Raw genomic sequence first — 60,948 nt, 5'->3', positions numbered from 1 at the left:
AAAGTGTGTAGCACGTGGGGGGGGGGGAGTATATAATTGATCAGTGTCATTGCCTTTGCTTTTAAAGGAAACAATTTCCTCTTCAGTGCTGCGCAAAAGCAATCATCGTCTGAGATGCAATCATTCAATGAGTGTGTTGCTGGCATGTGGACTACGTGTACCAGTCCTTAAACAAATCCCCACAGATCAAAATGTGCTGCACTATAATATATGTATTCTCTGCCTTCTGCAGATGGAACATTTGTCTTTGAGAAAAGTCACATTGTAAAGAAATAATGTGCTCCAGGCTAATGTGATTCTGTAGCATTTCACCTCAGTCCTGATGCTAAAATAATATTAGCCTCTCTCACCCTTCCACTGCTTCAATTATTCTTTACATTTATAGTGATGGTGCTGAGGATAAAAATTATAGGGAAAGCCTGCAAACACAAATGAGAAATACTTCACCAATCCAGTTTGCATACAATATGAATTTCTATTAACTCAGATCAATATACTTCTGAGTTTTCTACAAGGCTCTTAAAGCTTGACTACCAACAGGGAGAGAGTGATTTTTCTCATACTTCCATTGCGCCCCCTAATGGAAGCAACTACACCAGCCAAAAAGAAACACTTCAGCTCCAGTTTAAAGAAAGCAGCTACACAATATATATCACTTGAACCTTGACCCGCCTACATTTGTACTTTCTGTGCGTCGGGGTTTTTTAAAATGTATTTACCGGCAGTTTTTACCCACCTACAATCTGTTCTCATGTCCTCGAGGGTGGGATTGGGGGGAAATCCCTATCAATATTGTACAACACTGGTGCAAATGTAATTTCGATATCATGGGGCTAGTTTTCATTGCCCCCTATAGCACACTTAAACTTTCCTACATTCTATATGTATACTATATAATTTAGGACAAACGAAGTAGCCTAAAGTCTAGCTATTAGTGTATCCTAAATTAAAAAAAAATCTATGGAAAATATACTTAAAAAAACAACCACCACCGCCTTCGATGGCACAAAACATCGGTTCCATATAAATCAATATACATTTTATTCCCTCGCATTGTTTGTCGGGCAGTTAGTAGAATTCGGCAACACATCTACAGAGGGGAAGTATGTACAATGATGATGGGGTGACCTCAGTGGGATACTGGGGTAAGATGTTCGCCCTTTTAATATAGCTCCCTTTCCCAGAGCATCTTTCTTGCATCTTGTACAGTGCATCTCATTGCCAGGTGATCACTCCTTTTTAATGCACCCCCCCCCCCTTTATTCCCCATAGAGAACTAAGAACTGCCCTATCTCTCGGGTTGCTGTGTGTATGACAGAGAACAGGTGAGCCGAGCACCGGGTTGCTCTGTATGTAGGAACGTTTCTGAACCGATCTCTGTGTGCGTCAAGGAGTGTGGAGCCGCGCAGCGCAATTAGTGAATCGCGTCAAGTTTCACCCAGAACTGAGTAGCTGGGGGCGGGGGCTGAGGCGGAGGAGGAGAAGGGAGGGTAATTCATTAAGAGACAATCACTCTACTTTTGTGACATCACCCCACTGCTTATATACTTAGGGAATGGTCCAGGGCTCCCCTTATGGTTCAGACACTCACAAGTCCGCTCAAGGCAGTGAGGGAAAGAAGCAGCCGTACTTTCTCTCTCTTTCTGTCTGTGTCTGTCTCTCTCATCTCTTCTTCTTAGTATTTATGGACTTTACTTTCTAGAGGGCTGAGGATAGCAAGCATGAGAATTCAACTGGTGTGCATGATCCTGCTGGCTTTCACCTCCTGGAGTCTGTGTTCAGGTAAGCTCCGCTTTGCAATTTCTCTGGGATTCCTTCCTAAACTGTGAATTGGTGTGTGTGTGGGGAGGGGGGGGGGGCTCTCTGCTCCTGTCCCCAAACTTGTCTCTGTGGTTAGTAATCACATTGTTCCTCTTCTGATGGGCATTTAAGCCCAGGAGGAGTGGAATTTTTTTTTTTAAAAAAAAGGTTTTACATCTGTCTAGTCATTTTCAGATGATGAGAGCTAAGATGTATACTAGCCCCTCCGATGAGATCAAAAGAAACAAAGTGAGTTAACTCTAGACTAAGGTTTATATGTGTGTACTCACACACACACTCACACACCAGCCATCCCTGATAATAAGTGCTGAGTGACAGTTTTTCTGTCATTCCCATGAGTTCCTCCCTTCACATTCACCTGCTCTTTCAGGCAGCATCAAAATTATATTTTTTTAAAAAAACTTATAGACTAGCCCTTGAGAAACATAAGGGGATGTGATCATTCACTTTGTAACAAATAGAAAAGGAGTACTTGTGGCACCTTAGAGACTAACCAATTTATTTGAGCATAAGCTTTTGTGAGCTACAGTTCACTTCATCGGTGAACAAATGTTGCAAGTATTTGTGATGGATGGAATGCTGTGTTATCCTCTCAAATATCCTAGGCAAGGTCTTTCCTACAGCTCATATGAAGTCTTGACAAATCTTAACCAAAATGTCTCTATGTGTACTTAAAATACATATATCATATTCATCAGTGATGCAGATACAAAAACTGAAGCTGCAGTGTTAAAAGAATAATTACCAAATTATCTGAAGGGGAAAGAAAACTGCAGATTCACAGCAAAGCAAAACCAAATCACACCATAGGAGGATAAACTCAAGTGACTTTCTACTCCAAGTGTAATTGCTTTAAATAGCCAGAGGATAACATGATCTGTAACACTTGCTTAGTTTATAGTTTCCTTTGGAAAAACGACATAGCTAAGTTTATACACAAAAATGTAATGGCTTTTATAGACACACAGTCACACACACATGCACATACAGCACAGTAGATTTCAAAATACAGACTTGCTAAATTACAAAATAGCTTAATACTTTATTAACATGATTTATGATACTATATTCATGGTGTCAGGGTGGGTCTAGGTGTACTCACCTGCCTGCTTCAGCATGGAGGGGGGAAGAGATTAGATGACCTTGAGGCCCTACATTCCTATGATTCTATGAAATGCTAGTAAAGTAAAAAAAAAAATACACAGAGAAATTATAACCCTCACATTTCAACTTTCAGAATTCTATTGCACAGTGTATTCAGGAGCACCGGCCTATATCCGTTAGATTATAATTTTTCACCTGTAAACTTTTATATCGGTAGCACATTAGCATTGTTCTAGATGATAAACTGTTATTCCCAAACAAGCTCTGAAAGGAATACTAACAAAAATGTTTTGAAGAGAATAACTAGTAAACTAGGTATTAGCATTTGACAGTGTGAGAAGTGTAAGCAAAACCTGACACACAATAGGTCTTTGAATCTGATCCTGCTCGTGTTTAAAGAGAAAGGAATTTTGCTGTGAACTTGTTTGCAGCAGGATCAGTTCCTCTGTTTCACAGAATAGCAAAGCAGTGAGAATAATGACAATTCTTGGGTTTTATGTAGCACTTTTCAGCCATAGATCTTAAAAAGCATAACCAAAAAAAAAAAAAAAGTGACTGTTAGCATCAGTGATGCAGGATGAGATCCTAGAAGCTGCAGCAGCACCTGACCCAATGCCCAGTGAAGTCAATGGAAAGTCTCCCATTTATTTCAATAGACATTGGATTGGGTCGCTAATGAAGAAAGCAGGACATACCAAAATTCAAATGCTATATTTTGCTTAAAAATATGAAAATGTGGACCTGGGACAGATAGATTAGCTCAATGTGGAAAGCATTGCACTGGTTTCAGCTAAGACACAGAACATATATTTTATTTCTCTTTTGAAAATATGGTTTGTCCTGAGAGGAAAATGTAGCTTGTAAAATTTAAATATATGAACAAAGTGCAGAATTTCATCCAGTTAAGGTATGAACCAGCCAGAGGAGAATAAGGTGTGTACATTTCCCCTTAAACAATATTGTGTGATACAAACAAACTTTGTATTCAGAGCTCTCCATAACTCTGTTATTATTGCATCCTTGCCCTGAACTCCTCCTGCACCGCTTCCCACTCCCTGTGCTGTCTGCCCATCCCTCTTTTGCCTCCTCCCATTGTCTTTTTTCACTGGCTCTTGAATCCATGCTTCTCTCCTTGCCACCCTTTTCACCTGGAATAGGCTCCCAAATAATGTACACCAAGCTCCCTTGATCTCTTCATTCAAAACATTTCTTATCACCTGCGTATTCTATGCAGCATTCCACCTATCTTGGCCATTCTCTATGCTCCATTTTAAGTCTGTATTTTGTAGAGTAAACTAGGGCAGAGTCCTAGCAACAGGACTTTTGGTAGGTACTAAAATATTGTGTTGATGACTGGTGCAGAGAAGGGCTACTACTGTTATCAGGGAGAATGAAGAACCTATCTTTCAAGAGGAGGCTAAAAAAGTTTATCTTGTTTAGCGTAGCAAAACAAACGCTGGGATATGATTACTCTCTATAAATACATTGGGGTGAAAATACCAGGAAGGGAGAAGAGCTATTTAAGCTAAAGGACAATGGTGTCACAAGAATAATGGGTAAAAGAAGGTTTCTAACTAGAGGAGTAAGGGTCTGGAACAGTCTCCTAATGAGAGTAGTGCGGACAAACAGCCTAACTAGTTTTAAAATGAAGTTTGATTATTTTAGGTACGGGAATATATCCTGGGGTTGCCTGCGGTAGCCGGGGACAGGATTGGATTGGATTATCCATGAGGCCCCCTCCTAGTCTTATCTCCTATATTCCTGTGACTGCCAAGGTAGCAGTAGCAATTAAATAAATAAATAAATAAATAAATGAAATTTTTAAAAAAATTCTTCTATATCACTTTTCATCAGTAGATCTCAAGCCTGGATGGAAATGGCCAACAGACTCCACACTATAGAACACACAAATAACAACAAAAACACTGTTCATGTTAATGCAGCTGATATTTACAATATATTGTTATGTTTGTTAGGGCGCCTCGAGCCTCAGATAAGTATGTTTTTAATTATTTTTTTTATGTCTAAGTAAATAAATTTATGGATTGGCTTTGAATTACTGTTGCTTTTAGGAAGCTACAAAACAATTAAATTAAGATTTTTTTCAACAGAGGTATTTAATGATCTCCAAACATTTACCATAATCTTGGAGTTACAATTGCTATGTTTGCAAAGTAGTAGATCTCTGTCACACAATTCAGTGCACAGCAGAATAGAATTCTTTCTGATTGTGCTTCATCCTTCTAAAATAACATTTCCCCCTCAGATAAGTCATAAGACTTGCTCATATATTGCCCTATGTAGGGTCAACTAAATTAGTAGAAAGAAATGATTCCACTACACTAAATCTCACAGGCAGACAGACAGACACACACACACACACATACACAGAGTTAAAAGTCGATAGGCTAAATTCTGATCTGTCTGAAATCACTAGTGTCAGCAGAATTTATATTGGTATGACTAAAATGAGAGTCTTGCCTAGTAAATATAACTACTATTAATGCATATTCTTTAAAAACTTTACTTAAAACTTTGTCTTTATTGTGAAGAAGTGTCCCTTTTAAGATAAAGACCTACTAAATCAGCGTCTAAAAGTTTGCAAAGATGACCGACAAGGTTGTTCAGATGATAAAAAACATCATATTGACATTGGATGAGGAGATTGGGTAGCATTTTTGTTGTACTAAAATGGCTATAGATTATGAGCCTGATTCAGAGCCCACTGAAGTCAATGTGCATCTTTCCATTGAATTCAGTGACTTTGGATCAGGCCCTAGAATGATGGTGAGTGACTGTTTATAAGATGCATCATTAACCTAGCTCTACTTATACTAAAAGACCCTTGTAGTCAGTCTTTCTGGATCATATTTTAAGAGATGAAGATTCTCCATTAGCCCATTATCCATTATTTAAGTTTAAGAGCTCTTTATGGGATATACTTAAATCCTATATTCTGAAATAAAATGACTCTGATTTGTGATGAAATAGTACACATGTGGTTCTGATTTATTCCCAGATTCAGAAGAGGAAATGAAAGCGTTAGAAGCAGATTTATTGACCAATATGTATACATCAAAGGTAATTCTTTTTTTCTTTTTACCCTTTAGCTGACTTGTAGGGAGCACATGAATTCTCATTACAAGCATGGAAGTCTTTGCACAAAGTAATAACTGACAGTCTAGACATAAAAGTTCAGTGCAAGGCATTACTTTGGTGCAAAATTTTCTTCTAGTTCAAAGGAATTTTAAAGGTGTTGATGTGACACAGAAAAATTAAAGTGTCTCTCACGTGTAATGCTGGTACTTTCATTAAATTATTCAGGTTGTGTTTCATGTAAATTTACCAGAGGAAAATGTGTTTCCAATAGGATTATGTCTAAATTGATCTTGAATTAATGCCTAAATGAGGTGCTATTGTACTTTTTCTACATATGTGTAAAACTGATATTTTCAGAAGACAAAAACTGTTACCCACAGATGTTGATTTTCGTTTAGGAATAATATAGTAGTTTTAGTGATTGCATCGGAACATCAGAAAAATAGTCACAAAAATATCCAGTAAATAGTTTCCTTCCTGAGTGGCCAAAGAATTATCCGTAGATTTATTTTCCAAATACGCCGGGTTCAATGATATCAGCTTCACGTAGGTGAAGTATCAAAAACAGAACATACACATTTGACAGGCAGCAGCCAAAAACTTTAATGAAGTGGGAAATATATGCATGTTTCATTCTTCCCTGATAAATGATGTATTTATTTAAAATAGTATGGATTTAAAATGGGATGTTTTAGCCCTTCTCACAAGAGAAGTCAAAACATTTTGCATTTTAATGGAAAATTCCCCTGTGCGCTGGTTATTCCATATTTGCTCACCTCAGGGTTTCTCACCCCCTCCCTTTCTGATACCAGCTGACATCAGGTGCCAATGGAAACAGGACACTGAGCTAGATGGATATCCAGTTTGATCCAGTATGGTAATTCCTATGTTTCTGTATTCCCAATTAGCAAGGTAACAAGGCCCAGATATCATACAAACTGCTTCTTGACTCCAGCTGGTCAAGTGGGGAATAATATTAGTGGGGATTCTTTTCCTGAGACCAGTTTGGGAGTGGGATTCTGTCAGAAGGATTCTTCCTCTGAATCCCAAAGGACTAATACACCCTTGGTGAAGTCCTAGCTCCAATGAAGTCAGTGGGGGTTTTGGTATTGATGTCAACAGAGCCAAGATTTCACCACTTGTCGCTCTTCCCCAGCTCTGACACACAACAAACACTAAAACAGTTGTGTAATGGCTAATTAAGAATATGCCAAATTGAATCATATCTGATTTTTGTTATGTGTAGAGTTGGGTGAGGCTACTTGCTTTTTAGGCCTCCCTATGTCCAGAAGGCTGCATAACTCATAAACACAGTTCAAGTGACCTAATAATAACTATACCCATCTTAACAAGTGGACTTGTGAGAGGAACATCCCTGACTTAACTTGTGGTGGCGTAATTGTGAATCTCAGGCTCCTTGGCATACTGTGCATGTACTCTTGACATCCAAGTACAGTATAGTGAAGCCCCACAAATGTTACTTGTAGTTTGCATGAGATAACACCACTCCAGCAAGGGAGTCTTCACGACTCCACCAATTAGAGGGATAGTAAATTCCTTTATTATGCACTTTGTGTGAGTTTGCAGCCTTCATCAGATCAAAACCTCATTTCTAGTGACTATTTTAAGTGTGTAAAAGAATGTGAGGCACATTTTGGGATGGAAGATGTAGTAGTTGACCAGACTTTCCTGAACTGAAGCTGTTGTCTGCCATCTCATATCTAATTTCAACAGAGAATAAGTACTGTTATTTCTCACTAATCATCTGTGATGTGGAGTTGCCAGTCTAACCAAACAAACTCGAATCATCTTGTTAGCCGTCACATCTAGGAGAAAAAACCTAACCTGTTTTGGAAAGTCTGGATGTACGAGTGTAGCAAAGTAGTTTATCAACCACATTAACAGTGCCTGGCATTCCTGGTACATCCATAACATATTTTCAACAAGGGCATTCTGACAGTGTAGTATGTCCTAGTGCTCAAATTATTTAAACTGATTTACCTCTAAATAAACTGAATATACCTCTAATTATCTGTGATTCTAAGCCCTAGCCTTCCTGGATAGTAAGAGAATAAAGGACTTTTCTTTGATTAGGGGAATCTACAGCCCATCATAGAACATGCAATAGTCTGCACTATATACTACTGACTTCACAAACTACTGCCCAGGGTCTATTCCTCCCTTTTCTAAGCAAGCAAAAGCCAGTCTTCAATACCATCTGGGGGTTGGATCTCTCTTAGTCAAGCTTCAAGCCAGAGTATGGCAACTTGTAGATGGCCTCTTCCTGGTCATAAAAAAGGGAACCACATCCATACTCATAACTCCTCCTGCTGGACCTGTCTGCAACATTTGATTCTGTTGATCACCAAATACGTGTGTCACATTCATGAGGGGATACAGAAGTTCCTGGGGCAAATGGAAGTTCCCTGAAATGGTTTAGGTCTTTTCTCTACAACAGTTTCTCCATTTCCAGAGTTCTCACCTATGGAATCCCACAAGACCCATGTTTCTCTCCAGTTTTACTCAACATTTACTCAGCCTGCTGGAGATCTAGGAAGACAACACAGCCTGAAGTGTCATCAATATGCAGATGTAATCTTGGTCTTCATCTGCTTTACATAGAATAAACAGCACTGACTCACAGCTTTCTCAGTGCCTTGCTAAAACTGGCACCTGGATGAAGAATAATCTGGTAAAGTAGAACCCAAACAAGACTGAGGTGAAGTGGAGTCTCTTTGAAGAACATGCCTCCTCTATAATAATCCCCACTATTGAGGCACCTGCTCTCAGACTATTAAACTTGTCAGCAACCTTGGTCCTTTTCAACACCTCATTGCTATAGTATGATACATAAGCAATACCCAGCATTTGTAGTTGTAAAATCTGCTCACTACCATCTATCCCATCTGTGTCTGGCCAGAAGACATAGCTCCCTCCTACCAGACACAGCCCTGGCCACAGTTATCCATGGATTCATGACCTCCAACCCAGGTAACTGCAACTCATATTTGCAAGGACAGCAATGCACCTTGGAAAAGCTCCAGTTGATTCAAAATTCAGCCTGTCTGCTTAGCAAAAGAGAAAGGAAGATTGTTATTTCTATTTTTAAATATCTGGGAGGCACTCAAATACTACACTGAAGCTGGCAAATGAGAACCTGAATTGATAAATATTTCCTACAGACCTGACATGTCTTGCACTGCTGATATAACAGGCATGCCCTGATATTCCATTGAATTCACAAGAATATCCATTTGCAGAATATGCTTAACTATTTCATCCTCCACTATGGAAAAAGGAGGAAAATCTAAGTGGTAAAATCATACTACCTGGAGGAAGAAAGTACTCTGTCATGAAACAAAGCTCATTGCAGAGTAGCAATCACCAAATATTAGTTGACTTGCAAGCATTGTAGTATACCTCCAGAATTCTGTAACCAGTTTCCTCACTGTTTTAGCTATCTCTGGCACAAAATATTCTGAACTTAAATTTATTCATTATTTTGATGTTCTATTTTTAAAAAAATCTGTTTAGCTGTGGATGAGTTAGAAGATATAGGAATCGAGCTGAAATGAATTTTTATAAAATTTGTAACATTCAAGATTTATCCATGTTCCATCAGTTAATACTATGCACACAGTGCAATATAAGTTATTACTACATCCATAGGGCCTCCAGAGGTGGTATTTAACCAAAATCAGAGATAAACCAGTTGATGTGTAACAAATCCATTCAGTGGAACTCAGAGTCCTCTTTAGACCTCCACACTCAAAGTGGTTCCAGACACAAGAAAGGCTACCCTAGTTTCCTTTTAGGTAAACAATTCAAACGGGTTGGAAATTTTGTGATGTAACAGAGTTTTGTTGGAAAAATGCTGATTTGTTGAACCTGAAAGGTGCTGCAAAAGAAGTTTGGGTTTGACAAATTTGTAGCATCCCAGGCAGGGTTCCGATGAAACCCTCTCTGTCAGGCAAGTTTCTGTCAAAAGACAGCCACACCATGCCCAGGCTGTCAGGCTCCCTGATGTGGAGCTAGGAGTCTGAATGCCCTGGGAACACTGGTTCTAACCCAGGCTAGGCTCTAATCCAGGCTAGGCTCCCTACTCCACCGCAGGGAACCTGGCAGCCCTAAGATAGCCATCTCTAGGCTCCTGATTCCACTGGAGGGAACCTGGCAGCCCTAGGAGATCCATCTCTAGGCTCCTGGCTCTTCTGGAGGGAACCTGGAAAAGCTGGGGGCTCTCAAGACTTTCAGGTTCCCTGCTGCAGTGCCCAGAAGTCCTGGGACAGGCTTCCAGGGTCCACAGAAGCCCTACTATGCAGACTTTCCTGGGTCCAGGACCTCAGGGCTTCCACACTCCCAAACCAGCAGGATCCCTGTGCTATCCAACTTGTGAGTGGGCAGGCCCAGGAGTTTGGAAGCTCTGAGTTCCCTGTGGTGGGGCAGTCTGTATTGTGGGTCAGCCTCAGAACTGCAGACCCTGGGAGCCCTGGCAGTTGCTAACTAAAACAGACATTCTTGACAGTTTCATGGCTTCCACCTGAATAGCAGCTGTGAAACTAACAAGAATGTCCATTTCAATTAGCCGCTGCCAAGGCCTGGGGGAGCAAACTTCATCTCGGAAACACCATGCAAATTAAATATTAATATGATTTTTTTTTTAATTTTCTGGTTTGTGGGAAGTTTCTAAAAATCTGTTTTCATTTTGGATCCGATTTTTTTAAAAAAAAATTATCATGAACCAGAAACTGCCAGTGTTGGCCAGCTCTATTAACAACTGGAACATAAACTTTCAGAAATACATAAAAGGAAAGAGAAAAGGCCAATTATATTTCTGAGCCCAACAACTTTCAATATTCCATTTCATAAGAAGCTTCATCAATGCAAAAATATATATCAAATTCCCTGCATGAATTCTTCAGCATCAATAAATCTCAAAGTCAGATTCATACTACAAACAACCTCCATTGTTTTATCAAATTACTCCCAGACTCTTTTTTGAACTAACCTTCAGTATATTAGCTCTATCCTTTGAGACTTTGGTGCTTTGATCTCCTTCATGGCTGGTTTCCAAACCATAGCTTGAGCATTTGTAGTCACCTGTGTGACTAACAGTCTAGAACTGTGCAGAAAATATGCCACTCATTCAGGGCTGTCCCTAGCCATTTGGGTGCCCTACGCAATCCGCCCATGGGAGGGCTGGGTGGGGCCTCAGGCCTCCCCCTCCCTTTTCTCCTTCCCCCCCACCAGGGGAAGAGATTGACCACAGAGACTGAAGTGTTCTCCGACTGGTTTTTGAACGTTATAATTCTTGACGACTGATTTGTGTCCATTTATTATACTAAACTTGACTCAGTTGGGAGGTGCTATTTGAATATGCCACCCATGTCTTCAAAAAATGTTCTCTAAACTGTCTAAAGCTGGGATAGAGTAACAACTTTAGACCCAAGGGATGCTGCAGCTTTACACAGGAAGCCACAGAATTTTCATCCACATACTGAAAACATCATTCTTAGTGCAAAAGCATTGAACATGCAGGAAAGCATACATGGAAAGCTTCATCTTTTGTGTGAAAAAAATCAGTACTACTTTTATGCCACAAAAAATTTAAAGTAAACCAAAGAGAGTTTTGAAATTGAAATGGGCACTTTATTTACTTTTTAAATCCACCTCCTGCTAATTAAGTCAGACATTCCATGAAGAGGTTAATTTTGTTATGAACCTGTCGCATCCTTCCAAATAATTCAGAACTCTAATTATATCACCTGGGTGGAAGACCAGATAAGCCCTAAGTAAACAAAATAAAACACAAAATTTCAAGCTGCTGAGCAGGATTTAGGATGTGTTTCCATTTCACCTACAAAACAAAATACACATTTCTGAACAGTGAACCCAACACTGCTGAGAAAGCAAGGCTTGTCTAACCAATGTCTAAATTATGCCCACTTAATAACACACCTGTATCTGAGGGAAGACTATGGTCCAAAGGGAATTTCTTAAAAAAATGCTGACTTTGAGTCAAATTTCTATTGCTCCCTTGGCCTGTCTTTGTGCCATTTCTCTCCCTCTCGCCCCATAACAAACACACACAAACAGAAATATGGCTAACAATGAATATCACACAAATTCAACATAGCATAGTTATCTTTATTAGAAAGATGACTCAAAGAACCACAAGGTTATGGGATTCTCTAGTGGACTGAAAATTACATGGAGTACATACCCTTCCCCCACCCCAGCCATGCTATCACTAAATAAAATGAATGTCTGTATTGTTGAAACAGCTATATTATTTTGCTACATTGTATATGTTCCTGGAAACATACATTTTATCAGTGAATTAAAGTGTATTTGTTTGTAAGCCTGACATTAATTTGCAACAAGGAAGATTTAGGTTCGCGATTAGGGAAAAAAAACTAACTAAGGATAGTTAAGTACTGGAATAATTTATCAAGTAAGGTTGTGGAATCCCCATCATTGGAGGTTTTAAAGAACAGATTAGGCAGTTATCCACCTAGAATGGTTGAGGTGTACTTAAATCTTCCTCAGAACAGGAGGGTTGGACTAGATTACCTCCTGAGGTCCCTTCCAGCCCTATTTTTCTATGATTTGATGCACTACATGGATCATTTGGGAACGATGAGCTCAGTGAGCAAGAAAGTACTGCTCAGCCTATGCTTTCCCTGTGCCTGGAATTTTCATGTCCCTAGTTTCTGTTTAAAGAAAACAACTTTCTGTGCTGGAGGAAAATCAAAATTTTAAAGAAGGGGAAAATAGATGGGGAAGGCAAAGAGTGGAAAATATGATGGAGGAGGGAAGTTGTGAGTGAAGCCAAGGTGAGGTGGTACCCTCACTTGAGTTTTTCCAAACCAAAATTAAAAGCTGGTAGAAAAATTCCAAAATACACGGTGTTTTGTTGAAATTGAAACATTGCATAGGGACAGACAGCTGTTGGTAAAGTTCCAACAGAAGCCTCAGCTGGCAGGCTTGCAAGGAGCTGAGAGCCTGGAAGCCATGGAAACCCTGGCTCTAGGGCTTGAGGCTCCTCCTCAGACTGGCATTCCAAGCTCATGATCCTTGGCAGCCCACCTGGTAGGCAGATGGAGAGCTGTGAGCCTAGAAACCTCAGAGGTCCTGGCTCCCAAGCTCACCACTCCTCAGCAGCCAAGGGATCTGAGGGCTTCTGCTCTGCCCCTCAGAGAGACTGCCCCCAAAAGTCAAAGCTCCATTCCTTTTCACAGAGAATTTTGAAATGTTGGGGGTTTGTTCTGAATTAGAATTAAATCAAATATCAAAATCCTTCATGAAAACAGACTTACCTTTCTTCACCCAGCTCTAGCTAATAGGAAAATAAAGGGAAGGTGTTGAATGGAAAAAAATAGTTTAAGTGAATGGAGCATCCAGGACAGTTAAGTGCAACAGATTCTCTACTGACTGGAGATTCAGCTTGACCAGGAGGAAATCTTCCCATATCAGTACATTCTTTTAGGGCCTGATGGCTCTTACATCACTGAACTCTTGATGCAGTTCACCCACTCTTACAGCAAAATGCTCCAATATCTATTAGTGACTCTTATTCAACAAATTGCACTGAGAAACTAAAGATAAGCATATAACACCATAGATATCTTCAGATCCACATCTCTCCCTCTCCCATGACAAGCCTCCATTCTTTCCCCCCCCAGTGTGGATTCTTCTTTCTACCCACTACAACAGACTCTACTTCCTTCTAAATTTCCTGATCTCCAACACTTTCCATAAATCCAATCATCTTGAACTCTACTCCTTTCTGCTGGATCCCTCCATTCTGCGCCACGTACCTGCCTCCCTACTGCTACCCACCTTTGTTTGCCTGCCAATACCTTCCCCTACCACCAGCCCCTGTTGGATATCTGCTCCCACATGACTTGTCTCTCTGCTGACTTTGGATATTTATCTCTGAATATATGTACCACAGAATTTAGCATTTTCTCTTTTCATAAGGGGTCTACATCGTTTAATAATGGTAATAAGAGGCACGGATATGTATAGATGGCCCGATAGCATTAATCTTTTACGTCTCAGTTTTGTAATGTAATGGAGTTGTATGGGAATAGGTTCAGATTGCAGAATAAAGCGGGCAGTCATCTTTTCCAACTTTTCCTACAAATAAATTCCATACACTATAAAAATTTCAAAGTGGCCTCCCACCTGTAGTTTGTATTTATCAACAAGAAGATATAAAAGTCAGCTCAAATCTCCTCTTTAGGCCTGGCAGGTTTTAGGATTCTGTCTAGGATTGTTCAACCCACACTCTAGTTCCTCGCTCACATGATAGCCACTCTCACCTTCCTGTATATAAAGGTCAGTTAAGTCATCTGCCTCAGTGAGTCAGCAGAACTCACTCAACCCTTTCTGAATAGGATCAACACCTGTTAGCTGCATGAGTGTCAGGTGTTTAGGCAAATAACATGTAACCTATTGCAAGAATACTTTGGATCCTCCATTTCTTCATTCCTTTCATTTCTTCATTTTTTTCATAAACTCACCCCACTACCCATAAAGAACCAGATATTGAGTAGCTCATCTTTATTTGTTTAATAATATTTTTTGTATTTTTACATCAGCTTAATCTGTAATTTCATTTTGGTACTCTGTGATCCACTGTGCTTTGCAGATTGCTACTCCATGACAGCTCCCTACACAACATTGTTAAAGGGGCCACAGCAGGCAAGGCCTGAGGGTTCATGAACTGCAGGTGTCCGCTGCATCACACACCTGTGTCTGAGAGAGCACAGTCCCTGCAAGACTAGCCATGGAGCAGAGAGGTACCCCTTACTGGTCTACAGTTTGGGGAGGAGGATCCTCTTGTCGACAAGGATGGATTCTGATTCACATGCTTATTAGTGAGGCTGAGCTCCCTGCACCAGGACTTCAACCAACAAGCCTGATTCTCCACTTCCTGGAACAATGTAAAATCATTTATACCTGTGCAGAGTGGTGTGAAATACTACCATTCTGAGCTAATGGCAGTTTCCTTTCACATTCATAGGGAAGATCAGACCCTGTATGTTTAATAAATGAGTTGTCCTAATTACCACACATTACAATTGTTGCCTTAATTTTGGCTAGACAAAAACAAACAAAACCCCAAAACACACTAAACAAAATATATTGTCCCCATTGAAATGCTTTACAGTATCACACAACTCTTGCTAAAGAGAAGACAGTATTTCACGTAGCATATGTTTTGTATCTTTCAGCTTAACAGAGAAAAACTTCCATACTGGAAGATGACCCTGCTAAATGTGTGCAGTCTTATAAACAACATAAACAACCAACCAGAGGAAACAGCGGAGTCTGAGGAAGATGACCTCCTTCCGAGAGGACAGTTTCCTGCTGCTCTAGATGGCTCCATCTTGGAAGCGATGCTGACAATATACCAGCTCCAAAAAGTCTGCCACAGCAGAGCCTTTCAGCACTGGGAGGTAAGCAACACATCACTAATGCATGTCACTGGAAAGACTCTGATGCTGTATTTATATTTCAAGAGAGACTTAAAAACCTAGGTCTTGCCTGCTCTGTATGGACTCTTCAGAGCCTCAGTATATTTGGCCAAAATATCCCCTTCCTGCATTGTTGGGCACTGGTTATCCATCTCTCTGGTGCTCTCCATCTCCAAGTGGTTTCCTTTAAACAGTCTTGTACATATCTCATTTCTGAAGAGCTACAGGGTGCTTTGGGCTATAACAATGTAAAACATTAACTATATCATTTCTCCACACTTTGTAGCCATTCCCCAAAAAGCTAAGTAGAGATATGAAGATGAGCTTCTTGGTAGAACAGAAAATTAAGCTCTGTTCAACAGCAGTAGAGTTAGTTTGGATTTACATTGGTGTGACAAAGCAGGAGATGGCCTTACGTGTGTGCATAGGATCATTGGGCCCACTTTGTAGTTGCCCATTTGCACTACTTATGTCAGTACAGAGTGTATACAAAGCCACCATGGTTGCCCTGGGGAATATCATGAAGCAGAGTGTTTCCCCCAAGCATTGCTCTATGCTACTTTAGGGGATCTTTTGGTGCTTAGGGGCAGCGTGCAGAAAAGGTGGTTTCGAGCCATTTTGCTCTCTTGCTGTCTCTCCAGTATGCACACTCTCCTCAGCTGCACCAAGTTCATGCTCAGCACGGCTAAGAATTCAGCCCATTGGAACTGGTGGACCACAGCAGTGTGTTTTCAAGCCTGTGCACCAGAATCCTCTGCATGGCACTTACACAACTGTAACAGCAAGAATCTTTGGGGCTAAGAACTACCTCAGAGTCCTTTTCGTCAGTACGTTTAGCACTGCAGAGTAGATGCGGTGGAACTGGCACGCTTCACCGTGATACTGAGGTGTCTCTTACCCTGGAGATGCAGGTACATGTAGCAGAAATTGAGGCTCACCAGCCTCATAGAAACCATAGATAGAGAAATTATGGTCCTATGCAGCTTAGATGTCAGGTAAAGCAGTTCTAAGATATATCAGACAAGTTTAAGAGAGAAGGGGAGGAAAATGAGGGAAGAAGGGATTGAGGAAACTTGAGAAAGGTTCCACTGCTGACCATGGGTAATACAGTACACACCTTCTGGTGATCCTATTCATCCAAGCTCTGTTCCAAAGCCCATTGAAATCACTTGGAGTCTTTCCATTGATTCCAATGGATTTTAGATCAGGACCCATTGTACTAAGTGATCAGTAGATTTTAGTGCCCCAAACCAGGGCTTAAATTCAGCCGTAGCCATCCAGAGTGGAGCTCCAGTAGATATTTTCAATCCCAAGAGAGCCCCAGCGTGTGAAGTCCCAACCCCGACGCCTCCCACAGGAATGAAGTCCCAAGCCCCAGAGCTCTGGGAAATACTCTGTGAGAATTTAAGCCATGCCCCAAACAATTAAGTTTGGAGTGCTACAAAGGTTTTAATTTAATAACCGTCTGTCAGCCAGTTGGATTGTGTTTGATCATTAAAAGGTGCAGTAATAAGAATGGATTAAATCATTTCAGATAACTAAGAAGTGACCTGACCCTTCATGAAAAACGCAAAGCACAATTGTTTTTGAACATTCTAACATTTACAACGTCCATTTTGTTGATATTTGTACATTTCTGGTTTTTAAAAATTTCTCATTTTGCCTACTAATAGAATGAAGATACTGTAATATTGCTAGGAAGGCTAAAACTAGCAAGTAGTGGAAATCTCATGAGATTTCCAGCCTAAATTTTAGACCAAAGAAGTTAATATAAGAAACTTAACTTCTGAAAGCTTCATCGACATTAAATGAAAGCTCCCCGGGTGAAATCTTAGCCCTATTCAACTCAATGTCAACAGTCCCATTTACTTCAACGGAACCAGGATTTCACCCCCAAAATTTTGAAATTTACTCATTTTCTCTGATTAGAGCTTATATAGGTATTGCTTGTAGCTCAGTGGTTTGAGCATTGGCCTGCTAAACCCAGGGTTGTAAGTTCAATCCTTGAGGGGGCCAATTAGGGATCTAGGGCAAAAATTGGGGATTGGTCCTGCTTTGAGCAGGGGGTTGGACTAGATGACCTCCTGAGGTCCCTTCCAACCTTGATATTCTATGATTCTATGATAATTCCTTGAAATGACTAAAGTCTAGTATCTTTTTTTTTCTTTTTCTATTGTGTACATTAAGAAAATATAGAGTTACAAAAATAAGAGATTAATATTTTTCTTTATCTTTAAACCAAAGAAATACAGAGATTCCACAGTGTCTCTTCTCATGTCTTACAGATACTTCAGCAGGATGTTTTCAATCAAGAGGATTCAAAGCAAGATATAATGAAAAGAAAAACTCCTTATATCCTGAAACGGCAACTACATGTTAACAAAGCCAGAAGACCATACATACTCAAGAGAAGTTCATATTACTGATGCAGCAAAGACAGCAGTGTATATTTAGTTTGAGTAACTGTGCTTTATGGTTCTTATTTAAATCTAAAATCTTATTTGTGTGAAAAATATACTATGAAAAATCATCAAGATTATAACATAACTGTGTCTTTTTTGCAATTGTTGTTTCTTGAATGTGATTTTTCCTACTTGATATTAATTGGACCAATATATTTACAAATAAATCTAGTTTCTAAGCATGATGTATTGTACACAACTGAGATTTCAACATATTTGCTACAATAAGTTTTTTTCTGTGTTATAAAACACACCTTCCTACACCAAAAAGTAAATCAATAGTCTGTAAACATAGTAGGGATCATAAAATGTCTCAAACACCTCAAAACCAATCTATGCTGGCAAACTGTTGTGTAATATGGTGATCAGAATTGCCAGAATGTTTTCTAAATTGACCAGTGGCAATTATCAGGGTTTAAGTCTAAATAAGCAAGGAAATATGGTGCATTAGCTATTAAGTTGCAAATTCAAATATCTTTTAAGTGACATTCCTTATTTTGAGGACTTTAACTTGTTGATTCTTCATGAACCAGTGAAGGACCATGATTTAATAAATTTATTAATTATTATTATTATTAGAGAAAAATATTTTCATCTATGTCTGCTAGCTGAACAAAGTCAGAAGGTAGTATCTATTTCAGAGAAATTCATTGACTGAGGCAAGAAAGCAACATATATTTAGTTTATCTAATCAATTAAACAATTTATGTTCTCTCCATACTTTATGCATGCTCAACTAAGAGCTGATCTAAAGTCCAGTGAAGTCAATGAAAATGTCCTAAACCATGGTCATGATTCCGATTGTAGGTGAACCATGACGCAACATATCCATCAGAGCTGTGGATTATGCAGGATTAGCTTTGGTAGTAGTGAATCAGGACTAAGATTAAGATTTTGTCACAGGTATTTTTAATAAAAGTCAAGGACAGGTTGCGGGCAACAAACAAAATTCACAGAAGCCCATGACCTGTGAGTTTTACTAAAATGTACATGGGGGTGAGCCTAACAGTGGGAGCCCCACTGGGGGATAACTGCCAGCCATTGCTCCAGCCCCGCCGCTGCTCTGGCCCCGCAGCCTGCTCTTACAGTGGAGACTGACCCAGCTCCAGGCACTGCTGTGGCCCCGGCTACTGCTCCAGCCCCAGGGCTGAGTGCCGGCCACTGCTCCAGTCCTCCTACTGCTCCTGGACAGGGGCTGATAACTGCTCCAGCCCTGCCACTGCAGTGGGCTGAAGCCAAAAAGTCACAGAAGTCTGTTAGTCATGGAATCTGTGACATCCACAACAGAATCAATCATATCCTTCATCATGACCAGAATAACATTTTTTACAGTGAGGACATCATACTGTACATTTTACTTTGATTACATTGAGGATAATCACACTTCCCATTGTCACCCACAGACTGTATTTATCTTTGTTTTTAAATAGTTGTATAAACTTTGTAGCATGGCATGCCATTTGTGAACTCACAAAGATATACGCACTAACTTCAAAAACAATCATAATTCCAATACAGCAAAGCAATAAAGCACATGCTTAATATTAAGTCCCAGTGACTTAAAGTTAAGCATGTGCTTTGCTGAGCTAAGGCCTGACACTGAGTCACATCCATGAGAGGGCACTGGAGAGGCTAGGTGACTGCAGCAGTCCTGCCTCAATTTCCCTCTCTGAAGGACACCTTGAGTACTCCACACCACAGTCCAACAGTATTTAAAACAAGGCTTCTCTTCAAGAGTCCGATTTATTTAGTCCTGCCAACAAGATGGCATAAATCAAACAGAACTCAAAACAAAGAAAAGGAAAAAAACAAGTCTTCACCTCAGTCTCAGGCCGGGGCACCCGACTCCTCTCTGTGGGTCTGTCTTTCACAGTGTGACATTACCCAAGGTACAGTCTGGACTGTTGAACAGCTGTGTGTCCCCCCGTCCCCCCCTCCCAGTTCTCCAACCTCGGGTGCCTCTTACGCTGCTTTGCTATGAGAACACCCAATCCTAGCCAGTTAACACACAGTTTCCAGCAATGTAACTTGGTCCCAGTCACAAGGTATTAAGAGCTAGACACTCAGGAATTAAAGTGCAGAGCAGTATCAGCAATCTCTCTAGTCCCAGACTTTTCCCCAGAAATGTGTGTCTTGTACTGCCCAACATACGGCTGAACAATGCAAGCTCACATAAGTTACATCATTTCATCATTGGTAAATGTCATGCACCAGCCTTGTTATCCAAATGGAGTTTCCTCACCCACTTTAATAATAAACTTTGTTTTACTGTTTTATATTAACCACTGTTTAATCCTAACTAGAATTAATTACAGAAAGAAAAGAAAGATTTTAAGTGATTACAAGTAATGAAGCATAAAAGAGAATTCAAATCAAAGGCATTTCTCTGCACCACACCGTACATTTCACAGGCTGGGTCTCTTTCCAGCTTGGGTCCCCTCCACCTGAGTTCAGTGTCCTTCAGGTATTCATTGATATCATGAGCTGAGAGACGGGAGGAAGAGGAGTAAAGTCAAGTGTTTTCCTCCCCTCATTACAATTCTATTTCTTCTACTAGAAACATCCTTCCTGAGTCATGGTGACAAAAACAGTCTCTTGTGGACATGAGTTTTGAACTGTCCCTGGGATGGAATGCAAATTTCTTGTTTACCCCTTCCCACCTGTTGGAGAATGGTTGCTTAAACTGGTGATAGACCTTTAGCACCTGGCTGGAGTTCCAGTGTGTCTTTGCCTCTGAAAAACTGGTTTGGGCCTGCTTTTCTTAACCTTGGAGCATGGTTCTTAACCTTGGAGCAACAGTAGAGTCTTGCAACTATAAATACAATGTTGCCACACATTTTACCAGGACAATAATGTTGAACAGATGATGACTTTTCAAATGATTCCTCGCAAGGTACATTTTGTACAAAATATATTACAACTTTATAAAAGGGTGAACATGGGGTACAGGTTGTCATACACAGTTCATGCACTTTTCTGCACAACTCCCAAGGTGATCTGTCTACCTGCTCTCCCAGCAGTGACACCTAGGACTTCTTGCCTGGAGTCTTCCACAGGCTCAGTGTCCAAGTGGTTCTCCATGCACAAACCTTTCTCCTGGTTAATGGCCTCCTGCTCGCTGCAGCCTCTGCCACAGCTTCCTTTCCCTTCATTTATCCCCAGGCCTCTTCCTTATTTCTCAAGGTTTGGCCTGAGTTAGTCAAATGACCCAATGATTTTCCTATCTGGGGAGATGAGCTGATCCTATCACCAGTGAAATTGAGCCCAAATCCCCTTAAGAAGCCAGCCTCTTTGTGAAAGGTCCTGATAATAAACTACAGAATATCCATATAGAATTTGAAACAGTTTTAGTATCTGTTTTTTTTTCAGGCCAGTGCTGATAAATACTTGGGACAAAATCTATATAATTTTTAAAAAATTGTACATATTATTGTAAGTTTGTGAGTATATATGAAAGGAGAGTCAGGATGCTCTTTTTTTATTAAGATGTGGAAACAGGTGGGAGGGAAACAGACTTTCATCCAAATGTGCAAGTTCTGTAGATCTAAAATATAGCATTAGTAATTCCAAATGGTTTCCCCATTGACCTGAAATAAAGCAGAATAGATTCTCTTGAAAGTTCATGACCAGAGAATTCAACTCTCTATCACTAGAGAACAAGGAGAAAAACATCTGAGACCTAGACAGTCATTTGCCTCACGTAACTTCAATTGAAGAGAAGAAAACATGACAATTCTTACAGATCTGGCAGGGATTTGAAAAATCCTGTCCTAGCCACAGAAACAATATGCATAATTTTGGAAAATTAGACTTATTTTCTTGCTCTCAGTAAAGACATGAGGCAAATGTTGTTGGCATTTTAAAACTCAGTGCCAAACATGAATGGAAAGGAAACTAAATTCAGGAAATATATTACAATCATGTTATTCACCCATATGAAAGTTCAATTGATATTATATGCCAAGCTTTCTAGAGTTCAGAATTTCACTACGAAAATTCAGCCGGAAATGAAAATTGGTTTGTAAAACCAGCAACATATTTTCAGTCAATATGATTTAAATCAATGGATATATTTGTAAGTTGTAAGAATAATAATCAAGTCATTTTAAAGTTTTGTTAATTGAGAAGATTTTTTTCTCTTTCATAATCATAAAATAGGCTGAACTCTTAAGTATTATTTTGAAGGCCATTAGTATAGATTGTTGACTTGGCTCTTTAGAAATGTTTGTTAGTTGACAAGCTATTTGTGTTTAATAAAGCAATTACTGAGAGATTTGGCTGTCTATCACTGTAGACTTAGAGCTGTATAAATAATACATTTTTCAGTTTGATGGTTATTCCAAAAATTAAAAAATAAAAAAACAACCACGATGTTTCAGGTTGAGCTGAAAATGAATTTTTTTAAATTGTTTTGCCACTCAATTTTTTTTTTAAAGTTGTTTCAGGTTGTATGCTCATTGTGATTTTGAGCACTATTTATCTTGTAAAAAGTTTTAAAAATAAAATTGAAGGAATTTTCAAAACAAAAGTAGTTTTGAAGTGAAAAATCAAAATGTTTAATTTCAGAATGTCAGAATAAAAGGTTTGCAATGATGTTGTAGCCAGGGTGGAGAGGAGAAAGACAAGGTGGGTGAGGTAATATTTTTAAGTGGACCAATTTATATCAGTGAAAGAAACAAGCTTCCAACATGCACCAAGCTTTCATTTTTCAGGTCCTGAAGAACAGCTCCATGGAGCTTTAAATCATGTCTGTTTCACAAACAGAAGTTGGCCCACTAAAAGATTATCTCACCCACCTTGTCTCTCTCAAAAAGAAACATTTTTTGAATGTTTTTAGGTTTATCAGGTGATGTTTTAGTCATCGTATACTCCTCAAACTTTTGAGGTGGCCCTTTGGGCAGATGTCTGTGCTTCTCAGATCCTTTTGGTACAGAATTCAGTTAAACAGAATATTAGCTATTTTGCACAAGTTAAACTCCAGGGCCTCCCAAACCTCCTGGCTTCTATATATGAAAAGTGCTATACGCAAACCATGGTGAAATTAGCAATTTCCCCATCATTGACACAAAATATCAGCTATTATTTTTAAAAAATGTACAAAAGAAATATTTTTATATTGCGGGTTAACACATGGGAATGGAACAAGAGGCTGGCTTGCCACTGGGTAATCAATGGTACAGCAAGAATAAGGACAATGAAAGATGAAATTTTTGGCAGGATGACACAGGTTCATGAAACATCATAGGTATTTTGATAAAGGACTTTTGATGAAGGTGCTTAAGAGAAGGATTTCTGGATAAATCTGATGTATCTGAATAGTTTGCCTATGGGGTGGAGGAACTTTGGTGGATATCACTTTTTGTGTTTCTATGCCTCTCCCCTGTACATTATTCTTTTTAAAATCAAACACTTAAAAGAAACATTCTGAAGTATGGTAGTTACATGTATATCTTATATGTCACAGTGACAACACTTGTGTGTGATCACCAATATATTGCTGCTGTTGTGCCACCCTTTGAAGACAATCCTTGTTTGTTCTTTTTTGGGAAAGAGAACTCATTGGGACATGCCTTCTTTTCTGTTCAGAGACACAAGGGGAGATACATCCGATGAAGTGAGCTGTCGCTCATGAAAGCTTATGCTCAAATAAATTGGTTAGTCTCTAAGGCGCCACAAGTCCTCCTTTTCTTTTTGTGGATACAGAGTAGCATGGCTGCTACTCTAAAAGGGGAGAGAGCAACATAATAGATGGTAGAGGGGAGTTTAAATACATGCATGTGTACAACACACACAAAGCGGAGGACGTATTCAGATTCTTCAGAATTCCGCAGCCAACAATTATTTATAGAAGTGTTCAATCTAAAATATACAGATTAGTATGATGAACAAAACACCATTATTTTCTCTTCCCTTGTGGCAGAAATCATCACTGATGTCAGGGTTCTAGGGTTTCTGCCTTTAATATTCAAGAAAGCATTTACTTAACAATCTCAGAGAGGTTTTTCCACCAAATTCAACTCCCTGTGAATTGCCATTCTTCTCAAAAGTCTCCACATCACTGCAGGAAATACCTCAAAATGACGGAATACAATTTCCCAAATAGTTAAAGGCTGTGGAGAATGAGGGAGTTATATGTATTATTTTTATAAATATCACATGCCCTCAGTTTACCTGTTTCTTATTATCCTGCCTGACAGCATAGAATTTAATCAAAGGAGGCTGTAATGGGGTGAAGCAAACAGGAAATGAAACAATGACAGATATAAGTCTCCTTAAGGGAACAATGGGGAAGCTTTTAATTGGGAAATGCCCTTGCTTGGCTCCAACCAGGTTTACTTTTCCCAGGGCTGAGCCTAGGATCAAAGGAGATACTAAACCATTAAAGGACCCTGGGCCTAGAAAGGAAGGGTAATGAACGGGTTGTGAGGAGCAGCTCACAGAGTGTCAGTGAAATCTTGCAAGAAAAGATTAAGTGAGGCCCTATAGGCCTCTGTTTTAAGCCTTGTCTCTGATTGCTATGTACCTTTGGGGGAGTTAATAAATAATGCTTAATGTGGATGGAGCTGTTTATGAGTCTCTTTAATGTGCTATCACAGCTCCTGAAGGAAAAGGGCTTGCAGACGCTGAACACAGTTGGGGCGGTTGGGTTAACATGGTTGGTGCATAGAGGGGCTGTAGCCCAGATATCCAGTCTAAAAGTGGTTGGACCAGGCTGTTCCACCAAAAGAAAGGTCTGAAACAAAGCTTGTCCATCACCATGACATTCCAAATAATCACAGCCCTGGAAACTGTTAAAAACATTTCAAATCTACACAGCTCTTACTCACAAATTCATAAAATGATTCTATTTTGCTGTGATCTGTTAATTTATTTATTTCAGTGGTTCTTAATCTTTATCATCCTGTAGGCCACATCAAAAAATTTCACAGATCCACACTCGGCCACTCAGTTTTACAACTTCTGCCTTTGAAAATGGTGATTCTTCAGACCACTAAGAAAAGATCCACAGCTGTAGAATCTTCTGTATAATTGATTTGTGTATGGCCAGGCAGCTCACAAAATGTTACGTTTTATGATTCACACAGCAAGAATATTTAAATTGTCACTGACCAATATTAAACAAACTGACGGATTAGCGCTGATCTTTCTTCCCTCTAAAAAAAGAGAGAGAGAACCAAGTGACCCTACACTTTATTATAAGCACCTTATACCTCATCTAAAAGTAGAATCACCAAAAACCACTTTTGTCCTTCAAAAATCTCTGAAGAGAGATTAAGAACAGCTTCAAATGCTTTTTAAATAACTTATTTGAAAAAATAATAACATATGTCTTTCTCTCACCTTATCACCTACTGGGAACTGTAACATGTGCATTATCTGTTTTTTCCTATGTTACAGACTGTTGGGCAACAAACCACAGTGATAGGCAGAATGTGAAATCAGCATAATTTGTTCAGCACTGTTAATAGCTATAAAGGTTCAATGATAGAATTCATATTTTATTCTTTGTGTATATTATATGCAAAGAACATTATGAAGGTTGCAACGTCAAGAGCTCAAAAGTTAGGAAATGCCAAAATTAAGGTTTAATAGATTCAAAAATTCGCAGATTGGAAAGCCAGAAGAGATCAGTGTGACCTCCTGGCCTAGTCAGGCCATAGCTGTAGTCTCACCATAGACCTTCCACCCCCAATTATTTTTTTGAACTAGAACATATCTTTAAATAAACAAAACCAAAACAAACTCAAGAGTTGTATCCTGTAACTGAAGAATTGCTAACAGAGTACCTATTTAAGAAATGAGAAAAAAGTGACCCAGGAAACTTCAGGCCCATTAATTAAACCTCAGTTTGTATGCAAGGTTTTGAACAGATTTTGAAAGAGAAAGTAGTTAAGGACATAAAGGTAAACAGTAATTGGAATAAACTGCAACCTGGTTTTATAAAAGGTAGATCATGCCAGACTCACATGATCTCTTTCTTTGAGAAGATAACGGATTGTTTGGACAAGATAAATGCAGTAGATCTAATATACCTGGATTTTGATAAGGCATTTGATACAATTCCACATGGGAAATTAGTTAGACTGGAGAAATGGGGATTAATAGGAGAATTGAAAGTTGGATAAGGAACTGGTTAAAGAGTTAACATGTCATACTGAAAGGTGAACTGTCAGGCTGAAGGGAGGTTACTAGTGAAATTTCTCAGGAATAGGTCTTGGGAGCAATCTTATTTTTCATTCATGACCTTGGTACAAAAAGTCAGAGTGTGCTAATAAAATTTGCGGATGACACAAATTTGGGAGGTATTGCCAATATGGAAAAGGAATGGAATATTATACAAGAAGATCTGGATGACCTTGAAAATGAGTAATAGAAATGTTATGAAATTTAATAGTGCGAAGTCATGAACTTAGGAATTAACAACAAAAATTTTTGCTATAATCTGGTGACTTATTAGTTGGAAGCGACAGAAGAGGAGAAAAACCTGGGTGTATTTATTGATCTCAGGATGACTATTAGTGGCCAATGTGATGTGGCTGTGAATAAGGCTAATGCAGTCCTAGGATGCATCAGGCAAGGTATTTTGAGTAGAGAGAGGGGAATGGTGGTATCATTATAGAAGGCACTGGTGACACCTCATCTAGAATACCATGTGTAGTTCTGGTCTCCTGTGTTTAATAAAGATGAATTCAAACCGGAACAGGCGCAGGGAAGGGCTACTAGGATAGTTCAAGGAATGGAAAACCAACCTTATGAAAGGCGACTCGAAGAGCTCAGTTTGTTTACCCTAAACAAAAGAAGGCTGAGGTGAGACGATTGCTCTTTATAAATACATCAGAGGGATAAATACCAGGGAGGGAGAAAAGTTAAGTGCCAATATTGAAACAAGAATAAATAGATACAAAGTGGTCATCAATAAGTTTAGGCTTGAAATTAGATGAATGTTTCTAACCATCAGAGGAGTGAAATTCTGCAACGGCCTTCCAAAGGGAGCAGTGGGGGGCAAAAAACCTAACTGGCTTCAAGACTGAGCTTGATAAGTTTATGCAGGGGGTGGTATGATGATACTGCTTACAAAGGCATGTAGGAAATATCTCCAATAGCCAGTGATGGGACATTAGATGGGGATGGCTCTGAGTTACTAGAGAGCATTCTTTCCCAGGTGTCTGGCAGCTGGGTCTTGCCTATATGATCAGGGTCTAACTGACCTCCATATTTGGGGGCCACGAAAGAATTTTCCTCAGGGAAAGATTGGCAGAGGCTCTGGGGAGACTTGCAGGTTTAAACTAGTTTAAACGGTGGGTTTTCTGTAACTTGAACTCTTTAAATGATTATTTGAGGGCTTCATTAACTCAGTCAGAGGTTAGGAATCTATTACAGCAGTGGGTGGGAGAGGGTCTGTGGCCTGTAGTGTGCAGGAGGTCTGACTATATGATCATGACCATCCATTCTGGCCTTAAAGTCTATGAGTCTATACTGCAGTCACAGGGATTGAGCTATCTAGCTCATCTATGTCTACACGAGTTACAATCACATTCCATGATTGCCATGCAGACATATGCCTCCATTTCTCTCTCTTCAGGATTGTATTCTGAGCTCATAGTACCTAGCACAATGAGGCCTTTGCCTCTAGGCATTGCCAAAATACATAATAAATAATAAAAAAGTAGGCCCACATGGTTCATAGACCTTGTATTAGCTCTCTGCATTGGAGTAAACTTAATCTATGAACATTCATGATGTTACATTTTCATCTTGGGAAAACGCAGCACGCTTACTAGAAAATCCTAGTTTGAATCCCAGCTAATTCAATACTGTCCTGTCCAAGCAGGGGTGTCACTGGCTAACGGGCAAGGGGGCAGTTGCCATTCCCATCACAGCACATAAAACTTTGGTTTGAAGAATTTCCCTGAGTCTATATGTTCCAATTTTTCTTCCACTTTTTGTGCATTCCTCCAGACTTTACAGGATATACTACAGTGACCGCAGTAAGATGTTCTATAAGATGACAACGTTGCCCTCCCTCACCTGCCCCAAATGTTTCTGAAATGATACCATGTGCCGCTAATAGGCCTCCAGCTTGCTTCTCGGCTCCCAGCAGGAGCATACTTTCTCTGAGGGAACAGAGTGGCTTGCATTTTTGCCTGGTTGGAAAAAAGTACCTGCAGCCTGGCATAAAAACAAGCCAATGACAATACAAGCCTGGATAATTTCAACATCCCAGGCTTGCTGCACCATGTTGCCCTTGATAATGATAATTATTATTACGACAGAGAAATAACTGAACATGTATGTTGAAACACCATTAATTTTTACACCCAAATTAAAATAGCCTCAGAGTTGCTGGTATTAGCTTGAGTATAAAAAGCTGTATGTAGCTCTACTTCCCAAGCCCATACATCTGTTTTAAAAATTCCTTGAGTAGAAGGTCTGAATCTCTGGAAAATTCTAATTCAGCATAAGTATAAACTACTTTAAAACCTCACAGGTCACAGAACACCTGTTTGTGTGACCTCTAGGGAGGTAAATTATAAACAAGATTTCTTATGAGCACTCAAGATGGTAAAGGCAAACCCCCAAAACATTTCTGATGCCTCTTGTTATTAACAGCTTTCAATAGTGTGCAAAGAAACATAATGCACCACTTACAAAGTCATACCTTAATGTAAGAGAGGGATCTGACATTTACTTTGGAAGGAAAGAGCTTTATTTAGATATATCAAGTATTAAAATATCCACAGCGCAGTTCTTGTAAAACGGATTCCTGTTCACTTAAGCGGTTCAGTGCTTCTCTGGTAGATACACATCTGCCACTTACTGGATACAAAAAGCTGCTCTGATTCATCTACTTTAGTTAAACTTTTATCAAGGAAAAGCGGTTTCCAACTGCAGTGGTTGCAAACTCTGTTTGAGCAAAGCATTACAGGTTGCTCACTGGAATAGCTAATGTGCAGAACTAAAACCTGATGAAGCAGTACAGTTTTGTGCAATACACTGGAAAAGGTTCTGGGAAATAGAAAAAAAAAAGCATACAAATAGGGTGTGCGACTCTGGTTACTATTAAAAAAATAAAAAATGATACAAGTAAAGTACTCTGTTGTTTCTATTATCAGAGGGGTAGCCGTGTTAGTCTGTATCCACAAAAACAACGAGGACTCTGGTGGCACCTTAAAGACTAACAGATTTATTTGGGCATAAGCTTTTGTGGGTAAAAAACCCGTTTCTTCAGATGCATGTATCTGAAGATGTATCCATGCATCTGAAGAAGTGGGTTTTTTACCCACAAAAGCTTATACCCAAATAAATCTGTTAGTCTATATGGTGCCACCGGACTCCTCGTTGTTTTTGTTGTATCTGTGTTAATCCTACCACAAGATCACCTCAGAGGAAGATCTCAATTTACTGGTAAAAAGGTCAGTGCCTATGACTGATTACTATCCAAGTATACTGATCAATTCACTAGTGATGAGCCTCTGCCCTTTGTACACTGACGTATTGGCAGAAGTGACCAAACAGGCCTCGCCCTCATGTAATTTTGACTTGATGGAACCTTGGCTGCAAATTTGACCTGGTTTGGATAGTACTCAGGCTTAATTGTCATGTTCCGAAAATTCAGGGTAGAAGAGCTCCATTTTAAAATGTATTGACACTTGGATCTGAACTGAATTCAAAGCACTGGGTAGCAAAGTATTTGACAGCTTTCATTTTAGCCTTGCAAGTCATGTCCTGCCTGCAAAGTCTGAGTGATGGGCATAAGAGCAGAGCTAGCTTTTGCAAAGAGAGGCTGAGGAGGAGAGGACAGGCAACAAGGGAGGGATGGCATGGGGAGTTGGAAGTGAAGGACAGAGGGCAGCAATAGGGTGAGGGGGAGAATGGGTGGGAGACAGTGAGAGGAAGATATAATTAAGCTAACTAGCAAATGGATTGGGTTACAAATAGTTGATAAAAACAGAAAGGACCAGAAGGTAGAGTATGGGGTTGTATGCTGAATGTATGTGTCCCCCCAGCAGGTTCAGATTTGGCAGAAAGCAAGCTTTCTATCTTCCTTACAATGAGTTTGTTGGCCTAATGGTGGAAAAGCCACTCTGACAGTGAGGATGACAAGCGGTCATCTGCCCCCTCCCTTACATATACATACCCCAGCACAGTAAAAGCTAGGCTTTTACCTGTCCCTCCTGCCTTCCTGGTGGTACATATGTCAGGTTGACACCTGTACCTCCACCAATAATAATGAATGTTTTCCCATCCACTGCTCAGGGTTCATATCCTAGGCTTCCAACTGAAGAAGCCCCCAGTCACACAATAGAAAGGGCAAGTGAGCCTGTCAGGGCCTAATCTCAACCTTCTGAGAGTGGCCTGGAAGCATTCTATGGGCTGCTGAGAGCATGGGCAGGGGTGCTGAGAGTCATTGTACCAAACTGTAAACCCTGTATATGATGAATACCACTTCAATACAGGGGGTGCAGCAGGACCCCCAGCGCCCTTAGTTCCAGTGACTATGAGCATGGGTTTCCTGTGCATCCTCTTCTTCCTGCTGCCGCTGCACCCTAGAAACCTGGCACACCTTAGATTACAGGTCTTTACAAGCTGCTGAACAGAGGAGAATCTCTGTATTGAGCTAGAGCTGGTGAAAAAGCCAGGTTAACCAGAGGCACATACAGAGAATCTAACAGAGCCAGCATTGCTAGCTGTCAGCAACTTGGCAGAGTGCATCAGCAGGGAACATCTGCTCTGTTAAGCCAAACTACCAAAGAATGGAGGAAGTTTAAAGTTCCACTTGCCTTTCTTACATGTCCAGGGCTGGTCCTGTACAGGACATTTCCTAGTTGCCACAGGGGGAATTCTTTCCTAACACCTGGTTGGGGAAATTACTGAAGGCATAGAAAACATTTCTGAAAATCAAAAAGGAAGTTCTGATGCATGGAGTAAACTCAGCAGTAATATTCAGGGTCCATTCAAAGTTATTTGAGTTCAGAAGTAAAGAATCCTAAATCCCAGACACTATAGGCCTGTCGTGACCTTGTAACTAGAGAAAGCTGCAATGATTATTCACATAAAGAACAATGGAAAAATATTTTGGAGGGAGTGGAGAAAAGATTAGAGATGGTGCTTATGCTAAAGGAACTGTGTTCTGTGAAAATAGCATTGCCACAGAGAGATTAAAGACGAGCGTATTTACACGTGTCGCACTGGAACCTTGTGTTCCTGAGAAAATAAGAGAAAAGATTGAAAGTATACTCTAGCAGTGAAACTAAAAACTATGAATTAGAATATTCCTCAGAATTCAATATACAGTCCCCAATCCTACAAAGATTTATGCACATGAGTAACTTTACACACTTTAACTTGTCCCAAAGTGTTGTCCAGTGGATTTGGGGGAGAGGGATCCCACAATTTCGAAACGAAAAAAATATCTTTTCAAATTTTGAAATTTTGTTGAACAAAAAAAAAAAAAAGAGTATGAAAATGAATCTCCTGCCCCAAATTATGTTATCATCTTAATAATATTTTTCTACTGAAACACATTTTCTGCAAAAACAATTAAACAAGCCTATGCAGAGCATCATTTTTATTTGTAATACAAGGGCAATATATCACTGTATCATTTATTTCATCCAATAATCTGAAAATGTTTTACTGGCATTATTTAATCCACCCTCCAGGAGAGAGATCTATATCCCCTATTGGACAAGAGAGGAAACTGAGGCATGGAGAAGTTAAGTAAGTTGCCCAACATCATGCACCCAGTTTTGGCAGACTCAAGCCTCAAGCAAAACTAAGAATCCTGATTTAGTCTCATGCTCTAACCACTAGACTACATTCCCACAAATCTGAAATAGACAGTTTGCAGGTGACCTGATGTGGACACATTCCATTATTTATGCTCAATTAATTTCAGCTAAGTGGATTTTTTTCCAAAGTAATTACGCAGCACCTGTCTTTTTTATTGACCTGAAGAGGAAAATAGTCATAAGAGGAATTACACCTTTGAAGCATCTACAGGAAATTATCTTTGCACAGCATCTGACCTACATTTTAAATTTTTTTCTCTTGCGTTGTTTAGCGTTTCTGCCAGATGTGAATTTAATACTGCAGGCTCCTGTCTAGAAAGATACTAAGTGGCTTGGACAAATTCAAATCCAGCACATGTAAGTTTTACTAATATATTCTGAAAGGGGGGAAAACTGGCACATGTGATGCTCTGAAGCATCAATCTTTCCAGTTAGGTGCTCATTTGCAGCATAAACGCCTGGAGCATACTACTGTCTGGAAGGAAAGGGCAGGAGAGGATATATGTGTGGGTATGCTAGTAAGCTGATCCAAAGACTCACCTGGAGGAGCTTGCCTCGAGTTTTCCTGCTCAAACAAAAATAAGACACACATAGCATATAGATATAGTGACAATAGCTCTGCTACAACGTATTCTAAATCACTAATAACAGAATACATTTCAAGGTTTTCTAGCCTTGCCTTTCATGCTACTGACTAAATCTACTAACAAAGGTGTTCTTCTCGATTTCTTGGTTTTATTTAGATTGCACATACCATGGCAGACTGTGTACTTGTTGCAAGATGACATATTTAAGGAGAGGATGAGGTTCATGTGGTCTGGGTTGAGGTATCTGCCAGACAATAAGAATGCAGTCACATCAGCATTCTCCCACATTCTGTACTCCCTCAACCCACTCCTGTAACCTGATGAAACACTGCTTTATCTGCAGCTCGAGAGGGGCCAGATCAAAATTCCAGAGCTAATGAACAATGCTCCCCCACCCTGAGATTCTGAATCCAGAGCCAAACCCAAGTCTTGCAAATGGCTCTTGGCCTCAGTGTTAAAAAATGATTAGTTACTTTGGGTGTGCCTCAGTGTAATGGAGCACATAAGCATTTATGCACATGCTTACATTTCAGCCCAAGTAGTCCTACTGAAATCAGTTGGACTCTGCATTTGTTCAAAGTTAAGCACATGACTAAACATATGAATGTAAGTGCCTAACTTTAGGTGTCCAGGATTGAAAATGGTGGTCAATATACATTAATTATTTTGGAATGTTTCAATGTGTTAGTTCAAAAGGATGTGTATATTTTTTTATATGCAGTATGTTGTAACTAACAGCTGTATCACACTTAAAAGTGCAGTCACCATATTCAGCAATCTTCCCTTGCTTTCTAAGAAGATCAGGCAAGAAGGAAAGACTGTAATCAGTCTGCTTCTGTATGATTTTTTGAGTTATAGCATCGCCTTGTGGAAATAAAGAGAACAACAAATGAAGTTCCTGAAAAAACAGTTTGCTACCTCTCAAAATCAAGAGAAATGTCCTGCTGATGGAAGAAGGTACAACTCTACTTGCATTGACCATGTTGTATAGGCTTTAAGTCTCCATTTCAGCAAAGCACTTAAGCACATCAGTAAGTTTCACAGTGTATTTATGCCAGCACTATTCAGCCAGTCACTTCAAACAATCAAATTCAATGGAGCTTAAAGAGGTATTTAAAGTTAAGTAGGAGTTTAGGAAGTAGGAATAACTGGTGCTGATGATGTTAGAGAATTTGTCACCTGGTGATGAGTGGTTTTTTTTGAAGAGTTTGCTTGTAAACCAAACACACACATGCCTATACAGGATACTAGTCTTTTGTGTGTGATAGAAATCAAATCATGCATTCTTTCTCAAAGGATTAGGCCTCGTTTATACCTAAAACTTAGGTTGACCTTACTACATCACTCTGGGATGTGAAAAATGTCATACCCTGACCTAGTTAGGTTAACCTCACCCACCACTGTATATGCAGCAAGGTCAAGAGAAGAATTTTTATGTCAACCTAGCTTCTGCCTTTAGCCAAGGGGGTGGCTGTAATATAACAATAAAAAAACCTTGTGTTTCTGTTGTGTCTATACTATAGTTCTCCAGTGGCATGGCTTCAGGACTGCATCTGTGTCGCTCTAGTGTTGATGTACCCTTATTACGCATGCCAGATCGATATTCCCATAATCATGGTAAACTGGTAAAAAGCATTACAGATGATTCTGCCATAACTGTCCAAGAGATTGAGGAGACAAGTCCCCTCAGGTACCACACTGAAAACATACCCATTTATAGTACCCCAATATTCAGATATACACTATTAATCCATGAAAACACCATATAATCTGTATATATTTTCTATCTTTTGGTCAAAAATGTTTGTTCTAGATACTATAAGGAGAGCTGACTGAGAAACAGAGTTTCTACTAGCTAACAAAACTGAGATTTCATAAACCTTTTCCCCCCTCAGAAATCGGGGCAAAAAGTTAGAAACAAAAATTTTCATGGAATGGAAATTCCACAATGTTTCATTTTGGAAACACGAAAACATTCCCTTTCCAAAACAAAATATACTTCCCAGCAGCCCTGGATCCCCAGCTGCTTGCCTGCCCAGCTCCCAGGCTCCTGGGGTTGCCTTGGCTCCCTGGCTGGACAGGCCACCTAACAGCCCACTCACCAATTTGGCAACTGGGAGATGACTACCCAGGAAGCCTGATAGAACAGGGAGTGGGCTGCCTGGGGATACCAGGGAGCTGGGGAAAACTCCTGATGGGCTGCTGGGGAGCCAGACAGTCCACCAGGTGGGATGTAGAGACACCAGGCAGCATGTCTGCCTGCCTGCCTGCCTCGTTTCTGCTGTAAGTTACAATGGAGTGGTCCTGCTTCTGTAGAATGTTTCAATTCAATTGAACCAAAAAAACCCCAACAACAACTGTTGTGTTGGAAAATGTTTCACCAGCTCTAATTATAAATACAGAGTGGTACAGTTGTTCTATAAGAAGAATTCAACAGAGAATTAGATTCTCTATTGTACTCTGTTCCTTTTGTACTGCTGAGGCAATTCAAAGGGCATAGCTCTAGCCTTAGCTGGTCCCTGGAGAATTTCTCTGACAGAGGGAAACTCCCCACTGACATAAATCCAGCAGAGCAAATTTCGGTGTCAGGATCCCCCTTCACAGAATCATAGATTCATAGAATATCAGGGTTGGAAGGGACCCCAGGAGGTCATCTAGTCCAACCCCCTGCTCAAAGAAGGACCAACTCCAACTAAATCATCCCAGCCAGGGCTTTGTCAAGCCTGACCTTAAAAACCTCAAAGGAAGAAGATTCCACCACCTCCCTAGGTAATGCATTCCAGTGCTTCACCCCCACCTAGTGAAAAAGTTTTTCCTAATATCCAACCTAAACCTCCCCCACTGCAACTTGAGACCATTACTCCTTGTTCTGTCATCTGCTACCACTGAGAACAGTCTAGAGCCATCCTCTTTGGAACCCCCTTTCAGGGAGTTGAAAGCAGCTATCAAATCCCCCCTGTCTTCTCTTCCGCAGACTAAACAATCCCAGTTCCCTCAGCCTCTCCTCATAAGTCATGTCTTCTAGTTCCCTAACTATTTTTGTTGCCCTCCACTGGACGCTTTCCAATTTTTCCACATCTTTCTTGTAGTGTGGGGCCCAAAACCGGACACAGTACTCCAGATGAGGCCTCATCAATGTCGAATAGAGGGGAACGATCACGTCCCTCGATCTGCTGGCAATGACCCTACTTATACAGCCCCAAATGCCATTGGCCTTCTCCGCAACAAGGGCACACTGTTGACTCATATCCAGCTTCTCGTCCACTGTCACCCCTGAGTCCTTTTCTGCAGAACTGCTGCCTAGCCATTCGATCCCTAGTCTGTAGCGGTGCATGGGATTCTTCCATCCTAAGTGCAGGACTCTGCACTTGTCCTTTTTGAATCTCATTAGATTTCTTTTGGCCCAATCCTCTAATTTGTCTAGGTCCCTCTGTATCCTATCCCTACCCTCCAGCGTATCTACCTCTCCTCCCAGTTTAGTGTCATCTGCAAACTTGCTGAGGGTGCAATCCACACCATCCTCCAGATCATTAATAAAGATATTGAACAAAACCGGCCTGAGGACCGACCCTTGGGGCACTCCACTTGATACCGGCTGCCAACTAGACATGGAGCCATTAATCACTACCTGTTGAGCCCAACAATCTAGCCAGCTTTCTATCCACCTTATCGTCCATTCATCCAGCCCCTACTTCTTTAACTTACTGGCAAGAATACTGTGGGAGACCATGTCAAAAGCTTTGCTAAAGTCAAGGAACAACACGTCCACTGCTTTCCCCTCATCCACAGAGCCAGTTATCTCATCATAGAAGGCAATTAGATTAGTCAGGCACGACTTACCCTTGGTGAATCCATGCTGACTGTTCCTGATCACTTTCCTCTCCTCGAAGTGCTTCAGAATTGATTCCTTGAGGACCTGCTCCATGATTTTTCCAGGGACTGAGGTGTAGGTCCCAGGATCCTCCTTCTTCCCTTTTTTAAAGATGGGCACTACATTAGCCTTTTTCCAGTCGTCCGGGACCTCCCCCGATCACTATGAGTTTTCAAAGATAATGGCCAATAGCTCTACAATCACATCCACAAACTCCTTTAGCACTCTCGGATGCAGTGCATCCGGCCCCATGGACTTGTGCACGTCCAGCTTTTCTAAATAGTCCTGAACCACTTCTTTCTTCACAGAGGGCTGGTCACCTCCTCCCCATGCTGTGCTGCCCACTGCAGCAGTCTGGGAGCTGACCTTGTTCGTGAAGACAGAGGCCAAAAAAACATTGAGTACATTAGCTTTTTCCACATCCTCTGTCACTAGGTTGCCTACCTCATTCAGTAAGGGGCCCACACTTTCCTTGACTTTCTTCTTGTTGCTAAAATACGTGAAGAAACCCTTCTTGTTACTCTTAACCTCTGTTGCTAGCTGTAACTCCAGGTGTGATTTGGCCTTCCTGATTTCACTCCTGCATGGCCAAGCAATATTTTTATACTCTTCCCTGGTCATTTGTCCAGTCTTCCACTTGTAAGTTTCTTTTTTGTGTTTAAGGTCAGCAAGGATTTCACTGTTAAGCCAAGTTGGTCGCCTGCCATATTTACTATTCTTTCTACACATCGGGATGGTTTGTCCCTGTAACCTCAATAAAGATTCTTTAAAATACAGCCAGCTCTCCTGGACTCCTTTCCCCCTCATATTATTCGCCCAGGAGATCCTGCCCATCAGTTCCCTGAGGTTATCAAAGTCTGCTTTTCTGAAGTCCAGGGTCTCTGCTGCTCTCCTTTCTTCCCTGTGTCAGGATCCTGAACTCGACCATCTCATAGTCACTGCCTCTCAGGTTCCCATCCACTTTTGCTTCCCCTACTAATTCTTCCCGGTTTGTGAGCCGCAGGTCAAGAAGAGCTCTGCCCCTAGTTGGTTCCTCCAGCACTTGCACCAGGAAATTATCCCCTACACTTTCCAAAAACTTCCTGGATTGTCTATGCATCGCTGTATTGCTCTCCCAGCAGATATCAGGGTGATTGAAGTCTCCCATGAGAATCAGGGCCTATGATCTAGTAACTTCCATTAGTTGCCGGAAGAAAGCCTCGTCCAGCTCATCCCCCTGGTCCGGTGGTCTATAGCAGACTTCCACCATGACATTACCCTTGTTGCTCACGCTTCTAAACTTAATCCAGAGACACTCAGGTTTTTCTGCAGTTTCATACCGGAGCTCTGAGCAGTCATACTGCTCTCTTACATATAGTGCAACTCCCCCACATTTTCTGCCCTGCCTGTCCTTCCTGAACAGTTTATATCCATCCATGACAGTACTCCAGTTATGTGAGTTATCCCACCAAGTCTCTGTTATTCCAATCACATCATAGTTCCTTGACTGTGCCAGGACTTCCAGTTCTCCCTGCTTGTTTCCCAGGCTTCTTGCATTTATGTATAGGCAAATTCCCCACCTTGCTCTTCCCCACCTGTGTAGATAGCATACCAGGGGAAGGAAGGTGGCACACTGTCTGGAGTGGCTCACGAACGTGGGTGCCAACCTCAAGGCAGACTGTCAGGAAATACGGCGTAAATCCCAGATTGCTTGTATGTTCTATAATTAGATTTCACCAACCCAGTAGCAAGTATGAACACCACAAACACTATAACAGGCTTCCCATGGAATCAGGGACAGTCCCCTTGGGAACTCTGGTCTATCTTGCCATACAGGCAAGCCTCCTTCTGTGACAGACAGTTCCTTATACCAACAATATTCAGGTTACTCCCAGTCCCAAAGGAACAGCCACTTACCCCAGGTTGCTTATGCTCTAGATCTCTCAAACAATGCTTGTAGACAATACTGTAATAAACTAACTGAAGATTTATTAACTAGGAAAAGAAAATGAGGGTTATTTACAAGGTTAAAGCAGCTAAACAAACACACACAACTGAGTTACAGTTTTAGATTAAAAAAAATAATAGAAACTTCTATAATAAGCTAAGTCCATTATAATAAGCAAATAAGTCTATAATAAGCAAAATCCTTTAGGGCTAACTCAGGCAAAACAGGTAGGGGGGCCTTTTGCTTATGCTTGGTGATCCTTATCCTTTAGAGTCCAAGCAGTAAAAAAAAACAAAAAAATAAAATAAAAACCAAACACCCCTAGCTTCTCCTTGTCAAGGATTTTTATCCTCTTCTCCCCAAAGTCCAAGCTGATGGGATGAGTTCATGCACAGGTTGTCACTTCCTGGAGGGGATAAGGAGTACAATTAACAAAGTCTTTGTTCTTTTGATGTTTCACAATGGTTCATATAGTTTCAAAGGCCTTCTGTTGGGCAGGACCTAACATCTGTAGGAAACCGTCATTTGCATTAGAGAAGGCTTCTCTTCTGTTTGATGAATTACACAGTTAGAGGTTTACATCACAAACATATGCTATTGCTTTACAACATGGGTACAGATAAGACAGACTAATATATGCAGTATCCTACTGGCAATTCATAAGATCTAAACAACAAACACATTCTTACAACTGTAAAATACGAACATACAGGCAAGCCAGAATGGTTTCTAGTTATGCATTTATAAGTATTTAGTGAGCCCTGGGGCCTTGGCATCAGCTGGCACCTGGTCTGCTAGCATCACAGAAGGGCCTTGGTAGTGATGGGAGTAGTATGGTGAGAGCATGGCAGGGCTACATTATGCTATGTTGCTGCCTTAGAGACTTTACCAGAGTTGAGCAAGTTAGAGCAGCCCCTAGGCTGTCCTGATACAGAAACAGGGACCTATGGCCCATGCTTGAATTCAGGGAGAAATTGCCCACTCATATACATAGTGAATACTAGTCACACACTCTTTTTCTCCTCCTGTTTTTAACTAGGAATGTGTTCAAGATATACAATTCAGACGTGAAGCCAGAATGTATGCATGCTTGGATCTGGATTCTGCTCATTATAGAAATACAAAGTTGGGAAATTTGTATCTGGATCCTGGTTCAGATCCTGAACTACCCCTTCTAGGCCCCCAAAGTCGAGCAGTACCAAGCTAGGTTTTTAAGTCAGACCCATCTCTGTGTTAGATTCTCCGTCTCTAAATCTGGAAAGCCCAAAGAAATAATTTAATTTGTTACTTACATTTAATGTTTACTGTAGAGAGCTGGAATATTGCAAGTGTATATAAAACAGGCTATGTTCTCATACTGATCCAAATCCTTCATGCTCTGTTAACTCAAACTTTCATTTGTGTGCATACAAGGAACATAGGATTGGAATGGTGAGGCCCTGTCACAGGGTACACTCACTGCTGGGGCTTCTCCTTGTGGCCGGATCTGGTGATTAGCTCCACTCAGATCTAATATCCCCTTCCTCACACTGGGGCCCCTGTATCTCTCTCTGAAACTCAGGGTGCTCCTTCTGCATGGCTCAGCCCTCTGGCACCTACCTGTATAGTCCTCCCCTGCAGGTGTAGCACAGTCCCACTGAATCAGCTGTCTCAGGCAGTCTTTGTTCCATTGCTCAGTCTGTGCCACTTCCCAGTGGCTGGTAGGGGAACCAGGGCCCTCCCACTGTTCCAGGTTTCACTAAAGGGACCTTATGTCCAGCAACTATGATCTGTTTGCATTCAGACCCTGTTGCTGTTTTTCTTGGACTCCTTCCTTCTTCTCTGCTCTTATCCTCTGGCCTTCCCCCCTCACTGGGTTTACCAGCTCAAACTCCCTCTTCCCAAGGCATGATGGCAGACTACCTAATGCTGTATCCCCAAACCCACCTCCATTCTCTCAGGGAGCAACTTCAGATACTTCCCTTGCAGTACCTTTCAGCTGCTAATTTCCTGGCTTTATACAAGCCCAGACTATTTCTTCTCAGCTGGGTTCTGTCTTCAATCAACCTTTCGATCCCTGATTCATCCCCAGGTGCAGCTCACTTTACATCACATCATAGGCTACACCATGTGGAAAGTTCAGCAGAAATTACTAAGCACATTGTACCATTTGAACACGGACTACTGATAGGTGGATTCCTTGCCATTAACCATCATGCTTATAACTGTCAGGATAAATATGCACAATGGCTCAGTACTATTTTTAATCCCAGAGTTAGCTTTGTGGACAGCTCTTTGTCTCAGTTCTATCATGTGGCAATGAGTTCCACAGGTTAATTATGTGCTATGTAATAAATGTTAACTTTTCTCAGTTTGAAATTTGTTGTTTTTCAGTATCGTCACCCCTTTTTTCTCTTATAAGAGATAAATAGCAACACTTTTACCAGTTATATCAAAAATAATTTGTTCTCTAATAAGTCCCTCTGTTAACTCTTCAAATTAACATGACTTCGCAATATTACGGAGCTCTGTAAACTAATGCTCCACTGTCCCCAACTGGCAGCTGGCTTCTTGTAAAGAAAAAGCATATTTCCCAAGTGACATTGTTCCATGATTCACAATATTCTTGAAACTTTTGAATGGTCTTTGTCCATCCCCTACATGCTGCCACTGGAATATATTGTAGATCTCCAAAGCATCTGGGCCACATGGAGTACTGGGAACAATTTTACGCACTCTGATTCTATTGCAATACAAATTACTATAAGGAAAATTTGCAAGTGCTGCAATCAATTGCTCCTGTTCTCTGCCAGATTTCTCTACAGTTGGTGAAACTCAGAATTTCTGATTTGTGAGAAAGTGGGATATTTTGAATTATGGTTTCATTCCAATGAATGGGCATCCCAGAGGATCCTGCTGGCTCAGAAGTGTGGAAGCTCTGGGGTCCCCAGCACAGGCAGTCCATATGGAAAGACTGGCCTGCAACCACAGACCTCGGAGCCTGTCCTAGCCTGGCTGCAGCTGCGCTTCTCAGCACTTCCTACCTGCTAAAGAGCCAGGATCTGAGTCCCAGCTAGAGCCAGGGCTTCCAGAACTGCAAGCTCCCAGGTCTGTGGCAGGAAGCCTGGAAACCCTAGAAGCCTAGCCTGGCAGGGCTGCCCCAGAGTCATAGCGCCTGGAGCCTGGACTCCCCATCAACCTGCCAGATGAACTGGTTTTTGATGGAACCTTGCCTGTGATTCAATGCAAGGTCACTGAACACAACTCACTTTCACAAGAAATTTCAGGTTTGACAAACCAGCAGTTTCTAATGAAGCTGTTTGGTTGGAAAAATTGTAACCAGATTGTGAAGAAGGTGGTTTTGTTTCATCTGTTTTTAACCACAGATCCAATTTTCTTCTGGCACCATATAATAAAAGTGGGATACACCTTGCCACCCTCTATCCTACCAGGAAGGCTAGTAAGGGACTGCTCTTTATTTTCTGCTCCCATTCACATAACTTGGGTCAGAGTTCCAAAATGTCAGAGTTCCAAAATGTCCAAAATGTCAGTAGCTACTGTGACACCATGTTCATTTCCTCTCTGAACTAAACAGCCAGTTGCTTCAATCTCTTTTTGTATTAACATATTTATAAGCCCCATATTATTTTCATTGCCCATCTCTAAGTATGGGAACCAGAACAGCCCACAGTATTTCAACTGAGTGAGTCCTATGGATTTATTTAAGTGGTTACAGTTCAGAGATTCAGAGATTTTAAGGGCAGAAGGACTTTAGCTCATCTGTTCTGACTTCCTGAATATCACAGTCCATAGAATTTTAGCATGACTAAAGTATACCTCTGAGAAAGGCACCCAGTCTTGATCTGAAGACTTCAAGAGATGGAGAATCCACCACTCCCTTGGTAGTTTGTTCCAATGGTTAATCACCCTCACTGTTAAAAAATAACGTATTTCACTTGTAATCTGAATTTGACTGGCTTTAACTTCCAGCCACTGGTTCTCGCTAAGCCTTTCTCTTCTAGATTAAAGAACCCTTGAGTATCTGGTATTTTCTCCTCTAGAAAGTTCTTCTAAACCATGATCAAGATGCCTCTGGGTCTTTTTTGATAAGCTAAATAGATCGAGCTCCTGAAGTCTCTCCCTGTAAGCCATTTTTCCAGCTCTCAAGTCATTTTTGTGGCTCTTTTCTGCATCCTCTCCAATTTTTCAACAACTCTTTAAAAAGCTGGACTCCAGAAATTGATGCAGTCATTCACTCTCAATAATGCCAAATACAAAGGTAAAGTCATCTCCCAGTTACATGAGAACACAGCAGTGGGTATTCTTTCCAATGTGCATTACCTTACACTTGTCAACACTGAATTTCAGCTGTCATCATCCTGCTGCCTATTCATTTAGCTTTGTTACATCCTTCTGGAGTTCCCCCAATCTTCTCTTGTCTTGAATAACCGAAATATGTTTGTGTTATGTGCATATTTTGCCTCCTCCCTTTTCATCTCAGTCCCCATCCTATACTTAAATTCAGTCACACTTAAATGCATCCTGTATTGTTAGCCTTATAATAATTCATTACCCTGCAGAAGGGTGATTATCAGTGTTTGTATCTGGTTTGCAATTATTTGATACATTGTTTAAAAAAAATGCAATATGTGTAAATTTTTTGTTATATAGATCCGTTCCAAAGCCCATTTGTATTCTATTGATTTTAATAGGCTTTAGATCAGGCTGTATACCTCTTTCCCCTTCCCTCTATAGATGAACACATATACCTCCAATCATGCATTGCATCTCATTCAGGCAGAGTGCTGGGCCTATGCAGAGCTTCATTGACTTCAAGAGGGCTTTGTGGGCTTTCCACAGCCCATCTGTGCAGGATTAGTCCCTATATTTGTGTCCCCGAGGGTAAATCCAGCAATCATTCGCAAACATATTTCCATTGCTTTAAATAAGACTATTTGCTTCAATAAGTATACTAAGATTTGTTCCCATGTGTGTAGAAATTTGAAACTCTTTGGCCTTTACAGATATGTATATGTAAAATTTCATAAACATTCCAATACACAAACATCAAAACTGTTGGCTGAAGAAAGGTATGAATGTAGATAGTTTCCATAAATAGAGGAGGGAGAAAAGGGGTTAAAAAAGAAAGATGACACTAAACTGGGAGGAGTGGTAGATACGCTGGAGGGTAGGGATAGGATACAGAGGGACCTAGACAAACTAGAAGACTGGGCGAAAAGAAATCTGATGAGGTTCGAAAAGGACAAGTGCAGAGTCCTGCACTTAGAATGGAAGAATCCCATGCACCGCTACAGACTAGGGACCGAATGGCTAGGCAGCAGTTCTGCAGAAAAGGACTCAGGGGTGACAGTGGACGAGAAGCTGGATATGAGTCAACAGTGTGCCCTTGTTGCGGAGAAGGCCAATGGCATTTTGGGATGTATAAGTAGGGGCATTGCCAGCAGATCGAGGGAAGTGATCGTTCCCCTCTATTCGACATTGGTGAGGCCTCATCTGTAGTACTGCGTCCGGTTTTGGGCCCCACACTACAAGAAAGATGTGGAAAAATTGGAAAGTGTCCAGTAGAAGGCAATAAAAATGATTAGGGGACTGGAACACATGAGTTATGAGGAGAGGCTGAGGGAACTGGGATTGTTTAGTCTGCAGAAGAGAAGACTGAGGGGGGATTTGATAGCTGCTTTCAACTACCTGAAAGGGGGTTCCAAAGAGGATGGCTCTAGACTGTTCCCAGTGGTAGCAGATGACAGAACAAGGAGTAATGGTCTCAAGTTGCAGTGGGGGAGGTTTAGGTTGGATATTAGGAAAAACTTTTTCACTAGGAGGGTGGTGAAGCACTGGAATGCGTTACCTAGGGAGGTGGTGGAATCTTCTTCCTTTGAGGTTTTTAAGGTCAGGCTTGACAAAGCCCTGGCTGGGATGATTCAGTTGGGGTTGGTCCTGCTTTGAGCAGGTGGTTGGACTAGATGACCTTCTGGGGTCCCTTCTAACCCTGATATTCTATGATTCTATGAAAAGAAGAATTGTCTAGGTCGGTGCTCCTCAAGCTATCTGATGTGCGGGACAGGCAATTTTTTTTCCAATGTGTGCGCAGACCGACAGCCGATGGCTCGCGGACCGGCGCCGGTCCGCGGACCATCACTTTGAGTAGCACTGGTCTAGGTTACTCAAGTTACAAACAAATCCATTAGTAGCCACTAGGTGGTGCTCTGATTCCAAATATCAAGTGTGGGAATAAAAATACAAGATAGCAAATAAAATTAAAACCCTATTAATTTTCCTATTAATTTTTATTTTTTTCTGTCTAGTATTATTTACTCCATAAATTTGTAGGCACTAAGCTAACTACAAGAGCGTGAGGGTGGCAAGGGTTATGCACACATTGAATTTTACTTGAATTCTGAAATGTTGGATGGTCAGTTGTCAATACTCTAATCAATATTGAAAGCACTTGTCTCAGTGTTTTCAGTGGGACTTCATCTCCATGGCTGTATTCTCATTGACTTCAGTGGCATCAGGATTTCACCTAGGGGGAGTATTATAAGATACAAGATAAGTAAGGATGTAGAATATGAACCAGAAGTTACATTGCTGTTAGATGTGTTGAACTTAATAGAGGATTTTTCATTATTATTTAAAATGGCAAAGACAATAGATTTGAGAGATACTGTCACACCTTTCTCCTCTAGGGCACCCCCTAAGGGCCAGGACAGGGACTTTGCATTCACCCATCTGTTAGTTTGTGCCTCCAGGTGTTCTGCCACACCAATCCTATGGTAAGAGGCTGAATCCCAGAAAGCCCAACTTTTCCAGAGCTGGCGACAAACAGACAAAGAAATGAACACAAATGAACTTTCCCATAAGCATGGCAGGTCTCTCCTTTTTCAGGAAGGCTTCTGATAAGCTGTGGCCCAAACTTTGAGTCTTAACAACATTGCACAGTACCAAATCAATGTACTGGTTCTTGCAGATAAACAATTTATGAATGCTCATCAGAAATCATCAGAGAGATTGCCTTACATTTCACAAGACTTTTAAACAAATACAAGACCACAATGTTACTACAGAACAGAACAACCTTCTGAAGGGATCACCAGGCTTCACATCATGTAAAAGAAACTGAGATCAGTAGAATGACAAACTTCATGCTACAGCAAGTAGTGCTTTCTTACTTGAAAAAATATAGACATGAGTATCTAAAATTAACAGTTATGAGGATATGTAGTTGTACAGGGATAGGTGAAGTGACTGAGAGAAATTAAATGCCCATCCTACTCAGAATCTTTTCCCATTTGTAGAACAGATGGATTACAAACCAAATTTCTTTGAAGGTTCTTTCCCTCACCCCCCCCCCCATGTTTCAATTTCTGTTACCTTTTGCACTCTTTTTTTTTTTTTTAAGCAGGACTAGAAGTGTCAAAATACCATGAGGGCAGCCCTTATGTATTTCCAGGCTCATCTGAAGCAGGAAGAACAGAAAATTTAAGCAAGACTGGTCTCCAAGCAAATTTAGTAGATTCATGACATTTATATAGGCTGGTTATTTTTAAGATTAGCATTTGAACCAAACCTAACGTCTACCCTTTACAGGTTTATTTATCATGAAGGCCCCAACCCTACTATGAAATTCATGGGGCTGGATCCCCTGATCTTCCCCCCCTCCGACCCAGTTCCTCATATAACACTTCCTATTCTTCCAAAATCAGTGCTCTATCTCCCTTTTCCCCTCAGTATCTTTCTCTTAGCACCAAAAACCCCACATATCTTTTACAATAATAGCCAGGTATATTTTACAATATTTTTTTGTGATAAATGAAGTGTGGGAGGTGGGTTAGTTCCCTTTTATGGACACCCAGCCAGCCAGTTACAATTCCTCTTAGCAGCTGTTCTCTATTTGCTTTACCTGTAAAGGGTTAAAAAGTCCCCAGATAAAGGAAAGGGAGTGGGCACCTGACCAAAAGAGCCAATGGGAAGGCTAGAACTTTTTAAAATTGGGGAAAAAGATGTCCCTTTGTCTGTGTTGTGGTTCTCCGGGAAAGAGGGGAACAGGGAGAAGTTATGCTGTGAGAAGTTTAAGTCAGATATGAAAAACCATCAGCTCATACCAAGAGATTGCTTATTTGGAAAACCAGATATGTAAGTAGATCAGAAATGTCAAGAAAGACACAATGAGGTTTATTTCTTTTATTTTGTAAGGCTTGTGGACTCCTCTGTGCTAACCCCAAAAGCTTTTTGCTTTGCTTGTAACCTTTAAGCTGGACCTCAAGAAGGTTATTCTTGATGTTTAAATTTTGTAAGTTGGTTTTTTAAATCTAGCAAAAGCCTAAGTTCCAGATATATTTTCTTTCTTTTTGTTTTAAATAAAATATACCTTTTTTAAGAACAGGATTGGATTGTTGGTGTCCTAAGAGGTTTGTGCACATGTTGTTAAATTAGCTGGTAGCAACAGCTGATTTCCTTCGTTATTCTTTCTCAGCTCTTCCCCGGAGGGGAGGGAGTGTGTGAAAGGGCTTGAGGATACCTCACAGGAAGGAATTTCCAAGTGTGCCTTTCTGGTTTCAAAGGTTTTTTTGCATTTGGGTAGTGGCAGCATCTATCCATCCACGGTCAGAGAGAAACTGTAATCTTGGGAGTTTAATACAAGCCTGGAGTGGCCTGTGTTAATTTTTAGAATCCTTGCGGGCTCCCACCTTCTCCACTTGAAGTGCCAGAGTGGGGAATCAGCCTTGACAACTTTTTTGTCTGAAGTATTGCCTTGGCCGAGTTACAATTAAGCCCTTATCTCAGAAAATAGTGTAGGTGTGCATGTAACTGGGAACAATTCTATTAGTCTTTATTCTTATTCCCAATTTTCTCTGTTCTCTGCGGTGTCTTCATGAGTCTAGCTGACACTAATCTACGTCATGGCTCTCTGACATCTCTCAATCTCTCTCTGCCTCCCAGTGGGCCAGGCTACACTTGAAGTATCCCTCCCACACCTTTTTAATTTTTTTAAAATTGTTTTACTAAAGGTTGTAAGTTTTGCGTTGTCATAAATATAAAGGGAAGGGTAACCACCTTTCTGTATACAGTGCTATAAAATCCCTCCTGGCCAGAGGCCAAACCCTTTTATCTGTAAAGGGTTAAGAAGCTAAGGTAACCTAGCTGGCACCTGACCCAAATGACCAATGAGAGGACAAGATACTTTCAAATCTGGAGTGGGGGGGGGGGAACGGGAAGGGTTTTTCTGTCTGTGTTAAGTTAGTAAGTAATCTAGCTAGAAATGCATTAGATTTCCTTTTGTATAATGGCTGGTGTCAAGGTTCCTCCCCCACTCTGAACTCTAGGGTACAGATGTGGGGACCTGCATGAAAAACCTCCTAAGCTTATCTTTACCAGCTTAGGTCAAAACTTCCCCAAGGTACAAAATATTACACCCGTTATCCTTGGACTGGCCGCTATCACCACCAAACTAATACTGGTTACTGGGGAAGAGCTGTTTGGACGCGTTCTTCCCCCCAAAATACTTCCCAAAACCTTGCACCCCACTTCCTGGACAAGGTTTGGTAAAAAGCCTCACCAATTTGCCTAGGTGACTACAGACCCAGACCCTTGGATCTTAAGAACAATGAACAATCCTCCCAACACTTGCACCCCCCCTTTCCTGGGAAATGTTGGATAAAAAGCCTCACCAATTTGCATAGGTGACCACAGACCCAAACCCTTGGATCTGAGAACAATGAAAAAGCATTCAGTGTTTTACAAGAAGACTTTTAATAAAAAATAGAAGTAAATAGATATAAAGAAATCCCCCCTGTAAAATCAGGATGGTAGATATCTTACAGGGTAATTAGATTCAAAAACATAGAGAACCCCTCTAGGCAAAACCTTAAGTTACAAAAAAGATACACAGACAGAAATAGTTATTCTATTCAGCACAATTCTTTTCTCAGCCATTTAAAGAAATCATAATCTAACACATACCTAGCTAGATTACTTACTAAAAGTTCTAAGACTCCATTCCTGTTCTGTCCCTGGCCAAGACGACTACAGACAGACACAGACCCTTTGTTTCTCTCCCTCCTCCCAGCTTTTGAAAGTATCTTGTCTCCTCATTGGTCATTTTGGTCAGGTGCCAGCGAGGTTACCTTTAGCTTCTTAACCCTTTACAGGTGAGAGGAGCTTTCCCCTGGCCAGGAGGGATTTCAAAGGGGTTTACCCTTCCCTTTGTATTTATGACAGCTGGTAAAATAAGCTGTGCTGGATGCAATGTATATTCCTGTTTTTATGTCTTTTTGTAACTTAAGGTTTTGCCTAGAGGGATTCTCTATGTTTTGAATCTGATTACCCTGTAAGGTATTTACCATCCTGATTTTACAGAGGTGATTCTTTTACCTTTTCTTTAATTCAAATTCTTTTAAAAACCTGATTGATTTTTCATTGTTCTTAAGATCCAAGGGTTTGGGTCTGTGTTCACCTGCACAAATTGGTGAGGATTCTTATCAAGCCTTCCCCAGGAAAGGGGGAGTAGGGATTGGGGGGGGATATTTTGGGGGGAAGACGTCTCCAAGTGGGCTCTTTCCCTGTTCTTTGATTCAAACACTTGGGTTCAAGGACAAGGCAAAGTTAGTACCTTGGGGAAGTTTTAACCTAAGCTGGTAAGAATAAGCTTAGGGGGTCTTTCATGCAGGTCCCCACATCTGTACCCTAGAGTTCAGAGTGGGGAAGGAACCTTGACATGTGTCTAGGTCTTTCTGAAGCTGAAATGATTGCTGCAACTTTATCCTCTCCAACCTTCCTGCTTCTCTCCAGTCTTGGAAAGAGGCCTCCAGCCACGTGTTTTTAAAGCCTGAAAGAACTTATTTATCCTATACATCAAACAGTCAAGTGAAGCTCCTTTACAAAATTGACCACTGTACACAGTTCAGATTTCCCCTTCCATCTTGAATGTATAAAATGGATGGGTGAATCAGTCCTGAAAAAAATAGGAAATAACCCAAGAATCCACCCAATTGGATCTGAAAAAAATTGGAAGTGGCCCAAGTCTCTACCCAAGTAGACCTCAATATTTTATCTTTACATTCAGATGAGTGCAAGTTAGGATACTCTGTCCCTGTTTCTTTTATATACTTTTAAACAAACTCTATTCTTGTGGCTCATTTTAGGTGATCCCTCTATAACCATACATGCCACGAAACACCCCTTCCAATCTGCTCTGGTATCATACACACACTCAATGACATTTAATGGCTCAGCTCTGAGTGGGATTAGGTTTACTCTAATATAATACCTTGCTTAAAATTAATCTTATTCTCTTATGTTCATGTTAAGGACCACATCCTGGTTCCAGCAACTCAGAGGGCAAAGGAATTGTGTGAAAAGAGGATTGAAAAGACAAGGCAGATTGCTGTAGACATAGCAGCCATGTTCTTAACTCTCCTCAGCTTGTCCCTGAAATATCCCTCTGGATTACCATTGACAAAGACCCGCCGGAGCTCCATGATGGCAAGGCTTTGCGGTCCCCGTGCGTAGTGTGCATCCTGTGCCATCCATGCAGTGGAACCATACCTGTTATACTGAATCTCTGTAGGCTTTGCATGCCTGCAGGGGCAGCCATTTACTCCTTAAGTAAGTTTGGTGTACTTAAATATGAACCTATATAAGGCTTTTGAAAACCTGTTAATACACTAATAACAAACCTCATAGGAAGCTATTTTTAGCCCTAATTATTTTTTCTCATAGGCCTGTCGGCTTGATGACTATAGCATTTTCTTTTGCACTTGTTGAAGGTTTTGACTCATTCCATTAAAGAAAAACACTCTCTTTTTTGATGTGTGGAACAACTCCATATAATTTCTTGTTTGGTTCAAGCAAATCTTAATTTATGCCTTTCTAAGAGAGGCTACAGAGTAGCAGCCAATGAAGTGAGCTGTAGCTCATGAAAACTTATGCTCTAATAAATTTGTTAGGTGCCACAAGTACTCCTTTTCTTTCTAAGAGAGACACTCTAATGCATCTGATGAATTTTCAGCTGCGAAAGCTGTTTTCCAAATTATTGCAATAGTTGGTAAGAATACAGGAAGTTCTCTTAATGGAATCAAAGAGAAGTTTTCTGCAGGATTACTTTGGAATATGTGTTGCTAAAATAAAGAGGTAGAGCCTCATCTGGTGCAAATTGTGGTTGCTAATTGTGACTAATTACACCAGTTGAGCATCTGCCCCAAAATACACACAGAAAGTAAGTAAATTTCACCTCATGGCAATGTTAAGGTACTTGGAGATATCACTGTAAGTTAAAATTAGGGCTGTCAAGCGATTAAAAAAATTAATAGTGATTCATCGCACTGTTAAAGAATAATAGAATACCATTTATTTAAATATTTGTAGATGTTTGCTACATTTCCAAATATACTGATTTTAATTACAACACAGAATACAAAGTGTATAGTGCTCACTTTATATTTATTTTTATTACAAATATTTGCACTATAAAAAACAAAAGAAATAGTATTTTTCAATTCACCTCATACACATACTGTAGTACAATCTCTTTATCATGAAAGTTGAATTTACAAATGTAGAATTATGTACCAAAAATAACTGCATTCAAAAATAAAACAATTTAAAACTTTAGAACCTACCAGTCCCCACTCAGTCCTACTTCTTGTTCAGCCAGTCATTCAGACAAACATGTTTGTTTACATTTTCAGGAGATAATGCTGCCTGCTTTTTGTTCACAATGTCACCTGAAAGTGAGAACAGGCATTCACATGGCACTGTTGTAGCAGATGCGCTAAAGATTCATATGTCCCTTCATGCTTCATCCACCATTCCAGAGGACATGCATTTACGCTGACTACCTGTCCTTCTTGATAACAATCCAAAGTAATGTAGACAGACACATGCTCATTTTCATAATCGGAGTCAGATGCCACCAGCAGGAGGTTGATTTTTTTTTTTGTGTGTGGTTTGGGTTCTATAGTTTCTGCATTGGAGTTTTGCTCCTTCTGAAAGCATGCTCCACACCTCATTCCTCTCAGATTTGGGAAGGCACTTCAGATTCTTAAACCTTGGGTCAAGTGCTGTAGCTATCTTTAGAAATCTCATACTGGTACCTTCTTTGGGTTTTATCAAATCTTCAATGGAAGTGTTCTTAAAATGAACATATGCTGAGTCATCATCCGAGACTACTACAACATGAAATATATGGCAAAATGCGGGTAAAACAGAGTCAGAGACGTACAATTCTCCCCCAGGTAGTTCAGTCACAAATTGAATTAACACATTAATTTTTTTTAACAAGGATGGAAGCAAGTCCTCTGGAATCGTGGCCAAAGCATGAAGGGGCATGCAAATGTTTAGCATATCTGGCACATAAATACCTTGCAATGCTGGCTACAAAAGTCCCATGTGAATGCCTATTCTCACTTTCTGGTGACATTGTAAATAAGAAGTGGGCAGCATTATCTCCCATAAATGCAAACAAACTTGTTTGTCTTAGCAATTGGCTGAACAAGAAGTAGGACTGAGAGGACTTGTAGATGCTAAAATTTTGCATTTTTTTGTTTTTGAGTGCAGTTATGTAACAAAAAAAATCTACATTTGTAAGTTGCATTTTCACGATAAAGAAATTGCTCTAGAGTACTTGTATGAGGTGAACTGAAAAATACTATTTATTTTGTCTATCATTTTTACAGTGCAAATATTTGTAATAAAGAATAATAAAATAAAGTGAGCAGTGTATACTTTGTATTCTGTGTTGCAATTGAACTCAATATATTTGAAAATGTAGAAAAACATCCAGAAATATTTAATAAATTTAAACTGGTATTCTATTGTTTCACAATGTGATCAAAACTGTGATTCGTCACAATTATTTTTTAATCACAATTAATTTTGAGTTAATCACAGTTAATTCACATGATTAATCAACAGCCCTACTTAAAATGTAAGACATCTAATCCCTATTTGTGGCCATGAGATTAGACCCATCTGTAAAATTATCAAATGTCAGAAAAGTCAGCAAAAACAAAACACAATACCCAAACTGGGAAGCACTGGACTGGGGACCCAAGAGTCCTGGGCTAAATACCTGGCTCTGCCATAGACTTACTGTGTTACCTTGGGTAAGTATCTTAATCTTTGTGCTTCAGTTCCTTCACAATGAGGTTCAAACTCTTCTTTCTCCCATCCTTTTCTTGTCTTCCTCATTTCACTATATATTTGTACAGCAGCGAGCACAATGTGTCCCAGATCTCTGTTGGGGCTTCTAGAAATTAGTGTAATACAAATAATAATAGGTTAGCATTATATTTAAATTTTCATAAAAGTTAAGGGCATACTTTTTTAGGCTTAAACTGGAATTTCACATTTTTTAAAACTATGTCAAATTCAGGACATTTCCTTAGCACTTGAAATATCATGCTTGCAAAGTGCATGTGATAGGGTGGACTAGGCCAAGAGGCCCCTTGCTGGATGCCTCAGGGTTCTACCACACTAATCTCAGGTAAAGAGCAGTGGAGAGGTCCTCCAAGCAGGCTAGAGTGGCTGCAGGGGAATCATAGAATCATAGAAGATTCGGGTTGGAAGAGACCTCAGGAGGTCATCTAGTCCAACCCCTTCTCAAAGCAGGACTAACCCCAACTAAATCATCCCAGCCAGGGCTTTGTCAAGCCTGACCTTAAAAACCTCTAAGGATGGAGATTCCACCACCTCCCTAGGTAACACATTCCAGCACTTCACCACCCTCGTAGTGAAACAGTTTTTCCTAATATCCAACCTACACCTCCCCCACTGCAACTTGAGACCATTTCTCCTTGTTCTGTCATCTGCCACCACTGAGAACAGCTGAGCTCCATCCTCTTGGATCCCCCCCCATCAGGCAATTGAAGGCTGCTATCAAATGCCCCCTCACTCTTCTCTTCTGCACACTAAATAAGTCCAGTTCCCTTAGCCTTTCCTCATAAGTCATGTGCCACAGCCCCCTGATCATTTCCGTTGCCCTACGCTGGACTCTCTCCAATTTCTCCACATCCTTTCTGTAGCAGGGGCCCCAAAACTGGACACAGTACTCCAGATGTGGCCTCACCAGTGCCGAATAGAGGGGAATAATCACTTTCCTCGATCTGCTGGCAATACTCCTATTAATGCAGCCCAATATGCCGTTAGCTTTCTTGGCAACAAGACTGTTGACTCATATCCAGCTTCTTGTTGACTGTAATCCCCAGGTCCTTTTCTGCAGAACTTCTCCTTAGCCAGTCAGTCCCCAGTCTGTAGCAGTGCATGGGATTCTTCCGTCCTACGTGCAGGACTCTGAACTTGTCCTTGTTGAACCTCATCAGATTTCTTTTGGCCCACTCTTCCAATTTGTCTAGGTCACTCTGAACCCTATCCCTACCCTCCAGCGTATCTACCTCTCCCCCCAGCTTACTGTCATCCATGAAATTGCTGAGGCTGCAATCCATCCCATCATTCAGATTATTAATGAAGATGTTAAACAAAACTGGCCCGAGGACTGACCCCTAGGGCACTCCGCTTGATACCGGCTGCCAACTAGACATCGAGCCATTGATCACTACCCATTGAGCCTGACAATCTAGCCAGCTTTCTATCCACCTTATAGTCCATTCATCCAATCCATACTTTTTGAACTTGCTGGCCAGAATACTATGGGAGACCGTGTCAAAAGCTTTACTAAAGTCAAGGTATATCATGTCCACAGCTTTCCCCATATCTACAGAGCCAGTTATCTCATCATTGAAGGCAATCAGGTTGGTCAGGCATTACTTGCCCTTGGTAAATCCATGTTGACTGTTCCTGATCACCTTCCTCTCCTTCAGGTGCTTCAAAATGGATTCCTTGAGGACTTGCTCCATGATTTTTCCAGGGTCTGAGTTGAGGCTGACCAGTCTGTAGTTCCCCTCATTCTTCCTCTTCCCTTTTTAAAAGATGGACACTATATTTGCCTTTTTCCAATCAGGGACCTCCCCCAATCACCATGAGTTTTCAAAGATAATGGCCAATGTGATATTTATCTAATCAGTCATTATAACAGTATAATGCTTACGAGTAAGAGTTCCCTAGTCCCATTTTTGAATAGATATAACTCACATGAGATTCCAGAGAAGAAGACCGTCTTTTCTAAACAGGGGTCAAATAGTGGGTTAGTTTTTCATGGAGATTTCAATAATTTTGAATAGAATTTCACTGGACCATGTTCATAGTCTAATTTATATTATTTGATTTTTCAAGAATATTTAAGTGAGCAATGTTTTGTTCACATACCTGCTCTCAGAAAGCTCACCGGTAGCTGATGTCAGGTTTATGATTAAACAAAACTGGTAAATTAGAGCCTGATCCAAAGCCTGCTGAAGTGAATGACTAGACTCCATTGACTTCAATCGTCTTTGGATCAGGCCCATAGTATGTGATAGTACAGAACTCCCTGGGAGCAGCAGTGTCATCCTCTTCTGTGGGTATGTCTACATTGAACACTAAACCTGGGCTCTGACTCAGGTATGAGCCCAAGCTCCTCTTCCATCCAATTCCATGTACAAAACAGCTTGTCTCAGGTCAGCAAGCATTCAGGACCCAGGTCTTAGCACCCTGTTAGGGGGCTGGGTCAGACCACAAATCGTACTGGGACTCTGGCCCAAGCCCTGTCATTTTGCATTGTGGAAGCAGCTCATGCTGTAGACCTGAGTCAGAAGGTCTGAGTAGTGCAGAATGGACACGTTAGCACTGCTGTGAGCCCCAGGTCCAGCAATTGTAAACCTAGGTCTACAATGCATTGTGGATACTTAAACATGGGCTTGGGAACACTAGGTATGTCTACATTGCACTTAAACCCCCACGGCTGGCCTGTGCCAGCTGACTCGGACTTGCAGAGCTCTGGCTTAAGGGCTGTTTAAATGTGGTGTCAACATTCAGCCCAGAAGGTCCAGCCTGAGCCCAAGCATCTACACCACAATTAAATAGCCCCTTCGCCCACGAGCCTGAATTAGGGACACCGGACAGCCATGGGTGTGTAATTGCAGTGTGGACATACCACTGAGTCCACAAGCCCAGGTCCCACAGACCCAGGCTTAGTGTACAGTGTAGACATACCCTTTGTTTCACTGCCCCTGCTCCTCTGAAAGCTGATTTCTCTTAGCTGTGTTGCTGTGCTCTCTTGAGCACAAGTGCCACTGTCTACCAGCATCCCCTTGACACAAGGCTACAGGGAATAGGTGGAACAATCATAATTCCTCTCTCTACCCTGGCTAGATGTGGAGGGGGATGCATATTGCATCAGACTAAATGGTGACCAACGAGGTGTAGCGGGAGCTCACTGAAAGAACAATGCCAAAGAACTGAAAAGAACAATGCCACCTGATAGCCTTATTGGGACAATTCAGCATCACCCTCTGTTCTACATGGGGCTGTTATTAACTGCCACAGTCTGGCCCAAAGTGGTTTTGAACAATTCAGATAGTAAATGGATAGAAAAATGAGTTAAATTCATCATATGAACTGGTTGTTACAAATAGGTCAAGCTCTGCTAAGAAGACTGATGAGAAGTACCAGGTGTTCCCCTTATTGGCCCCAGCACAACTAAATAAGAAATAGAACTGTAAAAGACAGTGATTGCTTGTGACATAATAAAGTACTAAAAAAAGGATTGGGAAAACAAACAAACAAACAAAACTAAAACAAAACATGGTCTATTAGCACTTAGGAAGCTGTTGCAAATAACAATCTATGCCAGAGCTCTGTTCTGAAATGCCATGTGAGAGAACAGAGCTGTTTTCCAGCAAAAGAGAGAAAATGTGTACAGTTCTCCTGAAGGCTATATACACTTTTATTAATTGATTATTTGCGTGTCTGTGAGAATTCTTTTGGCCCAGTTCACTAGAACATTAGACATACACGCAGTAGAGAATAATTGCTTTGTCCCGCGTTTTATACACAGCCTGCATTACACCACTAAAGGTATGTCTACACTGCAATAAAAAACCCACAGCACCAAGTTTCAGAGCCCAGATCAGCTGATTTGAACTCATGGGACTTGGGATATAAAACTGCAGTGTAGACATTTAGGTTTGGGCTGGAGACTGGGATCTGAGACCCACCCCTCCTTGCAGAGTCTCAGAGCCCAGGCTGAAGCCAGAACTGAGAATCTACACTGCAATTTTATAGCCTTGCAGACTGTGCCCAGCAGGCCCTTGTCAGCTGACCCCAGCCAGCCAAGGCTGTACGGTAGGTCTTTTACTGCAATGAAGATGTACCCTAAGGGCCAAAATCACAGGAGTAAAGGGAACAAGAATTAACCATATATATTCTGTATTCTCCAGCTTCTGTATTCTTACTGTAAAAGAGCAATTCTCAAAGCATGGGGCATGATGACCATGGTAAAGGTATGAACTCGGGGTAAAATCCTGGCTCAATTTTTTTTGCTAGTATTGAATTAAGCATGTGTTGCTATTTCCATTATAAGATCTAATCAGACCAATTTATTTCCTTATAAAATACTTCTTTATATCAAATATTGCATGTCATAAAAGATCCAGGCTCAGGGCTTGCTCTTAAATGTTATTGGAGTTGCAGATTTGTATCGGTGTAACAGAGAGTAGAATCTGGCCCATAAACTAGCAACAAAGAGGGATTTTGTTCTTTGTTTAATAAGAGCTAGGAACTTTTCCAAGACACAAGGGGCAGGTTGGGTTGGGAGACCAACCAAAGTATGCTCACCAGATGGGAAAGGTTTCCATGTGGATAAATTCTGAAAAAGTTCTAAATCTATATAAACCAGAAGATTAAAAGTAGAATTTTTCATTTCCTTATACTTTATATGTAAAATAATAATAATAATAATAAAGAGAGAGAGAGAACTTGAACTCATAACAAGCGGAAAATGGCTCAGTTATAGGCCATGATTCACAACGGGAACTTAGTTATTAGCAATTCTACTTTCAGGTGTTTTAAACCAAGAAATATTTTTTTTACAGGTGACCCCCAAAGCATATTCCTGTCATGGTCCTCTGTCATTCCAGAAAGCACTGCCTTGAAAGGGGTGATTCCAGAAATAAGGGCAAGAGGGGTGATTATGCAGAGGAAAACCAAGAGAAAAAAAGGAAGTAAAAAAAAGTGTGGAAGAGTTTAAACTGATGTAACATGCACAGCAATGAGGCTGGGAGAAGATGTAAGTTACACCAACTTCAGTCCCAAACCCTGATTTCAATGGGGCTGTTTAACATTAAACATGCACTAAGTGTGTGCCAGGTCATGGATTTAGGACCAGATTTTTTATGCATCTGAAATCAATTGAAATCAATGGGAGTTAGGTACCTAGATGCTTTTGAAAAAAACCACACCAGTTGCCCATCCACATCTTTAGACACCTAAGTATCTTTAAACTCTGGCCCCTACCTAGACTCTCTAAGATTCTCCTCTGAACTTGACCCAGGACTTATCTTCTCCAAAATGGTGTTTTCCTTTGGGGTTAATGTTCTGTGACATTATACAGTACTGCAAGTAAAACACCTCAGACAGAAACTGTCATCCAAATAAAGATGAGCTGGATCCAAAGCACACAGCAGTTAATAGGAAGAGTCCCATTGACTCCAACAGGCTTTGGATTGAACTCAGAGTAAGGAGCAGGAAACGGAAGAAATATTCCATTGATGGGACCCATCACTGGCAACGTGGCTCAGTTGTCTTTTTGTATTGCAACAATAAATAGGGTGAACTTTTCATTGCTATGGTTACAAGGGAAATAACTAAGGGCCAGATTCTGATAACTTTATTCATACTGAGTAGCACCTTATTCCACCAGTAGCTCCATTATGGTGGGACTTCTCATGGTGTAAGGTACTGTTTGTAGTAAGTATGTGTATCAGAGTCCTAAAATAAAGTAGAAGAAAGATAGGGAAGGGAGAGCTACATCCGAACTGTCTTTTTTGAGAATTCTGACTATATTATGACATCTGTGGGATTTTAATACAACTTTAGCTTTACGATCCTGGTAAGGAATCTTTCAGAATTTTGAAAAATATTATACAATTCTGTGAACATTCAAAAAAGCATTGCCAGAACGATTTGACTGGAAGCCAATTAGTTGTAAACAAACTCAACCCTTTAGTTCATTGAGGAAGATAATGGATTAGGTCTTCAGGAGGTGTAAACTGGGGTATCTCTAGTGAGTTAAACAGAATTGTGCTGATTTATACTTGCTCAGGATTTGGTCCAATATAGCTGAGTAGAAGGAAGCATGTGATGCAAGGAAATTTAGTTTTTCTAAGCAAAGTTGGAGGGATGTGCAGTTATACTGTAGGCAAAAACTAAGGAAAATATCAGGGGGAAAGACATTTTTTCCATCAATTTAGCTTTACTTGCAAAATATTTCACATAGCCCTGGAGCAAGGATGATAACATTTTTAGCAGAGTAGAAAGTTTAAATATAGTTGTTATGGATTAAAATCTGTCCTCTTAATATAATTTTTAGCAGAGTCTACCTTAAAATTAGAACAGAGTTGTCTTCTAAACCATGTGTTTGTCCTAAAGCTATAATATGGCATTAATTTAATCCCCCAATAAAAATATTTAGAAAGTTTTGCAAGTATAACAAGTCAGGAAGAAGTTAACTCTTATTTACAGTTTAGCTAAATATACTAATTATAATGCAACTGATATTCAGAAGAAGGGATCTTTGTTTACAAAAGACATGCCACATTTTGGCAAGAGATATTACCCAGGAGGCTATGTTCTTTGGAATGTGACTAAATGTCAAAAGAAAGAGCTATTCACTGTGGAAAAACCAATGCACAAATTATTTTTGACACATTGGTTTGATTAAAAAAGGGTCTCTCTCTTTAACCAGAGGGTCTGGAACTCAGAGTCTTTAGAAGAGGAGGAATATGTAGGTTTGGGGGTTTTGTTGCATTTTTAATGTATATAATTCTATTTCCCTCTTCTACTGCTTTCCCCCCAGCTCAGACTCAGGAATTTCAGATTTTTGGGATGTTCAAGCAAGCATTTTATCTCCTTTGGGGAATATATTTTGAATTCTACTTCAAATCCTCCTAAAAAAAATCTTTAAAGGAAGATATATGCTGGGGTGAACTTTGTCAGCTGCTCACAAAGGTGAAGACTCCATGGGTAAACAAAAACGTCCTGATTCCAGAAGAAAATAACAGTGCGGGGAGGGGGGGGGGGCAGGCTAAGGCAAGACCACATGCTGGCTCTTAGACACAGTTTTTTTTATGAAAAAAACCAAGAAACTCCCTCTTTGAAAGCCAACCAGACATTCACTAGAGAGATGAACTGATTTTTTTTTTTAAGAGGCTATTCAGTTCCATGGAGGACAGAAAACTGGCTCAGCTCTCAAAAGCCAAAGCAAATTGACACCAAGAATCTTTGCAGGACTGGTAAACAAAGCAATTTGCCTTGCTGGATATGCATGGGTATAGAGTAGCACATATTTTGACAATTGAAAACTGTATCATCATTAGTAATGCGGGAGGGGGTTTGTGCACATTGTTCTCCTGGGGCTCTTCAAATTGAATTATTGGCATGTTTATTGTCTTCCCAGTGGATATGGTATTTCAAAATAATGACCAATGGCCAAATGAAGAGATTAATGCTGAGAAATCAATAGTAACAGTAGACTTGATTTATTAAAAGGAGGTAAGGGGAAATTTGCACCTTACCTCACCTCTTCTATGATTCTGATTTGCTCAGTACTGAAATAAATGATAGAGATAGAGAGAAGGGAGGTCACACATATATAATGTTGGGAAGTGTACTATGGGAAATATACATTTAAATGTTACACAGGATCTGATATCCTGGTTTTGTTAGCCGGTTTTGTTCAATATCTTCATAAATGATCTGGAGGATGGTGTGGATTGCACTCTCAGCAAATTTGCGGATGATACTAAACTGGGAGGAGTGGTAGATACGCTGGAGGGGAGGGATAGGATACAGAAGGACCTAGACCAATTGGAAGATTGGGCCAAAAGGAATCTGATGAGGTTCAGTAAGGATAAGTGCAGGGTCCTGCACTTAGGATGGAAGAATCCAATGCACCGCTACAGACTAGGGACCGAATGGCTAGGCAGCAGTTCTGCGGAAAAGGACCTAGGGGTGACAGTGGACGAGAAGCTGGATATGAGTCAGCAGTGTGCCCTTGTTGCCAAGAAGGCCAATGGCATTTTGGGATGTATAAGTAGGGGCATAGCGAGCAGATCGAGGGACGTGATCGTTCCCCTCTATTCGACATTGGTGAGGCCTCATCTGGAGTACTGTGTCCAGTTTTGGGCTCCACACTACAAGAAGGATGTGGATAAATTGGAGAGAGTCCAGCGAAGGGCAACAAAAATGATTAGGGGTCTGGAACACATGACTTATGAGGAGAGGCTGAGGGAGCTGGGATTGTTTAGCCTGCAGAAGAGAAGAATGAGGGGGGATTTGATAGCTGCTTTCAACTACCTGAAAGGGGGTTCCAAAGAGAATGGCTCTAGACTGTTCTCAATGGTAGCAGATGACAGAACGAGGAGTAATGGTCTCAAGTTGCAGTGGGGGAGGTTTAGATTGGATATTAGGAAAAACTTTTTCACTAAGAGGGTGGTGAAACACTGGAATGCGTTACCTAGGGAGGTGGTAGAATCTCCTTCCTTAGAGGTTTTTAAGGTCAGGCTTGACAAAGCCCTGGCTGGGATGATTTAACTGGGAATTGGTCCTGCTTCGAACAGGGGGTTGGACTAGGTGACCTTCAGGGGTCCCTTCCAACCCTGATATTCTATGATTCTATGATCTCATAAGTGGCAATATATGTTACCTGAATC

At 40.6% G+C, this 60,948-nt stretch overlaps 1 protein-coding gene across 1 annotated transcript; it reads left to right on the top strand.

The window, feature by feature from the left end:
* Positions 1-1,526: 1,526 nt before the first annotated feature.
* On the top strand, positions 1,527-18,062 carry NTS (neurotensin). The gene is made up of 4 exons (XM_084617833.1): positions 1,527-1,782; positions 5,945-6,006; positions 15,267-15,491; positions 17,795-18,062. The coding sequence occupies exons 1-4, from the start codon at positions 1,722-1,724 to the stop codon at positions 17,933-17,935; spliced, it is 489 nt and encodes a 162-aa protein (XP_084473959.1). The 5' UTR covers positions 1,527-1,721; the 3' UTR covers positions 17,936-18,062.
* Positions 18,063-60,948: the final 42,886 nt, after the last annotated feature.

This window comes from Lepidochelys olivacea, assembly GCF_965140295.1.
Source record: "Lepidochelys olivacea isolate rLepOli2 genome assembly, chromosome: 1".
Classification (NCBI taxonomy): domain Eukaryota; kingdom Metazoa; phylum Chordata; order Testudines; family Cheloniidae; genus Lepidochelys; species Lepidochelys olivacea.
Note: the sequence above shows the minus strand (reverse complement) of the source record. Positions and strands in the feature narration are given on the sequence as shown.

Excerpts from the sequence above, each read along its gene's own strand:
- NTS (XM_084617833.1), top strand. The coding sequence starts at position 1,722 with ATGAGAATTCAACTGGTGTGCATGATCCTGCTGGCTTTCACCTCCTGG. Across the intron at positions 1,783-5,944 it reads CTCCTGGAGTCTGTGTTCAG|ATTCAGAAGAGGAAATGAAA; the intron begins GTAAGCTCCGCT and ends ATTTATTCCCAG. Across the intron at positions 6,007-15,266 it reads CCAATATGTATACATCAAAG|CTTAACAGAGAAAAACTTCC; the intron begins GTAATTCTTTTT and ends TGTATCTTTCAG.